We start from the raw sequence: 72,089 nt of genomic DNA on the forward strand, positions 1-72,089 counted from the left end.
ACACTGCACATTCTCACAAACACTGTTTTGTTTGTTTTTTGGACACATTTCTTCCTTTGGAGCTTGATGGTGCCAATGATGAGATCAGGGCAATCCTGGTGAGTACCTGCCAGGTTCCCGTTGGTGGTGCGCCCGTGAGGCACCATCTGGCTCACACACACCTTTTTGTACCTTTCTGAGTTTGGCACATGGGTGTGTGTTATTTGTTGTCTCACAACTGTCATTTCATTTTTTCAAGGGATTGGGCATATTCTTTTAAATATGGCATAACATGGATGTACCTCCTACCTCATTAATTAAAATAAAAGAGTTATTTGCAAAAGTTTTGCAATATATGGTACAACATTAAGTGGATAATTTACAGATGCCTTTGGGGTCTAGGTCTTTTTTGTGAATACATATATTGAGTGGAGGGCGACCTATGACCCCTTTTCCCTCTAAGCTCCTCGTTGTTAGTTAAGGCTTCACTGACAACAACTTCCAAGAGACCAGAGACCCCCACCACTCAAAGGGAACACGCGCCATTTTGCAGAGGCGCACTGAACTGTCAGCTGCAACTACTGGGCGGAGTACATTGGCAATGACATGCTCCTCAGACACCCACTGACACCTTACAGATGTCACGCTGGCTCCTGTGTCTCTCAGATTGTTAAAAGTCAGCCCATAACACACCGGATGCCCAGGCTGCTTGTGCAGGGCGACTCTTCGTTCCCATCTTGAATAATTACCAAATAAAGAGACGGGCACTGGAAGCAGGAAGACAAGGAAAAAGGTTTATTTCTCATGAGGAGAGCCTGTCATTTGGGACACTCGCATAGTGTCTTCGGGAGGTGCTCTAACAAGTTTCTCTGAGGCTTCGCCTTTTTTACACAAGTTCGTGGCACACAGGCATCCTTTATTACAATCAACACATTGTGTAGTATGAAGGTATTCCAACACGTGGCTACAGTAGGGGCCCTTATCCTCCATGCAATAGGAGGGGGCTGTCACGCAGCTGAGTGTTCTGCTGATTCCATTGGAATGTGTGTGCCTGATCGAATCTCAGGGGGTGGGGTGGCCATGATCAATAGTGGCTTCTTTCAAGAGAGACGAGTGCATACAGTAGTGGGCAATAAACTGTATCCTCGGGCTAAGGGATGACCAGCGGTCCGTGCTGACGTTCAGGCTCAGAGGTCGGGGTCATCAAAGGAGGGGTATTCATGGTAGGAAAGGAGGTGTTGGTCAGGCGCGCGGTGTGATTCTCAGAGACAGAGTCATGCGGGAAGGGAGGGCTCCTGACTTGTGCATGTGAGAGCGGGGGCGGTCAGGGTGCATGGGGGAAGTTTGCAGGGTCAGGGAAGGGGCTGATGATCGCTCGTGAACAAGGAGACCATGATACCTAAAATGGCTGTCGTGTATGTGTGTACATGGGTCTATGCTAGCGGGATAACACAATCAGTGTTTTAGCGATCCGTTCTGCTTACAACAAGGGGTACAGTGAACACAAATGAACGCCGCTTATGTGTATATACATTGCCAATTTCAACAGTCGCCGCTTTTAAACATAGCTAGTACATTTGTGTTTACCCCAACTGATGGAGTGTACATATAATCATGTGTGGCCAATTAAATAACGTTCGTCAACTGCTAGCAAATTGCGTGTAGCCATATGCAGTCGATACAATTGGCGGAATGCGGTACATATGAATTTACATTCGTTGCGTTATTCATACAAATCTAGAGATCGGCATAACACTTAGTCGAGGGCAACCAGGAAAAACGTTCCGACATATTATAGACTCAGGTTCTGTCTTTCTTTTCAATGACATCAACATACAGTAAAAAGTGCTATATGAGACTTGTGGACTTGAGTGACCGATGAAGCATTTTTGAAAGCAATAAAAATTGAGGGAGAAATTCAGTTCGATGTACACAACTAGTCAAGGGGTAGGTAGAAAGTTCAGGAAGGGGGGGGGGGTCTTAGTGAAAATGTCTTTTTCAACGACGAGCCACCACTGGTAGACTCTGGTAGTCCGTTTTCTTTTTGTTGGCGCTTTTGAGCACCGGTGGTGGAGCTATAAGTCCAGCTCGGAATCATCCTTACGCGTTGCAGGGTGCGATCAGTCCTCTGCTGTTAGATCACAGTCCTGTTTCCTAACTCATTTTCTTAGGGGTGCCTCATGCTGGGCACCTGCGTGTCTTTCTTTTTCCGTGGCAAAATCCCAGTCCATAGTCAAAGTTTATATGAAAGAGTTTGTTGAATAATCGAGGGAAGAGAGGGCGGAGTGGGGCCAGATCTTCGAACACACCAAGAGACCAAGGGAGCAAAGGACAATGAGCAGGCAGGCCCATTAGTCGGACTCAAAAAGGGGACGGGGACTTCAGGCACGAGTGGGTCAGCAAGTCGAGGGCTTCAAGGTAGCCCTTCATTCTTTCATCTGCCGAGTTTGAGAGTTGTGCCTCGTCCCGCGTCTCGTTGCTCTGCGGCTCCACCTTTGGTTGCGGCCACATGTGCTTCATGATCTGTGGCCAGGCTGTGCGTCACGTCCAGCTCCTCTCCTCCGGTGATTGTATCTTTGAATGGGTAGAAAACAAGTTTTTAGAAAAGTGGCAGGAGAAGACATTTATACATCTCAATTCCGTCCCCAATCCTATGTAGGTGGGGGATAAGTTCATCGGTCACAGTCAGAAGTCGTCATTTATGGAGTCTGTAGGAGTGCATTGCTATGGAATTCATAACTCTGTTCGGCGCTCACTCGTGACGTACGTGGAGAGAAATTGGACCTTTATACACAGTGTATTATCAAACTCAAAGTCGAGTCCTTATGTAGAGACTCGCCCTTCCCTTTAACCCAAGTATCGACAATCTTACATTTCCCTTCGGGGTCGGCTAACTCTTGTAAGCAGGGGCGTTATCGTCATGAAGAAGGGGGAGGGGGCGGATGAAAAACATGCTTTTCTTGGGAGTGAACGTTAATCAAAGTCATCTATTTCGCTTTCGAGGGTAGATGACATGAAGCTGGGAGTTAATCGGGGGAAACGGGGACGCTTTGGACAGGGAGCTGGGGTCGATAGGGAGAAGTGGGGTACTCTCCGCACTTAAGTGCAGAGGAGCGAAGTAATCTGTGCACTGGGAGTTGCATTTTTAGCGAACTAAGAAACAGAAGGCCATTGACGTTATAGTCCCCCTATAGAGGCCAGATTAGGGACATCCATCGTTTTACCTATCCTTTCCTTCATTACCAACTCGGGTTCTATCGCTTTACAGGAAAGGGGAGGTAGTAATATGGCGAGTCACAATCGTTTTAGTTTTGGTCAATTTGTCCAAACACCTTTGTGTTCGAGGAGACCCAATTAGGTGTTGCACTGGGAGGGGCACAACGTTATCATACAAGGAAGGAGGGAACAGGGGGGCTTTAGAGAGTGAGAGAGAGTGAGAGAGAGTGAGAGAGCAAGAGAGTGAGAGTGGGAGAGGGAGAGAGGGAGAGAGAGAGAGAGAGTAAGAGAGAGAGAAAGAGAGAGAGAGAGAGAGAGAGAGAGAGAGAGAGAGAGAGAGAGAGAGAGAGAGACCGCACCCTAAATGGTCCATTCGGTACACGTATGAAGAGAGAAAGAGAGACGTGTATAATAATGGGCCATTCAGTGCGCGCACAACATAGAACAACAGGGGTTAAGTAACACGGAAACACAGGCAGAGGGATGACGTAGATTCATGCATCACGTACACACAAACTCAGACGGGGAAGACAGTACATGTATTATACACAAAAATCCAAGACAAAACATAAAACAGTCATTGGCCAAATTTATCCTTTTCTGTATGCTGTGCATCCTTGTCATCCTAAGCTCTTTTTACCTTTTTCTTCTCTTTTAACCGTCGGCTGCCCTTACTGGTGGCTTTGATTGTACACACTTACGCCTTTGGCAATTGGTCATGAACTAACCTGGTCGGGCTAATGCTCACGGTGGTTTATTCGAGTCATTTTCAGCAAATGCGTTTCCAGGCTGAGACAACGGTTGGTGTCAGTTGGAGAGCAATGGGGCAGCTTGGAGTTACATGTCTAGGAGGGTGCGAAGAAGGATGCAGTAGATTTTAAATGTACGCCTCACCTCAAAATACTCCTTAAACTTTTCCTATTTAGTTAATTGTAGGATGCTTGTTCATTAGCGTACGTCATTTTAGTTGTACTATTCGGGGTGCCAAGCGAAGTTATATTTTGTGGTTTTCCCTTCAGGTTGTCCTCTCAGGTGCTAAGTTCAGGGAGAGAAAATAGTCATGGTTTGCTTGTTGCGGTTAGGTACCATAATCAAGCCCTTTTTCCCGTCTCTTCGTCCGCTAGATCACCGTTTTCATACATTGATCGATATTCCGATGTGACCTGCAGAGAGAGGGAAAAAGAAGGGGCAGGGGCTACATTGATAGACACATTAGCGTGCATAAACCCAGAAAGGCTTTTACTTACTGCATACTCGGCCTATCTCCACGGGATGCAGTCCCTGCCAACTGGGCGTTCAAGCCCCGGTGGACCGTTAGTGTGACTCTTTTTATACAGGTAGCACATAAAGTATAGGCTAAACACCAAGGATCTTTAGCGGTTGCTTTTTGGCTGTACAAAAAGGAAAAACGCACACAACGAAAACTTGGATCCTTCATTTTTGCAATATTTCTACGTACTATACTTTTTAATCCTTTAAACAGTGGTCATTTATTAAAAAATTACCAATTCACACGTGACAACTACGTTTGTTTTTTCCAAAAATCTTTAATAAGAATGTCGGTGCATAAATATGGGCCTACAACCCCGTGGGCCGGCCACGGAGCAGGCTGGAACTGTAGATGTGGGGATACTTTATTAGTAAAAACTTTAGTGGAGTCGGTGGTCGTTTATTTCATAATAAAAGTGCGAAAAGCGCAATAAAATCATGTCGAGACTTCAGTGTGAGCGAGTGTCATAAGTGTTGGGCTTCCAACTTTCAATAATCATGATGTGCAAAACTTAACAACAATTCATCGTCCGAATGTTCAATTAATACCCATCTGATGTCAATTTACCGTCTGAACACATAATCAGTACCCATCCAATATCAATTCATTGTCCGAACATTATAACCAGTACCCATCCCATATCAATTCATTTCCCGAACTGACAGTACACATCCTGAATCCATTAATTGTCCGAACATATAATCAGTACACATCCTATATCAATTCATGTGGTTAAAAAAAACCTTCATACACATCTCATGACACCAGGGCTAAACAATCGGGGTACGACAAGGAGTTGAAAGTTTCATTTGCATCGGCGCCATTTTGGGTGCAGTCAGGCAGAACCAGGCATAGTCTAAATCTTTACTAACTCGTGGTTGGCCCAGAGCTTCTTTTGGCAGTCCAAAAGTTCTGTTAAAGGGTAAAAGAAGGGATCGGTGGTCCGAACCGTCAGTCAAAAAGGGGAGGGAGGCAACAATGTTCCTACCGGGTCATACTGTGCTTTCACCGGAACTGATCCGAACTGTAGTCTGCAGGATTCTAGTCATTCAAACTGAGGCTGGCGCCAGCATGGGAGCGTCAACGTCCCGCGGCTACAGTTTCATCGTTCCACGGACAATCCTGGCAGTCATTCCCCATCGGGGGTATCTGCGGGGGTCGGGGACTCCCGCGGCTCCTCAAGAATCTTCAAGGTCGTGGAGAACTACGATAGCGGAGTCAACAAGTGACCGGGCCATTCCTTCATGCTGGGCCCGCTCTTGCCAGGTCGGTCGCCATTTTGAGAGTTAGGCCGCTACCGGCGATCGCGGGGTCAAATGAGCGGACGGGCTCCACCTTTCCGGGCGAGGCGTTGCAGCATCGCCACAGTGGAAGAACCCTTTTCCGGGCGCCTGGAGCGCTGAGGGTGCAGCTGGGAAGCCTCCACCTGGGGAGGCGGGAGAGGCTTGTTCGCACCGTCTCTCCCTCCCAGTGCACCCCACGGCGTCTCGCTTGACATTTGTTATGGCCGGACCAGGCGATGAGGACGAGGGGGGGGTCGGAGGCATGTGCAAGACACCCCCCCTCAGGGTTGTAGCAGCCATTATTGAAGAAAGAAGAAATGTCCCGTCCGTCTTTGGGCCGGGCCTCTGGTTGATGGTGGCCGGACGCTCCTTGCCACGGCCCCAGGAACGGGTCCCTTAGTCCATCCTTGGGACAGACCTTGGTGCGCGGCGCGTGGCGCCTCTCCTGGGCCTCTCGTGCAGTGGCCTCTCCACTCCCAGGCCCTCCGTGGATGCTGGTCCGGACTGGGAGAGAGAGGGGAGGGTCGAGGACATAGACATTCCCCCCCCTTGCAACTCTCCAGGGTTGTTGTAGCAGTCCCCTTGGCCGGGTCCCTTCGGCCTCGGCCTCTCCTCCGGCTACACCCTACGTGATGATCTCCGGTCGACGGTTGGCAGCAGGACCCGCCCTATATGTGCTGCTTCCGGCTGGGCGTAGCCGCAACCCTGTTGCACTTTGGAAGTTTCCAGAATGGGGGCGGATGTCTGCTGACTTGTATCTTTCCCAGGTTGCCGTTATTTGGGCGTGGCAGGCGGTGGGACAGACATGTTTGGGGCAGTGAGGGGCGACGAAGCCTCGTTGCCTTGTGGCCGTCGCGATGTCACGCTTGGTTTCTCTTACTGTTTTCAGGTTTCTTATTACGGGCTTATTTCTAACGTTTCTTGCTTCTAGGATACTAATAGGTTTTATCATTAAGTATTGTTATTGTTTCCTTGTTCGTTATTTAATAAAAAGTTCATCAGTGGCCTACTGATTTCGTTTTCCTATTCCTTTCTTTCCAGGTCGTTTCATGCTAAAGTTTCTGTTAACAGGATACAGTGATCACTTTGTTATTATTGTATATGTCCTTTTCACTAGGGGTGCTCTCTGGTCGGGCCAGATGACCTACCTCTAGTAAATGGTCCGGGTGAAACTAGCGTATCAATCAGTGGGGAGTAGATAGGCATGACAGATTACAACGGGGGGGACAAAGGTCCGCATTACCTACCCTTCACTACTTGCAAAGACTAGACAGAGTATGGTGACTCTGTGCTTGTTTGCAAAGAGAGAATACCTCCAAAAAGAACCAATTCCCAAACAGTCAATGTTTGGACAAACAATCAATCAATGAGGAACGAAATAGGTACGACGTGTTAAAGGTTTGCGTTACCTACCTTTCACTATCTGCAAAGGGAGAGAGAATATTCCTATTCTTCCCCGTTTGCAGGCAGAGAAGATCCTTAAGAGAACCAACTTCGAACAATTCAATGCTCGATTCAATCAATCAATCAATGGGGAGAAAAATAGGTATGACGGATTACAATGGGGACAAAAGTCTGCATTACCTATCCTTCACTATCTGCAAAGACTAAACAGAGTATGGCGACTCTGTGCTTGTTTGCAAATAGAGAATCTCTCAGAGACAATCAATAAGTAATACTAGTATTTTCAAACAATCAATCAATCAATTTCGCAATTTGTCGTGTGTCACGACCTTACCCGGACCGGACCATGTGGACAGTTCTTCGCCTTCCTTTTTCCAGCGCCCGATCGTTCTCTTTCTTCGTGTTTTTACCGCAGCATTCCTGTGGGATTCCAGTCAGGACAATAGGTCACTTGAGAGAGGTCCGTTCGGAATCGGTGAAGTTCATTTCAATCGGCAGCCGGACGAGGGCCCTCTCAAGGCAGGTATACTCCAATCATTTAGATGTTCACCCCATCGTCTGGACCTCTCTTACCGGACCTTATGTCGCTGATGGACCCCGCGTTGGGACGCCAATTGTTAAAAGTCAGCCCATAACACACCGGATGCCCAGGCTACTTGTGCAGGGCGACTCTTCGTTCCCATCTTGAATAATTACCAAATAAAGAGACGGGCACTGGAAGCAGGAAGACAAGGAAAAAGGTTTATTTCTCATGAGGAGAGCCTGTCATTTGGGACACTCGCATAGTGTCTTCGGGAGGTGCTCTAACAAGTTTCTCTGAGGCTTCGCCTTTTATACACAAGTTCGTGGCACACAGGCATCCTTTATTACAATCAACACATTGTGTAGTATGAAGGTATTCCAACACGTGGCTACAGTAGGGGCCCTTATCCTCCATGCAATAGGAGGGGGCTGTCACGCAGCTGAGTGTTCTGCTGATTCCATTGGAATGTGTGTGCCTGATCGAATCTCAGGGGGTGGGGTGGCCATGATCAATAGTGGCTTCTTTCAAGAGAGACGAGTGCATACAGTAGTGGGCAATAAACTGTATCCTCGGGCTAAGGGATGACCAGCGGTCCGTGCTGACGTTCAGGCTCAGAGGTCGGGGTCATCAAAGGAGGGGTATTCATGGTAGGAAAGGAGGTGTTGGTCAGGCATGGGGTGTGATTCTCAGAGACAGAGTCATGCGGGAAGGGAGGGCTCCTGACTTGTGCATGTGAGAGCGGGGGCGGTCAGGGTGCATGGGGAAAGTTTGCAGGGTCAGGGAAGGGGCTGATGATCGATCGTGAACAAGGAGACCATGATACCTAAAATGGCTGTCGTGTATGTGTGTACATGGGTCTATGCTAGCGGGATAACACAATCAGTGTTTTAGCGATCCGTTCTGCTTACAACAAGGGGTACAGTGAACACAAATGAACGCCGCTTATGTGTATATACATTGCCAATTTCAACAAGAGCCTCTATCTCTCTCCCATTGATGATCACCCTCTGCCCGTATTTCTTAGTATTAGGGGGCAGTAAGGTTTCCTGTACCATCTCTTGGTCTCCTAAAGAGACAAGGGTCATAACCGCTAGTCCCTACTCCCCACTAGAAATCAAATCCCCTCCCAAAGCTAAACTTGCTAATCCTGGGGCTGGAGCAGCAGTGGGTGCTGGAGGTTTCTTGGGACATCTTGGAGCAAAGTGGCCCACCTCATTGCAGTGATAGCAGGTAGGGGGACTAATGTTGTCCCTATGGTCCCGCCTGCCCTTAGGGGGCCATGGCTGTCTAGGTCTGGGGGTTGGGATTCTTTTCCCTGGGAACTCTTTTGGGGCCCTTGAGAGAACTCCTTTTGGTTACCCTTGTCCCCCCCCACTCTTCTGCTGGGGACCCTGCCCACCTTTGACTGTGGTACCCACAATTCCTCTGTGGACCCTGGTACTGGTCCAGCGGTCCGCCTCCTTTGCAAGCTCACTGGGGTCTGTCAGCTTGCAGTCTAAAAGATGCTGGTGCAGCTCTGGAACAAAAAGACTACCCAAGTGCTCCCAACTAATTGAATGCAACAACCCCCTATAATCAGTTACTTTGCTGCCCTAAATCCAACCTTCCAATGCACGCGAGTACAAATTCACACACTCCATCCAAGTCTCAGACTCTCTCTTCTTAGAGTTCTTAAACTGCAGTCTGTACTGCTCTGGAGTAAGTCCATACCTGAGACATAAGGCCTCCTTCATATTGGGGTAGGTCATGGTACCTGATAACTCTAAGGGGTCTAGAGCACTCCTCCCAGAAGCCTCAAAATGTTTCCACAGGCCCGCCCCCCAATGCTGTTCAGGCACACCATTCATTCTCAATGCAATCTCATAAGAAGCAAACCAGGCATAAATATCCTCACCCTATGGTAATTCTGTACCAGATCCTTGGGAATATATACTTTACCCTCCTGCACTGGCTGTGCGCTGCCACCATTTAAATTGGAATCCACCTGCTTGGCCTTGAGATCCAGTTCTCTCATGCTCAACTCGTTAGCCAAAAGCAATTTCTTTTCCTCCAAGGTGCGGGCACTTTTGCCCTACCCCCCGCGCCTTTTCTTTCTCCATTTCCAATTGCTTCATCTTTAACCTCATGACTTCCAAGTCATATTCTCTCACTCTTTGATTCTCCTCTAACTCTTCTGGAGTGAAACCCCTACTGGAATGGTGACTGCCAGGCCTCAAGCCTGGTCTGCCCAATGGCAGATCTTGGGGTTGAAAACCATTCCTTCCACTTGCATCATTTCCCTCCTGGGCCTCCCAATAGGCCTTAAAGATGCTCTGCAGGTCCTCCTTCCTGAGGCTGCTCTTTCTGGGGCACTCACACTTGTTGCAGAATTGTTTAACCACATTGGTGCAAAGGCAATTCCCCCTCTGGGCTGATATTTTAGGAATCCCACTGTTCATGTCAAGGTCAGCTCGTCATCAGCACAGGAGCAGTGCAATGCATGACGAGCTGACCTTGTCATGAGCATGGAAGGGGTTAAGCTGTGTAACTTTGTAAGATTACAAATCCTCAATGCAAAACTTCAATTCTGCCTCCTCACTTGGTGCCTTCCCATTCAGTTACATGATGCTTTGAAGAGTTAATCAAAAATAGAACCAACCAAAAAAAAATAGTTTGCGGTGGCGTAGTGGTCTGCAATGACAAGTGATGTACACTAATCACTGTGGGTCTAGTACAAATACAAGTTCAAATCCCACCGCTGACCAACAATGTGAGAAATGGGGGTCTCTAGTTGCCAGAGGTAGGTACCACTGTCCAAATAGGGACCCTTGCTTCTAGTCAGGGTAAGGAAGAAACACTCTTATATAACCTCTGCTCACCCTCTGGGTAGCTTGGCACGATCAGTCAAGGCTTATCAAAGGCAATGTGTAAAGTATTTGCACCAACACTCACAGTAACACAGTGAAAACACCACAAACTGACTCCACAACAGTTTAGAAAAAAAAGGCATTTAATCTAAACTACACACGACCAAAACGACAAAAATTCAACATACACAGTTCAAGATTATGGTTGCGAAAGAGTTCTTAACGGTGCGATAGAATAATCCACAGTTGAGAGAAAAGTTCACAGTTGCGTCACGTTTAGCCAACAGTACCTTTAAATGCGACAACATTCCAAAACAGAAGCTGGTGCAGTGGAAAACGAGCGAAACGTCACTCCTGAGACCTTGGGGAGGCGATGTGACAACCCCGCTCGATGTAGTGGCATGTTGCGGTGACTGCAGTCTGTACGGGGGGAGATGCAATACCTTGTATGGATTCCGGTGCGGAGGTTCCGGAGTGAAGAAGCTTGCAAAGGCACGATGCAATGATCTTTGGAGCTGCGACGATCTCTGGGGCGACGATGCGCAGTCCAGCGCCGATATTCCTCTCGCAGCTCCTTGATGCGATGGCTCTGCGACGATGTTCGCAGCGACGTGATGCGGTCCGCAAGCAAGCGGTGCAACGATCTCACCTAGTGACGACAGGCTCTGCGACGATGCTCACAGCAATGGTAATCTTCCCGCACTAGACTGGGGTGTCCCTCAAATGAAGGGTGCAATAACTCTGGCAGCGGAAACAGGCTTTGCGATGATCTCGGCCTTCGTTGCGGCTGGAAATTCCTTGCACTGACGGGGATGCACTCCGCAAGCAAGCAATGCTACAAAACTTGCAGAAAGTCTTTAAAATCAAATCTTGGTTTCCAGCTTCCCAACACATGTACAACTTCCAGAGGCACCACAACTGGCCCAAGCACTCTAGGAAGGACAGAACTCTCTCAGCAGAGTTCAGGGAAGCTGGGGGTGAAGTACTTTTGTTCCCGGGACTTCTTAACAGGGAGCCAGCTCTTCTCAGGCTCTTGGAGATTCCTTCAAGCAAGGGGACACAACACAAAGCAAAATCCTTCCCCTCTCCTTGGCAGCAACGCAACAGCAGGTCAGTCCAGCAGAGCAACAGAAGGACAAGCTTCCTTCTTTAGTTTCAGCTTTCTCTTTGGCAGAGTTTCCTTCTTGATCTAATTTGTTGTAGTCAGGGGTCCTGTACTTATACCCCTAAAAGTCTTTGTTCCCTTTGTGCAGGAGGGCTCTGAGCCTGGTTTGAACCAGTTCTGGTTGTTCCTTGAGCACTTTGTTTTCTTGGCTTCTCCTTTCCTTTCAGAGAGGGGGGCAGGGTCGTCAGCCGCCCAGCAGGAGGTGGAGCCAGCATTGTGGATGGCAGGCACAGCCCTATTCAGGCCCAGGTGCTATCCCCTCCCACTACTCAGGATGCAGATGCAGTCCTTCAGCCTAGTTCTGACTCAGCCAGACTCCGGTGGGCTCCCAGCCTCTGTCACTCTCAAACCAGACAGTCAATTCACAAACAGGCCAAGGCACACAGAAAGGTCAGACAAGAGAACTGCAACTTTCAAAAAGTGCTGTTCGCAAACACAGAATTTAAAAACAACCTTTCCTAAACGATGTGTTATTAAATTCTGAGTTCAGGGATACCAGACTTTATGTCCTATCTTGCTCCTATGGAAAGATATGCTAGTAGCCACTGTAGCCAGCATTCCCCATGATAGCATATGGGGCAAGATGGCCTTACAATAGTGAAAAACGAAAATGGCTGTAATTGTCAGAACCTGTATCTTTCCGGTTACACAGGAACAGAGATGCTAATTCCCAACTCCACTCAAAACAGCAACCCAGAGCTTGAGGTCACAAGTCTCTAGTGAGGCTATTCTAAGGGAAGGGGGATTGGACAAAATAACAAAGAGAAAAAGAGAGAAGAGGCCGTCCTGATGGGTTCCTCGTCAGTCCGTCCAGCAGACTTCTATTAACTCGAGATAACCTGTGGGGAAAATGAGTTAGAAATTCATGAGTTCCTTACTACACTACACTACCTATCTCTATAGTTTCTCTGTACCTTCGCTTACCCTAAGCCTTCAGAACTCTGCCTCTCTTCTATTCTTTTTCTTAACAATTTTTCTTTGTGACATCTTATGTGGTATAGGTTCTAGGTTGAGATGTCTATCTGTAAGGTTAAAATATTGTTTAGTTAATCAAGCTATTTATTTGGTTTTTTCCCTGAAACCCTTCCCTATTTATTTCACTTACTTTCTCTTGTTCTTGCGAACATTTTTAATTGGTGTTCTCTGTTTATTTCTTGCTGTGTCCTTGCCTGGATGCTTGATGCCTTTTCTTTCCTTATGCTCTGTTTTTTAATATATATATGTGTTCTTATCTTTTCCCTGTAGGTCGACTAGAGGATTCTACTCTGGATGCCTAGCTGAAGAGAAACCTCAACTCGGTAAGTTTACTTCCTTGCTCATTTGTTTTACACTAAGACTAGACTTGACTTTTACTAATAAGTTCCAGGAACTGTTATCTTCTTTCAAACGTTGTAAGCGTTACATATGCGGATTCTGACTGGAATACATTACGACTTTATAACCACTTTCTGTGAAGAATTCCACTCTGATGCCTTCTCTGACGTAGCGTATCATTCCTGAGAGACTCTGACTGAGAGAACATTACATTCCGCTTTCCTAATGACTGTCATGTACATCGAGACCTTAAACTCGCATTTAACTTTTCATGGACTTTCGTTATTCCGGAATTATCACTTAGCTTGTTGTTCCGCTGAACTCCTCCTCCAAAGACTGTCAGCCGACTTGTCTTCACACGGACCTCGAGACTGCTCTGGGATGCCGCTTCGTCTTTTCTGTCACGAACGGGATGCCAGATACCTGACTACACTAATTCTTTTCGTTTCTTCCTGTGACTAAAACTACTATTACCCTAGCTGTAATTTCTGACTAGAATTCAGGAACGCAGAAAACCATTACTGCATCGGTCGAATTCTTGGTGAAGTGCGCGGCTTGTCAGCTGCGCGCGCCTCTCCTAGAATGCAGTAGGGAGGCAACAGAACTAGAGCGCTAACCTCGACCTGACTCGGGCGGCCTGTTCAGGCGCCATCTTCGAGTCAGATCAGACCAATTTAATTGCACGCTGCGCTTCTGGCCATGGTTAGGTCTTCCCTGCCCAGTCGCCCCTACTTGTAATTGTGGAGTCCTGACAGTACCCTCCAACAAGGTAGATTCTCCCTTCCGAGGCTTCGTTGGGAATCGTCGATGGAAGATTTTGGTCAGTCTTGGTGCATGCACATCTTCTTCTCGTTCCCAAGATCTCTCCTCAGGTCCATAACCCTTCCAGTCCACGAGGTAATATAGTTCCCCTTTTAATCTTTTTGAATCGAGAATTTCTTTGACTTCGAACTCGGCTCCTGTTTCGAATTGCAGAGGTTTTGGTGGCAACTCTTTTCGCAAACCCTCTGGGGCCTTCTTCAGTAGGGATATGTGAAAAACTGGATGGATCTTCAACCTTGATGGCAGCTGGAGTCGATAAGTCACTGGGTTCACTCTTCCTTCTACTCTGTACGGCCCTATAAACCTTGGTTGAAACTTCCGATTGCCTTTAAGTCTCAAATTCTTAGTACTTAACCAGACCTTGTCCCCTATTTCTAACTGAGGCCCTACGCGTCTTTTTCTGTCTGCATAAACTTTATACTTCTCTTTGGCCTTTTGGAGATTTTCTGTTGCACTCTGATGCACCTGTTCTAGTTGTGTAACTATCTCCTCAACTGCTGGTACTGAGATATCAACTTGGCCTAGAGTTGAATTTGGATGTCTTCCGTAATTCATAAAAAACGGGGAAAACCCAGTTGATACATTCTTTGCATTATTGTGAGCAAACTCTGCTGCACACAAATAATCTGACCAATTTCCTTCTTGTTTCAAAAGGAACAATCTCAAATACTGTTCTAGTTCTTGGTTCACCCTCTCTGTTTGACCATCAGTCTCTGGGTGATAGCTGGTGGAAAAACGGACTTCTGTGCCTAACCCCTCCATGAATGACTTCCAAAAATGAGAAATGAACTGTGGGCCCCTGTCAGTTATTACCACCTTTGGGATTCCGTGGATTTTAACAATCTGGGTGCTGAAATGAGCCGCCAACTGCTTCGCTGTCGGCACTCCTTTCAGAGCAGTAAAATGAACCATCTTTGAAAAGGAATCCACCACTACTAGTATAGTGTTAAAACCCTGACTAAGAGGTAAATCTGTGATGAGATCTAGGGTAACTGTGTGCCAGGGATAGGGTGGAGTTGACAAAGGCATAAGTAGCCCTTTTGGAGCCTGTCTTTCTGATTTTCCCTGAGCACATATCTCGCAAGTTTTGACGTATTGCTCTATGTCTTTTGACATTTCTGGCCACCAATAATGACGCTGGATCAAGTCCCTGGTCTTTGCCTCACCTTTATGTCCAGCCAATTTTGCGTCATGACATTCCTTCATTATTTGTTCTTGTAGGTCTTTGGTTGGAATATACAGAGCCCCTCGATAATACGGCAACCGATGATGAATTTCTCCTCCTTCCTTTTTCGCCCAATCCTCCATGGCCCTGTCATCCATTGCCTTCAGAATACCACTCTCCAAATTTATTGAAGTAGTAGCTCCGATGATTCTTTCTTTTGGAATTATTGATTGGTCTCTTATTGGTGTTTTATGATTTTCTGTGTCAATTCTGGAGAGTGCATCAGCCTTTCCATTCTGGGCTCCTGGTCGATAGGTGATGATGAAGTCGTATTCAGCAAAATACAGTGACCATCGTAGTTGTCTGGGGGTTAACGTTCTAGCTGTTTTCAGGAATTTCAAATTTCTATGATCTGTATACACTGTGACTTGGTGTTGTGCCCCCATCAGGTGATGTCTCCAATCTTTAAAAGCGTCTTTTATCGCCAATAACTCTTTTTCAGTGATCGTATAGTTGACTTCGGCCGGGTTCAATTTCCTGGACCTATAAGCCACTGGATGTAGTTGCCCTGTTATTTTACTTCTCTGTGATAGGACCCCTCCAACAGCCTGGTCTGATGCATCTGTTTCCACGTAAAAAGGCTCAGCTGGGTCTGCATGTTGTAGAATGGGTGCAGACGTGAAACTTTCTTTTAAGGATTGAAAAGCCTCTTCTGCTACGGTGGTCCATTCAAATTTGGTTCCTTTCTTTAACAGCCTAGTGAGCGGCAAGATCTTATGGGAGAACTCACTAATGAATCTCCGATAGAAGTTTGCAAATCCAATAAAACTTTGCACCTCTTTCACGCTCTCTGGGGATTTCCAGTTGATTACTGCTTCAATTTTCTTCTGATCCATTAGTATCCCTGTAGGAGAAATTACAAAACCCAGGAATTCGACTTGGGATACACCGAAGGCACATTTTTCTAGCTTGACAAACAGTCTGTTTTCTCTCAGTTTTTGCAAGACCCCTCTGACCTGACCCTGATGACTTTTTTCGTCCTCAGAGTAAATAAGGATATCGTCGATGTACACGATGGCACACTGATCGATGAACTCCTTCAGCACATCGTTGATAAAGTGCTGAAAGGCAGCCGGAGCGTTGCATAAGCCATAGGGCATAACCTGATATTCAAACAGGCCGAATCTTGTTCGAAAAGCCGTTTTCCATTCGTCTCCTTCTTTCATTCTCACCAGATGATAGGCCCCTCTCAAATCCAATTTCGTGTAGATTTTTGCTCCCTTTACTTGATCTAGTAGCACAGATATCAACGGTAGAGGATAACGTTTTTTCTTCGTGATCTTATTGATCGCTCTGTAGTCAATGCAAGTCCTCAGGTCTCCCTCCTCCTTAGGCACGAAAAACAGAGGTGAGGAGACGGGGGACTGCGAAGGACGGATGAAACCATTCGCTAAGTACTTATCCAAGTACTCTCTTAGATGGCGATGTTCCTTCTCTGTAAGCGCATACACACGGCTACAGGGCAGATTCGAACCAGGTTCCAACTCGATCTTACAATCATAGGGGCGGTGCGGTGGTAGCTGTTCCGCTTCTACTTCATTGAAGACATCTTCAAACTCGTGGTATTCCTCTGGTATTTCTTGTGTTTGGATAGCACAGATGGATCTTTCGATTTGACATAATAAATGTGCAGGATTTTCCTCTGGTTCTGTCCTGGATTTCCCAAAACAATTCTCTAAGCAGTAACCCGACTCCATCTCCACGGTTCTTGTACTCCAGTTAATGCTCGGGTTATGCTCGGTGAGCCATGGGAGTCCTAGAATTAATTGGAATTGGGGGGCATCAATTAAATTAAACTGAATTTTCTCCTTATGCCCCTCATTCGAAATCAACTGTATTAACTCTGTGTGACTGACTATTGGGCCTGAAGATAAATTGGTGCCGTCCACTGCTCTGACCGGTTCACATCTCGATTTCTGGATGGCCTTGATTCCCACTCTGCTCGCAAACTTCAGATCACAAAAGTTTCCGGTGGCTCCGGAGTCAATCATTACTGAGACCTCCATCAATGTTACTTGTCGGAATCTGATTTCCATGGATAGAATTAAATGGGGAGCTGCTGATTGTAGGGTATTTGCCACTCTATGCTCTCCTGGAGTTTGATCTAAAACCGCATCCACCTGTCCAACTCCTCCAACAGATGGTGCTGCTAGTTTTCCTTCGGCTTGAAGTTTACCTTGGGTTTCTTCGGACAGTTTCGTACAAAATGGCCTCCGGATCCGCAATACATACAAAGATTGCTGGTTCTTCGTTTTTCTTTTTCCTCCTTGGTGAGAGGGCCACGGATCGTTCCAATCTGCATTGGTTCAACGCCCTGTGGTGTGTCATATCTCCGACCTCCTTCTGATCTTATTCGGTCAAACCTCGGCGCCACTACTCGGTAATCTTTCTTCTTTTCTCCTTTTCTTTCCCCTTGACGGAAGTCGATTTCTAGAACTAAGTCTACTAGCGCAGAGATCTCCGTGGGTCGGTTCGGTATTCCTGCCAGAACGTCTTTCAGTTCGTCCTTCAAACCACGATAAAAGACTGCTGCTCTCTTGCTCTCTGGCCAGTTCGTCTCCACCACAAGCTTGTTGAATTGAGCTAGATACGAGACCACATCACGATTCCCTTGTCGCAAATCTAATAGCTCGTTGTCGACTGCTTGGGATATTCGCCGTCTGTCAAATATACGAAGGAACTCTTCCTTGAAGTTCTCATAATCTCTCAATATTGGATCGTTCTTCGTTATCAAAGGCAAAGACCAAGAAGCTGCATCCCCACTCAAATACGACAAAACAAAGGCTACTCGAGACTGCGCGTCAGGGAAAATAGATGGACGACATAAGAAATGTAACGAGCATTGGGTGATGAATATCTGGGCTTTTTGTGGATCCCCACTAAAGCGTTCGGGAGCTGCTAAAGGAATGACGGGTGATAATGAGTGGATCACTTGAGTTGTTGTTCTACTTGTCCCTTCTACCATCGGGGTTTGAGCACCTGGACTTGACCCAAAAGGTTGTCTAACTCTTTGTGCCAATTCTGCGGTCTCTTTCCTTGAATTCACTATTTCCATCCTAAGATTCTGATTCTCCTCTCTAACTGCGCTCAACTCCTTTTGTATAGTATCCAGGATTGTTCCTAACCCTTGCAAGTCTATTTCCCCTGCCATCTCTGTTCGGGTGTAAGTTGCAACTTGGGCACTTCACTCTGTCAGAACCTGTATCTTTCCGGTTACACAGGAACAGAGATGCTAATTCCCAACTCCACTCAAAACAGCAACCCAGAGCTTGAGGTCACAAGTCTCTAGTGAGGCTATTCTAAGGGAAGGGGGATTGGACAAAATAACAAAGAGAAAAAGAGAGAAGAGGCCGTCCTGATGGGTTCCTCGTCAGTCCGTCCAGCAGACTTCTATTAACTCGAGATAACCTGTGGGGAAAATGAGTTAGAAATTCATGAGTTCCTTACTACACTACACTACCTATCTCTATAGTTTCTCTGTACCTTCGCTTACCCTAAGCCTTCAGAACTCTGCCTCTCTTCTATTCTTTTTCTTAACGATTTTTCTTTGTGACATCTTATGTGGTATAGGTTCTAGGTTGAGATGTCTATCTGTAAGGTTAAAATATTGTTTAGTTAATCAAGCTATTTATTTGGTTTTTTCCCTGAAACCCTTCCCTATTTATTTCACTTACTTTCTCTTGTTCTTGCGAACATTTTTAATTGGTGTTCTCTGTTTATTTCTTGCTGTGTCCTTGCCTGGATGCTTGATGCCTTTTCTTTCCTTATGCTCTGCTTTTTTAATATATATATGTGTTCTTATCTTTTCCCTGTAGGTCGACTAGAGGATTCTACTCTGGATGCCTAGCTGAAGAGAAACCTCAACTCGGTAAGTTTACTTCCTTGCTCATTTGTTTTACACTAAGACTAGACTTGACTTTTACTAATAAGTTCCAGGAACTGTTATCTTCTTTCAAACGTTGTAAGCGTTACATATGCGGATTCTGACTGGAATACATTACGACTTTATAACCACTTTCTGTGAAGAATTCCACTCTGATGCCTTCTCTGACGTAGCGTATGATTCCTGAGAGACTCTGACTGAGAGAACATTACATTCCGCTTTCCTAATGACTGTCATGTACATCGAGACCTTAAACTCGCATTTAACTTTTCATGGACTTTCGTTATTCCGGAATTATCACTTAGCTTGTTGTTCCGCTGAACTCCTCCTCCAAAGACTGTCAGCCGACTTGTCTTCACACGGACCTCGAGACTGCTCTGGGATGCCGCTTCGTCTTTTCTGTCACGAACGGGATGCCAGATACCTGACTACACTAATTCTTTTCGTTTCTTCCTGTGACTAAAACTACTATTACCCTAGCTGTAATTTCTGACTAGAATTCAGGAACGCAGAAAACCATTACTGCATCGGTCGAATTCTTGGTGAAGTGCGCGGCTTGTCAGCTGCGCGCGCCTCTCCTAGAATGCAGTAGGGAGGCAACAGAACTAGAGCGCTAACCTCGACCTGACTCGGGCGGCCTGTTCAGGCGCCATCTTCGAGTCAGATCAGACCAATTTAATTGCACGCTGCGCTTCTGGCCATGGTTAGGTCTTCCCTGCCCAGTCGCACCTACTTGTAATTGTGGAGTCCTGACAGTAATTCACTACCAGAGCATGTCACCTGCACAAGTACATGCTCTACCTTTCACATACATTGCACCCTTCTCAAGGGGGTACCTGGGGCCTTCCATAGGGGTGACCAACGTGTATAGAAAGGGAAGGGTTAGGCTTCGTCAGTGGGGACACTGACCAGGAGGACATGGCAGTTCACAGAGTGCACACAGGCACTGCGTGGCAAGCCTGAGACACCATTTTAGGGCTACTCATGTGGGTGGCACAATCAGTGCTGCAGGCCCACTAGTAGCATTTGTATCACCATCCAATCATGGATAACCAATCACAGTAACAATTTACCCAGGGAGCACTTGCACTTTGACACTGAACAGCAGTGGCAAAGTGCCCAAAGCATCTAAACCAGCAAAAATGAAATACAGCACAACATCAAAAATACAGGAGGTAGAGGCAAAAAGATAGGGGGAAACCACGCCAAGGATGCCAGGTCTAACAGCTATACTCAGCTTTTCATGCCACAACCTGGAGGACGGCAGCATTGTGACCTAAATTGACTTTCACATCAATTATAGACTTCTTACTTTTGTATGAGAGAAAAACATATGAAAAGGAACAAATAGAAGAACACAAAGAAAAAACAATCCCAACCTTAATCCCCCAAACCCACCCCACCCTCTTCTGCACCAGTCATTGCCCACCTATTGATCTAAGACCCCTGAACAGCAGTGTTAATGGGGCGCTGCTCTTACATGGTATGCGTCTGGACAGCAGCCTGCAAGTCCTGTGGTAGTATTTAAGGATTTGCAGATATTTAGGGCAAATGACTTCTCTCATGTCTTTAGACAACAACTGCAGAAATGGCACCCATAATTCTGCGTAGACCTCCCACTTCACATCAAGAACTAGGGACATACGCTCCATTGCTAAAACATACCACACGCGGTGTAGCCAATTATCTACTTCAGGAATGGTCTGCGAACCCCATAGGGCTAAAATAGCATGTTGTGCCACCAACAGGGCTTGAGCTATTTGCCTACTTCACATGGAATGTAATGGGAAAACCAGAGAGTGTGGGAGATCAAGGAGAAAGTATTCTGGAGACCGGGGTAAGGCGAAGCTGAATGCTGCATCAATATTAAGTAGGACCTCAGTCCAGTAGCGATCGAGTTCGGGGCAATGCCCTAACATGTGTGATAGGTTGCTGGACATCCCACATCCCCTCCTACCACGACCATTAGGAATGCCTCCTTAGCAGGTCCACCCACCTCCCAAGACAAATTGCCCCATCCCGAACCACTGCCCTAAGATGACTGCCAAAGTCAAAACTTCGGGTCCCAAATCCCTTCGCAAAGAGGGCGTCATCTATGCGGGACCAGAGGCAATCCAGGCTTTGCTCCATCAGGGCCATCCTGCTTTCAAATTGCTCCATTCACTGCGGGAGATGGCCCAGGAATTTGTGGTTTGAGTAGGAGGGGGAGGCAACAGGGGCAATTTTTGCCCCTGGCAGCTAGCAGCGTTGATGTATTGCCAGGAGGATGCTACTGGCTGTATTAACTGATGCCTGGGGCAGATGCTTCTGCCTTCTTTTCCTAATGGGCCATCAGCTGGCATTACTCTGCCTGCATAGTCTCTAGCCTCTGCCGCCTCAGCCTGGCTGCTATCTTATGCCTGGTGGGTGGTGCTGGTTGACCAGCATGTTTAGCTATTTCAAGAAAAAAATAAAAAGAAGAAAAAGACAAATTGGAAATAATGCTCTGTAAAAACATTTGCTTAAAATTAAATAGTGGCACAGTAGCTGTAAAATGAGGGTCCGCTCGAGCCATTGGAATTTTATGTGATTAGGATAGTCACAAGGCCATTTTTACCCATATATGCCTCACTTAAAAAAAACACTGACAGCCTGGCTGAAGATTTAAGGCAGAAGAACACTAGATTTAAAAAAAATTTAAAGGCTTTCCTAGTAAAAGAAAACTAAACAGACACTTTGTGTGGAAAAAGAAAAAATACATTATGACCCATTAATGAGCAAGGCATTAGGCACTGGGGCATATAATTTGTTCTGCTAGAATAATGGAGTCATGCCAGCCAGTGCTCCTGGGACTTTGCTACTCCCTGCAGTCTGCAGCTGGGGTAACCGTAAAGGATACTTATCTTACTTTAATTCCAAAGGCCCAGCTCTTCTTTTATAAATGCCTATCAAATTTTACCATGACTCCACACAGCTAACACAGCTGTCACAATGCTGCATTTCGGTCATGGTGGCAAAATGCAGTTAGCAGGGAGGCAGGTGATGAATGTGATGGGTGGGATACATATCTACAGTGCTTAACAAATATAATGAGTCAAGGGAGAAGACCAAAAATTAAAATACCCCCAGTTTGAGCCATAGCTTCGATAAAGCCAAGTAAGGGAAGTAGGTGAGCATGCCCCTCTCCAGAAGATCTCCCTTGTTTCTTCAGGCATGCAATTACTCATTCCTACTTTTATTCTTCTATATTCACCCATTAATAGCCACCATCATTTTTAATTTTACTTTCTCTCATCTAGTTTTTCACCAAAATGTCTAATCTATATATCCATTTATTTAGTATCCACTCTATCAACCATCCTTTCACCTATCCAAAAACTTTTCATAATGGAGGTGCATAGCTATAGCCTATGATGATTACACATTGAAGTGCAATGAAGGGGTGGAATAATGGTCAATGAAGGACGTGGTGATGGTTGACAAATGCATTCTTTTCAGCCATGCTGTACTGTGATGGAAACTGCAGGTAAACTGTATGAATGAATTACATCACAACATTGGAGGTCCATGATCATGGCCACTCTCTTGTTAACTATTAGAGCATGAGCAAGAAACAGAAAGCATTTTCAGCAAACATGCGTGGTGAATAATATTTATAATACTGGCTTACATGTGCCTCTAATCTTCACAGAATACAGTAGAGTACCAACAGTCTGGTCTTAGTCTTACAATATATAAAGGGAAGAAGGGAATATTACCAAGTAAGCAGAAGAAAACAGACTAGTACAGACAGGAGAAAGTCTAAAATAAACACATGGAAAAAAGGGACATTACAAGAATAACAAGAATTAAACACAAATTGGAGAGGGGAGTTGGAAAAAAAGGAGACAGTATAGAAAAAATAAGGCAAACTTTAAAGTAGCATAGTGGGAAGAGGAAAAGAACATTGTGCTTTGAATGCTTGTGCTTATATCCTGTCCTTGTCACCATGTGAAAGGGAGATAGCAGGTAAGGGTGTCAGAGCAATTTCATTTCTTGCCAGCAACATCCGGCTCCAGGCAGCCACTCCCATCCTGAAACCCAGCACCATGATTCCAATACCCCAAGATTCTACCTTAAGCCCATAGCAATCATAAAAACCCAACATTAGGGAAATATTAATAATAAATATTAGGTCTTCTGGGTTAGCAGAGCCCTCTGGAGTGGCGCTGGTGGTTGGTGTCTCCTGACCAGCTCCTCCTAGACCTTCTTCCACGCTGCCCCTCTTCTTGCCTTTGGGTGCTAATGTAAGAAATAAAGAAGATTTAAAAAAAATAGATTAGTGGCAGAGTTAATTGCCACGAAATGATTATGGCAGACATATGCAGTCACATTGTACTTATTTAAAACAAAACGCCTATACTACTAGATTCAAGTGTATCGGCTGTCGTTGAGTTGGACATACTAATCCTACAATCGCTATTCCAAAGTTCCCTAACCGCATCGATGCGGTGCATATTTCTGCTGTGTGCTGACCGCAAACGGAAACCTATGGGTTCATGACGAGCTCAGCTCGTCATGAGCATACGAGAGGTGTACCTCATTAAGAGCTGAGCTCGTCATGAGCCTCGAAGGTGTTAACAAAACCTACATTTGGTAATAAAACATTGCAATGAATGATCTTTGATTCTATTCCTATTTCTCAACCCCCTTTTTTGCAATGCATAGATGCATACTACTCATCCCTGTGAAATAGCTTGGGAGTGTACAAGCTACACAAATTAAGTCACAGAAAATGTTAACACACTGGTATCACTGATCCAAGGGTCTGCAATAACTTCTTAATTAACCAGCCAAATCGAGCTCTGACGAGTACGATTAGGTAGTGCCGAGCACCTGCCTAATATAAACTAAATGTATTTTAGCTGTGAATAGCGTGCTAGTCAGAATTTGTATTTAGCATTGTAGAACACAAACACAACAAATAATTAATACTCACCAAGACCCTGAATCTCTGCTCCTAGTGTGTCTAATAGGTCTTGTTCCCAGTCTAAGATATCCGCCATGTGCTGAGTCAGCTGCTGGGTGGTGCACCGGACTTGACTGGTGTGCCGCACACACCTGCGGGCCATGCCCCAAAACAGCCAGCAGTTCTACAAGGTGTACCCACAGCTGGGCCTGTGGCCTGCTGTAAGCATGGAGTGAGGTAGCAGTGCACAAAAAAAAGTGCTGCCACCTCCACATCACAAAAGATTGTCCAGGACAGCACCCTTCAGTGTGGCACCATCAGCGGCTGCCAGCTGCTTGGGGAGCTGACCCCGCTGCCCCCTGGGTGCAATACTCTGCCATGTCCCTGGGTGGGGTAAAGAAAAGAAAGTGGAAAAGGAAGGAAGAAATAAGGAAGTAAGGCGAAAAATACAAATACATAAAGTCACAAAAAAATAAAACAAAGTAACATACACAGACACAAAAACACACACTAATACACTAAATACAAGATGGGCGCGCTCATCTGTCCACATGTAGCTGTTCGCTCACAATTTTGAACATGAGGACATACTCCGCATTGCTTCCGAAGTAAAAAGCAACATGAATGGGCACATTGGGAAACACTGCCTGGCCGCTTAACTCCACATAGCGTGGCAGAGTTTTTTAACCTCTTTATGGAGTTCCGCATTGTGCAACTCCGTTGCTGGCACCCAGGTCTATTCGTGAGGAGCCCACGGGAGAGAGCATAATTAACATCATTTAGTTCAGACTCAATCAGAAGCCATCTCTTTTTCCCAGCGTGCCAGTTAATTTTAACCTCAATGCAGACTTACCCCTGTGATGGTTACTCCCTCCAAACTTTAGAGTCCTTTACCTTGTACTATACATATTATGCACCTTTTCACTGCAACTCTTCCACCAATATAGACCAGCTTTTTATTTGCCTTTGCATGCTATCTGAGGCAGCAGTTTTTTTGCTGTTGGCACTTTCTTAAAAAGTGTCCTATCATGACAGAGTGCAGACCATTTTTCAGAATAACATGCTCATAACTAACAATGTATTTATGATGCCCCAGTTTTTTTAAAGTTGTTAATGATTTTGTGCACAGATGTCATGTTATTAAGTAATTCATACCCAGTAAAAGTTTTCTTTATTCTCTTGGTGTAAGGCAATGCATTTTTTGACACAGGCTGCCTTTAACTTATAATGCATTCATGTAGCTAAGTAGTTTAACCTTTCTTATTAATCTTACACCTAAATGTCATGCTATTATGTAATATCTGTGTTTTTTAAATTAATTTTCATTTAATGGTTGTTTGCTTTAATATTTTATGATTATTTTTTAATAATCAAATAAAGAGTCACAATTTCAATGTGGTACCTTGATAATTGCATTCTCAATATTTAGTATGACAGGCTGGTTAAATGCTGCTTCACTGGAAAATGCCTGTTATGGAGCAATGCATATGAAACAGAAATGACCATTTGACACCAAGCAAATATATGGAATGAGTGAATGAGGAATACTCTACATAATAGGCTTCTATCATGAAGAAAAAATATCTGTTACAACTCTTTCAAGCGGTGGAATGTCTATCATCCTCAGAAGATGACCACTTCTTTTTTATCTTTTCTGGATTACAAAACATATAGTCATGCTGCATGTGACTTTCCTATTTCATTAATTTACTCTGTAATTAGCTTAATTGCAAACAGTTTAACTTTTTTCAGCTATTTGTACAGTTAAAAATGTTTCTACAGTTGGTCTGCTGAAAAGATCCTTGTATGTATTTTCAATATTGCTGAGTCCCGTCATTATGGTCCTATCTTGTTATCTTTAATAAATGGCAAACAAACTAAATGCATAGATGTTACACAACATAATCAATATTTTAATATACATACCATGCCATGTTCTGGTAAGATTCTGAGTGAAATTTGTCATCTTCTGCCCTTCATGGATGTTACAAACACAAATTTTACAACAGATCAAAGACAGATGGATAGAAATAGGGAATATAATCTATGTAGTTTAACTGAGGATTAGTGATGTGCCAAATTTATACTTTAAAGAAGATTGGAATTGAAGGTTCATAGCTCACAACACAAGCAGAAGACCCTGAATATAGAGAGAGACGGTACTCTAGGTAAAAATGGTGGACATAGGAGGAGGCAACATTGTATAATTTTTGAAGGAATTCATTACTGCTCTCATCAGTCTAAACAAAAAATCATGATCATTTGAATTTTCGGAGCGCTCATCATAACACAAAAGACTTCATCTGCCAACAAAAACAATATGCCTACCAGAATTATTATATTATGACTTAAATATATAGATCTACTTCGAACAAATAGCCTGCAAAAGAGAAAAATGACTATATCTGACTATAAATTATATCTTTCACAAGATTTATCAAACGCTATTGCAGAAAGAAAGAAACAATATTTAGGGGGTCATTACGATTGCAGGTGGACTTGAGTCCACCCGCCATCGATGTGATGATTGGGACCACCCAACTGTATGGTGGCAGTCCCGCATGTTGAATTATGATGCGACCGCCACATTTACCATTGCGGTGGGTGCTGCTGGCTGCAGCACCTGCGCCGCAATGGTAAAAATGTATATAGTGCGTTTCCCTGCACTACATGGCAGGCACCATGTGGTGCCTGCCACTCAGTGCAGGGAAAATTAGGGGGTATCATCGGTATCATGGGTACCCCCCAGTGTACCACCACCTCCCCCAAAACAAGGGGGGCCAGAACAGGCCCCCAAATCCGTTTTGTGGCCGGATGATCGGCGCAAATTGACAGATGGAAAGGGATATCGTAATCCTGGCAGGCACCACTGCAATGCTGCCCTATGTTTGGGTTTTGCAAAGTAGGCAGAAAAGGACCACCTTGCGAAACTCTGGCGGGTGGTCTTTGCGGCCGCCATGCTTCACTGAAGATTCCCCCCACCATCATAATATGGCGGGCCGAAAAATTTCTCAGACGGTCGAAGGTCCCCCATAGCACGGCTGGTGGTGGCGGGCCTTCCACCATCGCAATCGGCCCATTAGCCATGGGCTCAATTGTGAAACAGGTGAACACTGGTTTGATGTTGCTCATCATTGTTATCCATGTACTGTCTATGAGCCCAATTACAACTGTGGTGGTGTCGCGCAGGGCCTGCCCCTCCATCACATCTCCAAAGCCATGGTGAGACCACCGGTCAGATTAGGAGTTTCTTCCGGCTGGTTTTTGACGTTCCCACGGTGATTCCTCTAAAAATATTGCACCGCATTGGGAATTCCACAAATAGTTCCTGCACAGCATAGCTGAGAAGTTCATGCTATGCAGGAACTGGGAGTACATGTTGTGCCCCCTTGTGTGCACCCCCATGCCGAGGAGGAACACCTTTGTTTCTTCTCCATGACACCGCTGGCAGAGAGGAAATTCATTATATACTTTGCTGGACCACGACATTCCCTCCAGGCACATTGCAGCCTCCTGCCTACCTTAATATAAGTCGACCCACTGCCTGACTCATAATAGGGCAGTCGAGAGACGACCACCGCTGGGCCCCCGTGAGTCTGCCGGTCTGTTGACTGCCAGACTCATAATCGGGGCCTATGTCCTTTAAGGATCACAGCTAAACTTAATGTTATTTTAAAAAAGATTCATGTGAAAGAAATGGATACTAAGTATGGGCGTAAAATCTGTTTCGCGGGCGAATTTGCAGATTTTGGACGATTTCGCGATCTGCGAATCGCGCGAATTTATCAAAAAATCCGCAAATTCGCAAGCTACGAATTATTTTGCTTGGTCGCGCTTGAAAAATACAATATCGCGCACACGGCGTTGACTTACCGTGATTCTGAGTCCGCGAGTTGTTTTTCTCCCGATTTTTGCGTGTGCTGCGGCATTTTCGATCTTGCTGCGTGATCGCGCGAGAGTTTTTTTAACGCAATTACGTTATCGCGGCTTGCCATCTTGCACGGCGAGAGTTTGACAACGCAAGTACGTCATAAAGGCACGCGACGGCGCACAGCTGACTTCCGGCGGGAGGTAAGAACAGCTCACATTCCCGAAATTGCAAAAATTGCAATTCTGCACAAGAAATCCACCGCAGGAAGCATAAACCTTGTGAAAATGATGATTTTGATCAGAATAACTCCTCAGATTGACATTTGGCTGCACCTTTTGGTGCAGGAGTCCATTTTTTGGGGTGGGGTGAGAGGAAGGAAGTGCCCCAGAGTCTCCAACTTCCTGTTGCTGTCCAGCAGGCTCCTCCCAGTGCTTTGTCCATGTCCTGGTCACTTTTCATTTGGCTGTGGAGCTGGAAAGATTACTTTTTGTGGCTGCTGCTGGATATTTGTATTTGAGGACTTTTTGGACTTTGGAGTTTGGATCACTTTTGGACTTGAGATTTTACAAGTAAGTTGGTGTTGTTTGTTAGGGGCATTGCAGTTGAGGCAACTCCAGTTCTAAAACTTTTTTCACAACTTTAACAAAATATATATTGTGGTGGGTAGCTAGCCACAGTATCCAGTAGGCCCGGGGTTAGTCATGGGTGCATGATACAACTGTTTCTGTGATTTTTTTTTAACTTAATTCTCATTTATGTCATGGAATTTTAGCTCACTGTTATATGTTTTTTTTTATATTGGTGTGCCTGTAAAGCCTCACTAGCCAGTAGGCCCAGGGGTAGTGAGTGGTGCATGGACCAAGTCTTTCTGTGGGGTGTCTTGAATTTAAACATCATTGAGGGCATGGATGGCATTGGATTGTGGTGATTTTTATGTGTTTTTTGATTTTTGGGGGTGTAGTTGGGGCATGGCCACGTGGGTGGGGGCCATTTTGAGGGCGCTCAGGCCTCTACCCATTTTGCCTTGCTTTCATCCATTATGCCCAGGGGTACTCAGTGGTGCATGGACCAAGTCTTTCTGTGGGGTGTCTTAAATGTAAACATCATTGAGGGCATGGATGGCATTGGATCGTGGTGATTTTTATGTGTTTTTCGATTTTTTGGGGTGTTGTTGGGGCATGGCCATGTGGGTGGGGGCTATTTTGAGGGCTGGTCCTGGCAGGGCCTGGCCATGTGGTGGGGGTCAAGGGGCTATTTTGAAGCCAGGCAGTATGCTCAGGCCTGCACCCAGTTTGCCTTGCTTTCAACCATTATGCCCAGGGGTACTCAGTGGTGCATGGTCCTAGTCTTTCTATGGGGTGTCTTGAATTTAAACATCATTGAGGGCATGGATGGCATGTGTCAGATTCAAGGATACACTGGTGCGGTCCCCTCAGGAACAGAAGCTCTTACCCCAAATCCACCCCAAGGATAACTCAGGGACTACTGAGAATTCGCAGTCCACAAAATTAACCCCGTGGGGGAAAGGGGAAGTGGAAGACAAACAACGAGAGACACGCTTCGACACTGGCTTCCAACCTGGTCTGGTCTGGTCTGCGCTGTAAGGCAAAACACTTATTAGTTTTCTGACTCACACGGAATGTTATATCTTATTATCTATTCTTTCTTAACCCAAGCTATTCTTACCAGTGTCTAATCAGAAGCTAGCTCCTCCCTATGTGTGCTTGTCTGGTACTCGAGTATCTGATTCACTGGATAGAAACAGGCAGATAACCCATTGGAAACTGAATTAAGAACAAGGCCACCAACTCTCTTCACAGGCGGCAAGCAAACATTCAGTCATTGAGTTTCCTTGAAGAAGGTTGCAGGAAATAAGTCCATTAAACAAGTACTCTCAAAAGTCTTAAGGAAAAAATAAGGCTCTCTCTCTGAACTCTGTAGTGCTAGTCTCTAGGCTCTAGGATCCTCTGCTCCAAACACCGCTAACTTGAAGATATCATCACCTCAGTCATTGCCCAGAGACTGAAGCACGAAGAACCACACTCTTACTTGGGATTCGAGGTCTTCTCTTCACAGAAAACACTCTGAAGTCTCTGCTCCACTCTGAACTGGAACGCTAAGGAGTAGCGTCTTAGCTGCCAAAACTCCGGGACACTTGAGGAGAAACAAGGGGGCAAACGATGAATTCGAACAGCGTGTCAAGTTCCTTAAAATAACGCTCAGTCACTGTGAAAGACAAGGAAAACGTTCTTTGAAAGTGCGCAAGATTTTTCCTCAGAGAAATGACAGCGAGCAAAGGAAGCTCCTGTCAGGCGATGAAAGTCGGTTGAAGTGCGCAGCGCAAGGCTCGCGCATGCGCATTAACGACAATGCTCGCCACTGCTCCTATAAACTATACCGCTGCAGGATGTTTTGCTCGATGGGGCTGGAAACTACCTTTCCAACATGGCGGGGCGCTGCAGGACCTCAGCAGACATCGTAAAGATGTTTTCCAGCACAGATTCTTTCTGGCTGACAGTCTCTGGCGAGGAACACGGATCCTGACAGTACCTCCCACCAAGAATGCTCTTTCTCCTTTGGGTTTAGAAGGGTTGGCCTTGTGAAACTCCCGAAGGAGTCTTGGAGCATGAACGTTTTCAGAGGGCTCCCACGATCTTTCCTCTGGGCCAAAATTCTTCCAGTCAATCAGATAGTACAAGATACCTCTTTTCAATTTGGAATCTAAAATTTTATGTACCTCAAACTCTTCATGTGTGTCTACCTGAATGGGTTTTGGTGCTAAACGCCCTCTCAACTTGGGTGGACTTTTCTTTAACAGGGATACATGGAAAGTAGGGTGTACCTTAAGATATGAAGGCAATTGAATTTTCACTGTGACTGGATTTAGCATCTTTTCCACTCTGAATGGACCTAAAAATCGGGGCTGAAATTTTCGATTTATTTTTAACCGCAAATTCTTTGTGGATAGCCACACTCTATCTCCTGCCTGAAATACTGGATTCTCTCTTCTCTTTTTATCTGCGTGTTTTTTGTAAGATTCTTTGGCCTTTTCTAAATTTCTTTTGACTTGAACGAGGGATTTCTGCATTTCACTAACCTTCTTTTCCACTGCAGGAACCGGGCTTTCCTCTTTTTCCACAATGAAAGTGGGATGCTACCATAATTTACAAAAAAGGGTGAATAACCAGTGGAAGAGTGAACAGCATTATTATAAGCAAACTCTGCTGCCCATACCAATTCAGACCAATCCAATTTCTGGTCCAACAGGTATAAACGCAGGTACTGCTCAAGCTCCTGGTTCACTCTTTCCGTTTGGCCATCCGTTTCTGGGTGGTAGCTTGTGGAGAAACGAGTGTCAATTCCCAATTTTGCAGAGAAGGCTCTCCAAAAATGTGAAACAAATTGAGTTCCTCTATCCGAAATCAATACCTTTAGAATGCCATGAAGGCGCACCACATGCTGAACAAAAAGCTGAGCTAGAAGAGGAGCATCTGGAATTTTCTTCAAGGGAACAAAGTGTGCCATTTTAGAAAAAACGTCTACAAATACCAAAACTGTGGTATACCCCTGACTTAAGGGAAGTTCCACAATCAAATCCATGGACACAGTATGCCAAGGATGAGGCGGAACAGGTAACGGTCTTAATTTTCCCTGAGGAGACTTTCTCTCAGACTTCCCCCTCAGACATCTCTCACAAGTGGTTACAAATTGTCGTACCTGAGATCTCATGTCCGGCCACGAAAAATTCCTTTCCACCAACTCTGTAGTTTTATGAATTCCTTTATGCCCTGCCAACAGACTATCATGACAGGATTCCATGGCCTTTTCTTGAAGTGCAGGGGTAGGGAGGAACATGCGATGATTCTGATAAGGAACTCCATTCTTCACTTCTCGACCCTCTGCCTGATGGGACCAATCCTTCATTTCTTGATCCGTCATGGATTTTTGCAACTGGACAACCAATTTCGAAGAATCCACAGCCAAAACGATTTTTTCTTCTGGAATGATATTCTGAGGTTCTTTCTCTGCATCTGAAGATCCAGACTCTATCCGAGATAAAGCATCAGCTTTGGCATTACTCTTTCCTGGTCGAAAGGTAATAATGAAATCAAAGTCAGCAAAAAATAAAGACCAACGTAACTGCCGAGCCGTGAGGGTTCGAGCAGATTTTAAAAACTGGAGGTTTCTGTGGTCAGTATAGACTGTTATTTTATGTCTGGCTCCCATTAAGTAATGGCGCCACTCCTCAAAAGCATTCTTGACCGCCAACAGCTCTTTGTCCGCAATTGAATAGTTACACTCTGGGGAACTTAGTTTTCTAGAATAGTAAGCCACTGGATGCAGCTGTCCTGAAGTTGGATGCCGTTGCGATAAAATTCCTCCAATAGCTCCGTCTGAAGCATCTGCTTCCACAAAAAAGGGGTCCTCCATTCGAGGATGCAGCAACATTGGGGCTCTTGTGAAAGAATCCTTGAGGTACTGGAAGGCGTGTTCGGCTTCTATGTTCCAAATGAACTTGACTCCCTTCTTCAGCAAACGAGTTATTGGAATCACCTTCTGAGAGAAATCTGGGATAAATCTTCGATAAAAATTGGAAAATCCCAAAAAACTCTGAACCTCCTTGACTGACTTCGGAGAGGGCCACTCCTGCACTGCCTTGACCTTAGTGGAATCCATACTCACACCATCAGGGGACAGTACAAACCCCAAGAACTCCACACGAGTTACATGAAACGCACATTTCTCCAGCTTCACGTAGAGATGATTCTCTAGTAGTTTTGTTAAAATTGCTCTCACATGAGGGATGTGCTCTTCTTCACTGTTCGAGAAAATGAGGATATCGTCTATGTAGACTACGGCAACTCTGTCCAAAAATTCTCCCAAGACATCATTTACAAAATGTTGAAAAGCAGCGGGAGCGTTACAGAGTCCACAAGGCATAACACAATATTCAAATAACCCATATCGTGTTCTAAACGCAGTCTTCCATTCATCACCGGGTGCCACTCGAATTAAATGATACGCCCCTCTGAGATCCAACTTGGTATAGATCTTGGCATCTTTAACTTGGTCAAGCAACACAGAAATTAACGGGAGAGGATAGCGATTCTTCACTGTTACTTGATTAACAGCTCTATAGTCTATGCAAGCCCGAAGATCCCCATCTCGTTTTGGAATGAAAAACAAAGGAGATGACACCGGGGACTGAGATGGGCGTATGAATCCATTAGCCAGATGCTTATCCAGATATTCTTTGAGATACCGATTTTCTTTTTCAGTGAGGGCGTATATCCGACTGCAAGGTAGAATTGCTCCAGGCTCGATTTCAATTTTACAATCATATGGGCGATGGGGGGGTAATTGCTCCGCACTCCTTTTATCAAACACCAATGCCAAATCTTGATATTGCTCAGGAATTTCCTTAATCTCCAGAGCGCAGATTTGAGTAGTGTGACCAAAGGCTAAAATCTTTACTGGAGTGGGCTCTTCCTTATGTTCTTGAACATGGAAACAATTTTCCTTACAATAAGAAGAGTTCATTTCAATGGTTCTCTTACTCCAATCTATTCTCGGGTTGTGTTCTGTTAGCCAAGGCAAACCAAGGATCAATTGAAACTGGGGTGCGTCTATTAAATTGAACGACATCCACTCTGAGTGCCCATTCAACCCAGTTAACAGCACCATTTCCGTTTCGTGAGTAATTGGACCTGATGACAGGTTGGTCCCATCTACTGCTCGAACCGCTTCTGGCACAAGTTTTTGGACTGGTCGAATTCCATTTTGCCTGGAATATTTGAGGTCGCAGAAATTCCCTGTGGCTCCTGAGTCGATCATCACGGAAACTTCATGTAACTCATGGTTACGAAATTTAACTACAAAAACAGCTGTCAAATGAGGAGCCGCAGACTGTAAGGTATTCATAATGTGTTGTTTATCTGGAGTCGTCTTTGAAAACGCTTCCACCCGTGCGACTCTATCTACGGGCGAAGCCGATCTTTTACTGACGAGGTGGTCTTTGGTCTCTTGGAACATTCCTTAACAAAATGGCCGGCGCCCCCACAATATAAACATAGTTGGGAACTTCTTCTTCGCTCTTTTTCCTCTTTAGAAAGAGGTCCACGAACTGAGCCGATTTGCATAGGTTCTTCCGGGGAAACTGCTTCTGAATTTTTTGAAGATTCCACCTTAACTCGATCAAATCGTGGAGGCATGAAGCGAAAATCCTTCTTCTTCTCATTCCGCCGCTCACTAAGCCTATGATCCAACTGCAACACCAGATCAATTAGTTCTGAAACTTCCGTAGGTCTTTGAGGGATTTGAGCCAGAGCATCTTTAAGATCATCTCGCAGGCCTCTGTAAAAGATCGCTGCACGTTTTGTCTCTGGCCAATTTGTTTCCACCACTAACTTATTGAAACTTGCCAAATACCCTACCAAGTCTTTATTTCCTTGTTTAAGGTCCAACAACTCATTGTCTGTAGCTTGTGATGCTGACCTTCGATCAAATATTTTCTCAAATTCTACTTTAAAGTCGGCATAATTGGTCAACACAGGATCCTTCCTGGTGACCAAGGACATGGACCATGCAGCCGCATCTCCGGTCAGGTACGACAAAATGAAAGCCACTTTAGCTTGGTCGTCTGTAAAAATAACCGGACGACACAGAAAGTGTAATGAGCACTGAGTCAAAAAGATTTGTGCTTTCATAGGATCCCCACCATATCTCTCAGGAGAAGCTAACGGAATTACTGGGGAAATGGAATGAATAACCTGGGTGGAGACACCCGCTGAGGATGTGGATTGAGGTGTAGGAATATTACCTTGAAATAAGGACCCAGCTGCTTCTAAGTCGTCTAACCTTTGCCTAGTTTGGGTGGACTCCTGCCTAGACCTCCTAATCTCCTCCCTCAGAGCTTTATTTTCTTCTAAAGTATTATTTAATTGTTCCTGCATACCACTCAAAACAGCCGTTAAGGCCTTTAGGTCAAAGTTCTCCACCATCTTCTGCTCAGGAGGGGACCTGATTCCTCAATAAAGAGGCTGGCACTTCAATCTGTCAGATTCAAGGATACACTGGTGCGGTCCCCTCAGGAACAGAAGCTCTTACCCCAAATCCACCCCAAGGATAACTCAGGGACTACTGAGAATTCGCAGTCCACAAAATTAACCCCGTGGGGGAAAGGGGAAGTGGAAGACAAACAACGAGAGACACGCTTCGACACTGGCTTCCAACCTGGTCTGGTCTGGTCTGCGCTGTAAGGCAAAACACTTATTAGTTTTCTGACTCACACGGAATGTTATATCTTATTATCTATTCTTTCTTAACCCAAGCTATTCTTACCAGTGTCTAATCAGAAGCTAGCTCCTCCCTATGTGTGCTTGACTGGTACTCGAGTATCTGATTCACTGGATAGAAACAGGCAGATAACCCATTGGAAACTGAATTAAGAACAAGGCCACCAACTCTCTTCACAGGCGGCAAGCAAACATTCAGTCATTGAGTTTCCTTGAAGAAGGTTGCAGGAAATAAGTCCATTAAACAAGTACTCTCAAAAGTCTTAAGGAAAAAATAAGGCTCTCTCTCTGAACTCTGTAGTGCTAGTCTCTAGGCTCTAGGATCCTCTGCTCCAAACACCGCTAACTTGAAGATATCATCACCTCAGTCATTGCCCAGAGACTGAAGCACGAAGAACCACAATCTTACTTGGGATTCGAGGTCTTCTCTTCACAGAAAACACTCTGAAGTCTCTGCTCCACTCTGAACTGGAACGCTAAGGAGTAGCGTCTTAGCTGCCAAAACTCCGGGACACTTGAGGAGAAACAAGGGGGCAAACGATGAATTCGAACAGCGTGTCAAGTTCCTTTTTAACTAACGCTCAGTCACTGTGAAAGACAAGGAAAACGTTCTTTGAAAGTGCGCAAGATTTTTCCTCAGAGAAATGACAGCGAGCAAAGGAAGCTCCTGTCAGGCGATGAAAGTCGGTTGAAGTGCGCAGCGCAAGGCTCGCGCATGCGCATTAACGACAATGCTCGCCACTGCTCCTATAAACTAGACCGCTGCAGGATGTTTTGCTCGATGGGGCTGGAAACTACCTTTCCAACATGGCGGGGCGCTGCAGGACCTCAGCAGACATCGTAAAGATGTTTTCCAGCACGGATTCTTTCTGGCTGACAGTCTCTGGCGAGGAACACGGATCCTGACAGCATGGGATTGTGGTGATTTTTGAGTGTTTTTCAACTTTTTGGGGTGTATAACTGATGTTCCTCTGGATTCCATTGCTTTTAGGTGTACAAGAGAACCACCAGTGCCAGGAAGAAGTCCTGCAGCGGTGTGTGCAGCACAACGTCACGTGACGTCACGTGTGGCCACAGACAAGACAACTCTGCAACTCGTGCAACTGCGGCCTGCTGTTCTGACATCTCAAGAAGATGGCCACAAAGAAAGTTGGCCGTAGCGCCTCAGCAAAAAAAGTTTCCAGTGCCACTGCCAGTAAGAAGGAGCAGAAGAAGCAAGTGGCACCACCTACCTAGGAGACTGGTGTGCCCACCGACACCTTTTTTGGGGAAAAAAAAATACGCCTGCAGCAGCAGCGGTGTCCGCCGGGGACCAAGCTGGAAGCAGCACCTCCGCTTCATTGGGCTCAGTGCCACCATGCAAAATTAGGTCCAAGACCATGAGTGCTGCTGCGGCAGCCACTTTAGTTGTTCAATCATCATCAACCAGTGATGTTGGCTCATCACAAGAAAGTACCATCCAATCAACGCCGGGTGTAACTCAGCTGACGAGTGTTCAACAACCACAGCTGCAACGACAACCACACATGCAACTAGTACAAGCGCAAGTACATGGGCAAGGAGAGGCGCAAGTAGAGCTGCAAGGAGAGGCGCAAGTAGAGCCGCAAGGATAGGCGCAAGTAGTGCCGCAAGGAGAGGCGCAAGTAGAGCCGCAAGGAGAGGCGCAAGTAGAGGCGCAAGGAGAGGCGCATGGACAGGTGCATGGAGAGGTGCAACTAGAGGTTCATGGAGCGGCACAACTGCCTACAACGCTTGTTCCTCCAGAAGTAGGGGCACATCAGGAAATTGATATTCAAGAGGAGGTATCATCTGAGGAAGCCACTCATCCTGATGATGATTATCCATTGTCTTCCAGATCCCCAGCAAGAAAAAGGTCAAGGAGGGATACTACTACTACTACAAGTTCTTCTTCAAGCCCCCTTCCTTCCGATGACCTTGATCATGATTGGAACCCAGCCATGCAGTCTGAGAGTGAGTCACGCCATGAGCCGACAAAGATAGCTCAGCCTAAAAGGAAGGCTCCCGCAAAGCTTTCACTTATGGGTGATGACGACGAACAATAAGTGGTGTCTTCTGCTGCTGATGGACAGTCTGACGATGACCCAGTCATCACAGTCATCACTCCAGCCCCAGCAGGCATGCAGCAGACAGACATTTTCACCCTAGCCCGAATGGCTGCTGAGCGGGATATGGGCGGCGTGGCACTGGTACCACCACCGTTAACTACAACACCAACACGACCTACAGCTCCCATCTTTTTTAGTCAGAAGGGCCGACATGGACCTCCATCCAGCTCGACCTCAAGTAGTGGTGCTGTAAGTGAACAACAGAAACGAATTCATCCACGCCCATCCTCCACTTCATCTGGCATTGAAAGTCAAAGTAGCACCTCCACCTTCAGCAGACATCACCAGTCCCTAGTTTGGGACTTCTTTACTGTTAGCGCAAAGGCGGAAAACATGGTTGTTTGTTCGATTTGTAAAGCATGCGTTAGTCGGGGTAAGCTTGGTACCAACTATGGTACCGGAGGCCAGAGAGGTCATCTCAAGCAACACCACACTATCATTTGGGAAGCACACATGAGGAAGATCGAGGAAGGCAAAAGAAAAACAAATCCAAATGTATCCATTGATATTGCATCTGATGATGATGACGAGAGGCTGATCGCGCAGGGGGGAAGTGAAGAAGCGAGAAACATTTTTTCTGGTACACCCAGTACCCCTGGCAGCAGCACTGCAGTGGTATCGCCCACACCCTCTACCCCTGCAACATCTATGAGGTACACTAAGAGTGTTGGAGAGACATCAATACTACATCACTGGACCTAACTGGTTTGAAGACGTCATCATCATCATCACGTAAAATGATCCAGCCCACCATTCGCGGAATGTTCTGGTCGGAGGCGCCATTTGAACGCAACCACCCAACGGTACGTCTGTATAACGCAAAGCTGGCTAAAATGCTAGCGCTGGACCTTCTCCCTTTTTCTTTCGTGGAAGGGGCGAGGTTTCTAGAATTAGTGGCAACAGTCTGCCCTAAATGGATGGTTCCTAGCCGGTCCTATTTTGCCAGAGTTGCGGTTCCAGCACTACATCAAGATGTGCTGGAGGTGATTGGGGCAGCTTTGCAGAAGAGTGCTGTTCACAATATCCACTTTTGCAGGGTCTTTTCCAGGGGTTAGAGACAAGTCAAGTGCAGTTGTTGACCTGGACACAGTTTTTCAAGCTACTCGGAAACATGCAACATTAGCCATGTTTGCCATGGAGAAAACTCATACTGCAAAAAACAATTTGGAGGAGTTTAACAGTAAGGTCTCTGAATGGCTGCAACCAAGAAATCGCATAGTTGGTTATGTTTCCACGGATAATGGCAGTAATATAGTTAAGGCCATGCGTCAAGGTGAATATTTCAGAGTGCCGTGTTTGGTGCACTGTATAAACCTGGTTGTGCAAGATTTCTTGAAAACTGAAAACACAGCCAAGAAGTTACTGACCACCTGCCGAGGAATCTGCACACATTTCAGCCATTCTTTTAAGGCCCGGAAGGAGCTGAGGAGCATTCACGTTGGAACTCAACCTTTTACATGCTTGAGTGTCTGTCTGAGCAGTACAGGGTAATCAATGACTATGTCTTTCAACTAGGTTCTGATCATAATGACAAGAGGCTAGAGTTGGAGGAATGGAAGCTAGTTAAAAGCCTGACAGACATGCTTTGTCCTTTTGAGGTCTTCACGCGTGAAGTCAGCAGGGAGGACTGTTCTTTGAGCAAAGCTATCCCATTGTTGGTCATGCTAGAGCACCAACTGAAGGCGGTGTCTTCAACGTTGAGAGATGATGTTGGAAAGCAAGATGCATATTGGTTGGCGGAGAACTTATTAAGCTGCCTAGTTGCCAATAAAAGGCTTCAAAACATACATACATACTGAACCACATTACATTTGTGCCACTATTCTGGATCCACGGTACAGAAAGGCAGTGGCCAGCAAAGCATTCATTCCTTTTGATGAAGCAGATGTTTCAAAGTACAAACATTGGCTAGGTGTGTCAGCCAGTCGGTTCGAAAAAGAGCAGCAGAAAATTCAAGGACCTGTCAGAAGTCCAACTGAATCAGCAGGCCATCCAGCGTCAAGTTCCACTTCTGAATCTGTGGGCAAAGGGAGTCACTTTCCCTCACAGCCGTTAACGACACCAGCAGCAACCGTATCATCATCCTCACCTGCACCAGGCCCAGCCATAATATTGTCGGAAGCGGATTGGCTAACTCATAAAGGGTTTCTTTGTTCCAGTGCTGAGAAGGCCACAGATGGTACGCAAAGTGGCGCAACCATGGAGAACCTTGAGTTGATGGTGCAGGCCTATCTGGATGAGCCAACACATGTCTTTGCTAATACAAACCCATTGCTGTATTGGTACAGGAAAATGGATCTATGGTCACTGATCACCAACCTGGCTATAAATTATTTGTCTTGCCCACTCGCAAGCGTGTCTTCTGAACGTGTTTTCAGTGCTGCTGGTGCCATTGTAACTTCAAAAAGGACCCGCCTCTCGACCAAAAATGTAGAGAGGTTAACACTGATCAAGATGAATCAGCACATGATTCCACCAGATTACAAAGTACGGGAATGCACGCAGGAAGAAGAGGACACCGACTTAGGTGATGAAAGTTCTTCTCTGTTACCTGACCTACTCCCGTCTCAATTCATGGAGTTTGAGGACGAGCTCTACTTCCCTGACACTGAGCCCTGAAAATGACTTCCTTTTTTTCGTCCTTATTCACTTTTATTCCTGTGTGTCTTTCCCTGTTTTGCAACTTTTAACACAACGAAACTCTAATCACCTAATCACAACAAGTCCATCAGCAGCACTGTCTTCATCTTATATTCCTTATTGATTTGAAGGTGCCTCAGTCTGCATTCCTGAGTTTCATAAGTTCACAACTCAATCATGCTCCTTTATACTCCTCCTCCAGATTCCCCCTATCCATTTCCCTCAGCGTTTAGGCCCTGTTCTGTCCCTATCCTCAGCTGCCCTGGGCAGCTGCTACATTTAAGTTTTGGCGCAGTGGTGCAACCTGGACTTTGATGTAATTCTGTGCTAAGGTAATTTCTGCGAATTCTCCTGTGCTGCACCTCAGAATGTGTTTTGATGCATCATGTGCCTTGTTCTTATACCTCTGAATGTGTTGTTTATGCATCATGTGTTCTCCTGTGCTGCACCTCTGAATGTGTTTTGATGCATCATGTGCCTTGTTCTTACACCGCTGAATGTATGTTTATGCATCATGTGTTTTGTTCCCAGGCCTATACCCCTAAATGTACGGTGATATTTAGTTGGTTGTTTTCTCCTAGTACAGGTGTTCCCTGTGAGGTCCTGGTTCCCTGCGTAATATTCTCCTAAGGTGGTTAGGGTTGCGTAGGTGGTACTTATCGGTTACCAGTAGTTACTGGTTGTGTGCTAAAGTGATTTATACTCTATGTTCTAAGTGCTAATTCTAACAGTATTTCTAGTTATAAAAGTGCTGATTCCTGACAGTGGTCCAGGTGGCCCTGTCTTGTACATAATCCCTGTAAATTCTGCCCGTGCCTATTGGCACATTGTAAAGTGTGTGTTTTTATCTAATATGTTTTGGTGTAATACAAAGGCTATTTTTATACATAACCTTGTGTGGAGTTTCATTTGTGGTGGGCCTTGGGTGTTGTTACTGGGGGTGCATGCGCAAACACTTAACTCACATTGCCTCCGAGTTTAGCCTTACTGCTCGTGCTATGTTACCAAGGGGGTGAGCAGGGGTTATCTTGGCGCGTAACTCCCTTACCCTGACGTGGAAGTGGTGGTCTCTGACTGACTTTGGCGCAAGCCCTGGCCGGCCAGGGATCCCATTTCTAACATTGGTTGGTTCATAATGATGTTGGCAATGTTTTAGGGGGGTTTGGTGTTCTTTGGTTCAGAATTGGCAGAATTTTGGCCTTTTTGGGTGTTTTGCGGGCGCGTGTGTTTGGGTGAAAACTAAGTGAAAACTAGTCATAGACCTTCGTCTTCTTCTTCTTCTTCAAAGAGCGCAGTGGTTCGATTTCATTCTGCCTTGCTGAGATTCTTGTGAATCGCTGGAACAAGTGACTGTCCAGGTGAGTTTCAAGAGGATTGAGGTAGTGGAAGTGATGAAAACAGCAATGTTTTGTGAACAGCGCAATTTGCCATGTTTTGAATATACCAGTCTTGCATGTTTTTGGGGGCTGTTTGGGGGGCTTCTAGGTTTCTGTGGCTGGCACAGTCTAATGTTGATTGCATTTGTTTTTCAGGAAATCCATGGTGGAAAAGGGGAGTTAGGGCCTAGCTGCAGAGCGCATTTGGACTGAATTGAAGGTAGGCCCCAAATTTGCTAAGTCTCACGTTTTGTGGTTTTGCTTTTTGGCTGTTTGGGGGTGTTTTAAACTTGTTTCCGCCTGGGTTGACGGATCTGGGGGCATTGCTGTGAAGGTCTAATACCGGATAAAAGTGGTTTGGAGAAAATCGGAGGTGAAAAAGTTTTTCCATTTTCAGGCATTTTGCTCACTTTAGCGTTTTTGGGGGACTGTTTGGGGGGGTTCCTGGTGTTTGTGGGTGGGTTTTTGGGTCTTGGAGCAACGCTGGGTATGGATACTTTTGATTGCAAGAGGTTTGAAGAAAATCCATGGTGGCAAAGGGGAGTTGGGGCCTAGCTGCAGAGCGCGCACGGAGTGATCTGGGAACTATGCAGAAATTTGTCAAAGTGCCCATTTTTCCATTTTTGCTTTTTGGCTGTTTGGGGGGTTACACTTGTTTTCGCCTGGGTTGACGGGTCTGGGGGCATAGCTAGGAAGGTCTAATACCGGATAAAAGTGTTTTGGATAAAATCCATGGTGAAAAAGTTTTTAACTTTTCAGAGTTTTCGCTCACTTTCGTGTTTTTGGGGGCCTGCTTGGGGGGGTTCCTGGTGTTTGTGGGTGGGTTTTGGGGTCTTGGAGCAACGCTGGGTATGGATACGTTTGATTGCAAGAGGTTTGAAGAAAATCCAGGGTGGCAAAGGGGAGTTGGGGCCTAGTTGAAGAAAGCGTTTGACACTATTTTTAACTTAGGGCTCGCTAGGGTTAGCAGTATTGCATTTGTTTGGGGGTGTTCGAGATTTTGGCAACTGGGTTCTGGTGTCTACCCTTGGAGCACTTGTCGAGAAATGTCTAATTTTGGTTGCAAGTGGTTTGAAGAACATCCATGGTGGGAAAGGGGGGATTTGGGCCTACTTTACTTTCAAAGTACGTTTTGTCACCATTTTCCACTAGGCCTCAGACAGGTAGCAGTATCGCACGTTTTTGGGGTCTGATTGGGGGTATTCTACATTTTAGCGTCTGTGTTTAAGGGTCTGGGAGCACTGCTGGGAAGGTCTAATTTTGTTCTAAAATCGTAGTTTACACTAAACCTAGCTTGCGGGGAAAGATCCGCAAAATTCGCCCATACTTATTTATCCTTCAAAAGGAGACTCAGAGTACGCCCTTTCGAAACTATTGTACTGTCGATTCTGAAACCGAAAGTGTGACTTTTTGCACTACACAGCGTACGTACCTTATAGTTTTTTTCTCGGTGGTGTTTTAATATCACTTCCTGTTTTTCCATCAACATTTACAGGGCGGCTTTCACCCTGTGCAATGGAACAAAGGATGAAGTCAGGCTTCACATTAGCGACCCTCAATTCAGCATCCGCCAGGCAGGCAGTGGACAGGGTGTCTTTTGGTCACCAACATTGATCGACGGAGCGTCAGATGGAACGGAGGAGTACCGCAAATAAGAGGAATGGCTTGATGCATGCAACTTCCCAAATTCAACAGGACAAGTACAACAACATACAGTAACAGTATCCATTCATTTCTACTTATGTTTTAAGTAATGTTATTGCTGTGAACTTCTATGAGTGTGACTCTGCATTTCTTTGCTCTCTGCTTCTAAATTCATCCCTCCAGCCATTGTATAGTTTTACTTTGCTATTTTTCAAACTAATTTAATGAACAAAGTGTTTCTCCGAGTGCAGAGATAGGCAAGTGAAAACGCATAATTACTGCAGCCCTGTACTGTCGCATTCTTTCATTCATTAGAAAGTACTACTTAGTTAAAGTAACCTAACCATCCATTTAGCAATCAACTTCATGCCTGCAGAAGTGCATGCACTTCCTTTATGCCCCTTAAAATATTTATGGATATCTTCGTATCCAAAGATTTGTTTATCTTCATTTGTTGTTTGTCCATGCTGTGTTTTTTTCCTCTCTCAACAAAACTTTCCCAAAAAAACCCATTCCCATCCAATTTCCAAACCCTAACCCTCTTCCCCCGGGCTGTGTGGTTTTCATTGATGTGTGAGTAAATGACAGCAATAATTCCACACACTTGCTGGGGAGGATAAGGTCATAGCAACTGAAAATGAATTACATTTCAAGGCTGGTGAAGGAATCGAAGGATATATTCTTACTCAGCTTGACACAGACCCATGACTATTGGCAAAGCAGATTTTCATGGGCGCCATGAAATGGATTGATCATGAAGAACATCCTCCTCCTACACATGGCAAATTATTACACTGCTGTGTCCTTCACCTTCAGTACTATTTCTTGTAGTAGTAGCCAATGTCAAATGTCACGCAAGTAGTAGTTATACTTTCAATACTTTAGCATTTGTAAGGCTACATTTTGGCACTGTTCTAGCATACTGTCACGTGCTATAGTATCTATCGTACCATTCTAATGCTCCGCTAAGGCCAATCAAGGTTTCAATTTCTTTTTTTTCATATGCTGCAACTGCCACTATCTACCACCACTAGTACCACCGCAGTGATGCCATTTCAACCGCCAAGGATTGCCAACCTTATTCGCCATTTGCCATGTAGCCAGCCCTGTGCCTAGCCCTAATTTCAAACACGAATTACAGGTAAGATAAGCGTTTGGGGGAGGAAGAATAATGGAGTAGTATGAGAGACGAGAGACTGGCGGTAGTACTAGTAAAGTGCTAGGACAATTGAATTCACTAACTCTGTGAGAGACACTTACTTTTGTAAACATTTGGGCAATTACTTACACAATTTGAATCAAGAAGCCACTTAAGTTTCAGGAAAACAAACTTACAGTGAACCCCCCCTCCAGCCTCAACTGCAGTAAAAACACGTATGCTATGTTTAAGTTGAAAGTAATAATTATTTATATCCCTAACAAAAATAAACTATCCCGCAAGAACCGACCCACCCCCCCTCCCTAACCCCAAAGAATGTATATGAAATAAAAAGCCCCCAAAGTCCAAAAAACCCAACTCCCAATTCCCACCCCCCAAAAGTCTTTAAAAAAGGGGCAAGGGACAGTCTCTTCTTCTCTAATGCCGCCGGCGGCGTACTTTTTGGGCCAGGTAGTCATGCTCCTTGCGGATGTTCTTAAGCAGGATTCTCAGTTTCTTCTGCTCCTGCTCAAGGTAGGACACCCTGAGGGTTACGCGGTGCACGCGTGCCTTGCATCTGCTGTGAGGGGCAGCTGAGTTTTTGGCTGCTTGGCGGTAAAGAATTGGCTTGGTAGTTTGGTCTGCCCTGTTCCCATGATGCACTGGGCCAGGGCCAGACTAATTTGCATGTAGCCAGGTTCTGAACTGGGATGGTGCAGTGAGCTAAAAAACGGTGATGGATCAAGCCCTGATCTTTTGACTGGGTAGGAGTGTTCTGCTTAATTCAGATACTCTGTCCATCACCACCCCCTTTTCTGAATCGTTTTGGCGGTGACGGGTGGCTGCGGTACCACGGCTCCGTACCGCTGGAGGCCTGCGCTGACTGGCTGACCCAGGGAGCGCGGAGGAGGATGCAGCTATCCCTGTGGATGTTGTGGTGGTCTGCGACTGCGTTTCCTCCTCCTCCTGGGCCACCAGCCGCCGATATTCGGCGACAGTCGCCTCCAGTTTCCGTTGCCGGGCCCGTCTAGCCAGCTCCTTCCGTGACAGTTTGGAAGGAGCATCTATATGAAGAAAGAAAAACATAGTCTGTACCCAATGCTCTTTAAGATTAACACAAAATAATTCAGCAGAAAGTTGTGTCACAGTAGAACTAGCAACTTGCAAGCACAGTACATAACATTTGTGGCCTGTATCTATCTAACCTCCCACTTCTTCAGCCTTGCTCTAACATTAGTGGGAGTTTCAGGAATCAATTCAATGAGCACTATGGACTCACTACATTAGAGTCGACTATGACAGTACACCAGTCTTATTCTTCTTCTTCTCTCTTGTTTAGCGAAATTGGTACGTAAACTTCTGGAAGCCGGCATAATGCCAGCGCAGTCAACTTGCACCCGAGAAACACACACGCACGCCATGATGACAAAGGCTTGCGTTACTGTACCAGTCCAGTACATGCAGGTGGTGAAGCTCTTACTTTTCTATTACGGGTGGCACTGAGAATACTCTGTTACAAGGGCTACTGCTTAATTAATTAAACTTTCACCCTACAGTGCCAATGACTACTAGAAAAGGAAAATGAAAAAGATAAATAATATGATTATCTATCCCTTCACAGGATATGTATTTGATTACATATGGGATGACTTTAGGTGCTTTGTTTTTTATTGATTGAACACTGATAGGCCACACATGAATGACAGAGTTGTACTAAAATTATTAACAGAGGTAGTGAGTGGCCCCTGTAATCGCCGGATATATGCTGTGCTTGCAATACAAAGTACTGCTACTAGTCATGGTAGTATTCGGAAATTACAACTTCTTTTCCTTGCCTTTCCTACACTGGAACAGACGTGCGGGTGCGGTGTTACATGCTCTTCAAAGTAACACTTAGTTCATCCAGTTACCGTCTCCTCTCTCTATGCTATCTATGAGTCAGATAGTACCAGGATCCAGGCATCCATCCATTCAAAGTAAATGTCAATCATTCTTCTTAATGTCTCAAGTGGACAAACCTTACTTTTTCTCACGGGAAAAAAACATTTTCATTTTATTTCGGAAACCGCAAGCCATGCATCCGTGCTTGACTTGCATTTGAATTTCAACCAAAGGATAGATTGCGCACACATACAGTTTCTGTTTCACCCACTCAGGCAGTCCTCTTTCCTTTCTCCTTCCACCCATCCTTGCTTCATCCTTCAACCGGCCATGCATCATATTCCCAGCCACCTCGGGCAGCATTGAAAAACACGTATCATTCTTTGCCAGTCATCATTACTTTTAACTCGCTCGTCCTTCCACACTTACTTACACCCTTCTTTCCCTTTTCATTCATCCCATCCATAAAGTTCATCTCTGATCTGAATTGGATTCTCGAAAAAACTTTCACAGCTGAGTTGAAGTCAATTTAGAGGAGGCTACTACCTGGTTAATAAAAACTTAGTTCTAAATTTGTAAGTCTTCTTAACAGTATAGTATACTTGTACTGTACAACATATACACCCATGCAGAGAGCACACTCTGCAGTCTGCTATCTCAATAAGTAAGGAATATAATAGCTTACCACTGTCCGCCACTACCGTGGCATCCCCCACAGCAGCTTCCGCTGGCTGTTGCACCGCCTCCGCCCCTAGAGTGCCCACCTCCGCGCTGGCCCCGGCACCAGTGGATGGTTGTGCCGATGTTCCACCTATAAAATACATTTCAGATTCTTAGATGCCATATACACAACTCCCTAGTATTTTGTCTAGGAATGAAAAAATGTCACTACGACTACACAAACAAATGTAATAATTTGTGACTGTCTAGTGAAACCTAAAAATTGCACTTTTTTTCAGGGAAGGGTGTTGCTTATCTTGCTACAGTTTTTGGCACAACTGATGAATGCTTGCTTTTTAACAAGTCAAGTCAAGTCAAGTCAAGTCAAGTCAAAAAATTTATATAGCGAGCTACATACCCAGAGGGTCTCAAGGCGCTTGAAGAGGGGTGGGGAATTACTTGTCAAATATCCACGTTTTAAGTTGTTTTCTGAATGCTAGGTGGTTCTGAGTAAGGCGAAGGTAAGTGGGAAGTGAGTTCCAGGTTTTAGCTGCCAGGTAGGAGAAGGATCTACCTCCCATGGTGGTTTTGTTGATGCGAGGTACAGTGGCAAGGGCTTGGTTGGATGATCGTAGCTAGCGGGAGGGGGTGTAGAAGGACATTCGTGTGTTGAGGCATTCGGGTCCGATTTCGTAGAGTGCTTTGTGTGCGTGGGTTAGGAGCCGGAAAGTGATCCTCTTATTGACGGGGAGCCAGTGGAGGTTTTTCAGGTGACCAGAGATATGTTCTTTACGCGGGATGTCTAATATGAGCCTGGCTGAAGCGTTCTGGATTCGTTGGAGTTTTTTCTGGAGTTTAGCGGTAGTACCGGCGTAGAGGGTGTTTCCGTAGTCCAGTCGGCTCGTGACCAGAGCGTGGGTGACCGTTTTCCTAGTTTCGGTGGGGATCCAACGAAATGTTTTTTTGAGCATGCGAAGAATGTTGAAGCAGGATGAAGAGACAGCGTTGACTTGTCTGTTCATTGAAAGTGAGGAATCCAGATGACGCCCATGTTCCGTGCGTGGTCCGTCGGGATGGGTGCTTTTCCAAGGGCTTCTGGCCACCAAGAGTCGTCCCAGGCAGAGGGGGAGGTACCTAAGATAAGGACTTCTGTTTTATCTGAGTTCAGTTTCAGACGGCTGTGTTTCATCCATTCGGCTACTTCTTTCATTCCTTCGTGTAGGTTAGTTTTGGCGGTGCTAGGGTCATTGGTGAGTGATATGATCAGTTGAGTGTCATCCGCGTAGGAGATGATGTTTAGGTTGTGTTGGCGTGCGATGGCCGCGAGGGGGCTCATGTATACGTTGAAAAGGGTGGGACTGAGTGAGGACCCTTGGGGTACGCCGCAGATGACTTCAGTGGCCTCTGAGATGAATGGTGGGAGGCGGACTCTCTGGGTTCTTCCGGTGAGGAACGAGGTGATCCATTCCAGTGCTTTTCCTTGTATTCCGATGTTTCTGAGGCGCTGTAGAAGGGTGCTATGGCAGACTGTGTCGAAGGCTGCGGAGAGGTCAAGGAGGATGAGGGCGACTGTGTCTCCATTGTCCAGGAGAGTTCGGATGTCGTCTGTTGCTGTGATGAGGGCGGTTTCAGTGCTGTGCTTGGCTCGGAAGCCGGATTGTGAGGAGTCGAGGGATTTGTTTGTTTCGAGGAAGGCGGCGAGCTGGTTGTTGACCGCTTTCTCGATGACTTTGGCCGGGAATGGAAGGAGCGAGATGGGGCGGTAGTTTTTGAGTTCGGTGGGGTCAGCTGTGGGTTTCTTCAGGAGGGCGCTGAGTTCGGCATGTTTCCAGCTGTCCGGGAAGGTTGCGGCGTCGAAGGAGCAGTTGATGACGTCTCGGAGGTGCGGTGCTATGATGGAGTCTGCTTTGTTAAAGATGTGGTGAGGGCATGGGTCTGTGGGGGATCCTGAGTGGATAGAGTTCATCAGACGGATGGTGTCCTCAGTGGAGATTGGCTTCCAGTCATTGAGGGTGTTCAAGGGAGGTGGGGGTCCTGCAGGGGGATGGGTGGGTTGGTCTTCGGGTTGGTTGTCGAAGCTGTTGTGGATGTCTGCAATTTTGTTGTGGAAGAATGAGACTAGGGAGTCGCAGAGGGCTTGAGAGGGGGTGATGTCGTTGGAGTTGGCCGAGGGATTGGTAAATTCCTTGACGATGTTGAATAGTTCCTTGCTGTTGTGGGCGTTGTTATCTAGTCGGTCCTTGAAAGCGGCTTTCTTGGCATTTCGGATCAGTTGGTGGTGTATGCGAGTGGCGTTTTTGAAGGCGTCCTTGGTGCTGGTGGTTGGGTCTTTTTTCCAGGCCTTCTCAAGGGAGCGGCAGAGTTTCTTGGATTTCTTAAGATCATCGTTGAACCAGGAGGCCTTCTTGCTGCCAAGTTTTATTTGTCGTTTTTTCAGTGGTGCTAGGATGTCGGCGCTGTTGGATAACCATAGGGTGAGGTTGGTGGCGGCTTGGTCGGGGTTTGAGGAGTGGGCTGGGGGGTTTAGAAGAAGCGATGAGGAGATCTGGTCGATGGTGATTTTGTTCCAGTTTCTTTGCAGAGTTGGTTGGGGGTGGATGTTGGGTTTGGGCTTGTTGTAGGTGAAGGGAACGCAGCTGTGGTCAGTCCAAAGGAGAGCCGTGGTGTGGCTGAAGGAGACATGATTGCTGGAGGTGAAGATAGGGTTGAGTGTGTGACCTGCGATGTGGGTGGGGGAAGTGACCAGTTGTTTAAGTCCGAGGTTGGCGAGGTTGTCCAAAAGGGTGGTGGAGTTGCGGTCGTTGTTGTTTTCAAGGTGAAAGTTGAGGTCTCCCAGAAGGATGTAATCTTTGGAGGGGAGCGCGTGTGGAGTGATGAAGTCCGTGATGTCCTCACTAAATTGAGCGCGGGGTCCTGGAGGTCTGTAAAGGAGGGTGCCTCTGAGTGTGGTCTTGGGGTCGATGTGGATCTGGAAGTGAAGGTGTTCAGAGTTGGTGAGATTGACGTCTGAGCTGGTTGAGATGTGGATGGATTTCTTATGGACGATAGCGATTCCTCCTCCTGTGTGGCCGGTACGGTCCTTGCGTATGATCTTATAATCTTCTGGGATGGCAATGGTGATGTCTGGGGCCGAAGAGGCGTTCATCCATGTTTCTGTTAGGAAGGCGATGTCCGGAGAGATGGTGTCTAGTAGATTCCATAGGTCAATGGCGTGCCTGTGGACCGATCGGGTGTTGAGCATGCACCGTTTTTCTCATAACAGCTAGAAGCTTCCCTTCTAAGAACAAGAGCAACATCAGATCATCATCGCTAGGACAGAGTCAGCAACGATTCAGCACCACAAAGAAGATTTGAAGTTCCAACCAGGTGAGGGCCCGCCCACAATTAATGTGTGTAATCACTAAGCACTTTTCCATTTTCAATCCACCGTTTATGTTGTATGATGAACTTGATTTTAATAAATGTTTTTACTTTTAATAAAGCTTTAAAACTTACATAGACTCTGTGGTTTTTAGTCATGAGTGAGTGAGCGAAAGGGTTTGAAATTTGCAAGCATGAGTCCGTGGCTCTGACAGTTCTGGACTCTGACTCCGTAGTCTTATGTCCTGGGATGGATAATCGTCATTGGGGATCAATCATCGATGAATTAGGGAGCTAAATGACTCTGTCACACTAGCTAGTTAGTAAGGAGATGGGGGGGTTCAAATTCTGTTATGACTGAGGTATGTGGAAAGTCTAACTGCGCCTATTATAATTGATAAACAATGCACTATTTAGTGTCCATAGTTCTGTTTGTGCAGAATTGTCCCTGCAACAATAGTAGTATGGATTGTCCTCCTATCCAATCAAAAAGTAAACTAGTATCTTATTCTTTCTTGGTGGTCATTGACAGTTTCTTGTTGGGAATTGTCATAGCATAAACATTTAGAAGACTTCAAAAGACATTATGGACAACCCAGAGGACTGCACTCAGTGCATAGAGCTATTCATGAATATAATGGGAGTTTCGTTTAACACCTTTTGCCAACTGTGCAAGCTTAGTTAGCTACACAGACAGACTAATAATAATAACCTAGTAGTACCAAAGGGAGTCATAGTAGAGGCAGGATAAGAATTTAGAAACAGTCTACAAGAAGATCAAAGACGATGTAGGAAAAATCGAATGAGGAACATTAGTAAACAAGCATTTACAATGCAACGGTTTCGCCTTTGGAGAAGTTAGAGCTATTGGCATTGTAAAAGACAACATTTGTATTTATGTGTTGGTTTTGAAAACAGATAAATAAATGGCATTGTCATTTACATTGCCAATAGCTTAATCCTCATGAAACCACTAGCTTTTTGCTGGCGTTTTCATGAAGTTCACGTGGCCACAGGCACACACTTTTGGGCCATAAACTCTGTTCCCCACAGCCTTACATTCATTTCTCCTCCCCCTCCCCAGCCAGCTTCCCCCAGGCCGTAGCAGCACTCCTCCCACCCTCCATACTTCAAAGGCTTATCACTTCACACGGCCGCAGGCCGTGCAACCAGAGCACTTCAGTTGGTGCGCAGCCCCCCTCCCAGCACTGCCTTGTTACTCTCGGCAGCCAATTTTCGTTTCATGGTGGAACAAACCTCACTGATAACACTTCACACGGCCGCAGGCCGTGCAACCAGAGCAATTCAGTTGGTGCGCAGCCCCCCTCCCAGCACTGCCTTGTTACTCTCGGCAGCCAACTTTCGTTTCATGGTGGAACAAACCTCACTGATAACTATCGTCTATTGCAGCGAACTACACCAGGTTCAACTTGTGACTTCAGGCGCTACACGCATCTTTGCAGGGTGTGTGCACAACCTTACGCCATTTTTTGTAGCTGAGGGTGAGGGAGGCAAATGTGACCTTCACTCTGTAGTGAGCGAGGAACCAGTTCCTGCTTGGTAGGAACATGATTGTGCTTCCCAGGCTCAAGGTCAAGTAACTGAGATGTAAGTATAGCCAACCAGGCACAGGTTAGCACAACGAAGACTTTGAGTATCTACTACAAGCGGATGAGTGCACAAGGTAGTGAATGAATGCTTACCATATGCACACTGAAGTATGTGTGACATTTTGGAGTTGATCTAAGTAGTCTACTCTAGGAACACTGTGCATACTTTTAAACCTACTCTGTAGGAGAATGCTATTCCAAATAAGACGGATAAAAGATCTCCTGTAGGAGGAGGCGGGTTGTATCAATAGTTCACCAATCAGATCATTTCTTATTAACCATAATGATGCATACTTGTCTTTCAACTCCACTGGAAGGCAGAAGGTGATCAGCTGGTGAAACCATACTCTAGGGCACCACTTGAAATCCCTCAGACTTTCATCTTTCTCGAAAAAAGAGGTAGGCTCAGTCTTTCATCCTTCTGAGGCAGATAGGGTGAAATAAGTAACATGGAGCTGAGCATTAAAATACAGTTTAAACCATTCTGGTTGTGGTGCAGTTTGAACGGCTATTGTTGTATTTATTATTAATAGGAGTGTGTGCAGTAGTAGTAGCATTAGTAATTGAATGAGTAGTAGTAGCAGGAGGAGCAATAATATGAGTAGTAGACACCCCAGATCAGCGCAGTAGTGTCTTCCAGCCATTTCCAACTCAGGAAAATCCGTAAAATCTCTCGTCTACTCACTACCGAAGCTCTTACTTTGGCCTTGCTTGCGTTAGTCATTTCTAGGCTTGACTACGCAAACGCACTGTATGTAGGCATTCCTGACTACCAACTTAAGAGACTTCAGTTGATCCAAAATCAGGCTGCTCGCCTGATTTACCACCAACCTAGAGATCAACACGTTCGTCCTCTCCTAAAAAGTCTCCACTGGCTTCCGGTATCTGCTCGCTGTAAGTTTAAGTTAGGCTGCATTATTTCAAAATCTCTTGCAGGCCAAGGTCCCCTTTTTATTTCCTCTCTTCTCCACCCGTATGCTCCTCCTCGCAATCTCCGGTCATCCCAGATGGCCCTGCTATCAGTTCCTAGATTTAAGAGGAAAAAACACGGTGGCCTTAGGTTTTCATTTCTATCTCCATCTTTTTGGAATTCCCTTCCCCTTTCTCTTAGGCTGCCTTCTCCATATTCCAGGTTCAGATCCCTCCTTAAAACCTTCCTCTTCACTGAGTCCTATATTTAGTTTCTGCTCTCACGCTCTCTTCACTGCTCCCTCAGCATAAGCGCCAAGAAACCTAATGGTGTTAGCCACGCTCAATACATTTTTTTAACATAACATAACATAACATAACATAGTAGCCTTAGTACGGGTAGTGTAGCCGTAATAGTATGAGAAGTAGAAGCAATGGTAGGAGCAGTAGTAGTATGAGTCGTATTAGTGGTAGTAGTAACAAGACTACTAGTAGTTGCATGAGTAGCATTAGTGTGAGTAGTGTATGGCTAGTTGTAATGGTATGAGAAGTACTAGCCAGAGTAGCAGAATTAGTAAGAGTAGTGTATGATTAGTAGTAATAGCAAGAGAAGAAGTAGCAATAGGAGTAGTATTAGTGGTGGTAATAGTATGAATAGTTGTATTAGTATTAGTAGCCATAGCCTGAATTTTTATTACAAATTCTGAATATTAATTTGTTGTTTAGCAACCTGGGTGGTCGAAACTTACAGCTGTTCTCACTGCCCAGAGATAAGATAAATGGCAAGTGCTGTCCAAGTGTAGTGATTGTAATGTGACATCCTGATTAGAAGTTCAAAGATGTCATTCAAATGTTTGTGAATCATACAGATTTGGAGACTTTGAGCCAAATTCCGGATGTTTATCAACATGATTCCACATCTAAGTGGTATTCCACTGGAAGCAAGATACTCATCAATTGATGTCAAGTATTGGATTACAATACAATTGGGATCGCGCCACAGCAGAATGGTTGCAAGTGAGGCCGGCCCCATTGCTGCGGAGTCTGATTCAGTGAATGGGAGAACTGGATCTGATCGAAGGACTGCGGTACACCACAGGTTTAGCAGAGCAGTGACTACAGTGGACTCTAGTGCTGAAGTGTAGCATTGGTCAGCAACTCATCATGAATCTGACTCCAAATGGGAGAGCACACTCAAGGTGCAAGAGTTCTTCTTCAAAGCATTGCTAAGGAGTTGGAATGGAGGCAGTTTATAGGTCAGTCAGGTCAGACAACCTTGGCAAGTCGGCAGAAAGGATTATGGGGGCAGAGAATTGGATTTGAAGATGTTGGTAAGGCGTCAAACTGTATAGTGTTGCCATGGGGCTGGATGGTTCCTGGAAGTTAGTTACATTGAAAAGAATGAGCCTGGCATATAATGAAAGGATGTCCAACTTGACGACATTGACGGCAAGTAAGCTCAGAATTTGTTGGACAGGAGATGGATTGGAGGCTGATCAATGGCAGTTAGAGTTAAGAACGTTTGTAGTCTTATTCAAGGACAACATAGAAGTTTAAACTGGATGGTAATGCCATCATGTCTGAAAAGAAGAGTTGAACAAAAGCAAGTTGCCGGACAGCCAGATTGAAGGATGCAGGCAGGATGTAATATTTAAGGTTTGCCATTTGTGAGCTGGATTGGGTGGTGTTATTTGTTTGGCGGATGTTGCCTGTGAGTTGTTCAGAAACTGGATCACCGGATCAATCGATGCTAGCAGGGTACCAGGTGAAAAGATGTTGGCAAAGTGTTGCCACGAGGGATGTTGAATGGGAGTTAGATTGGACAGAGCGGAAAAATGTAAGAATGTTGGCATGTCGTTGGATCAGAGTGTGTTCTCTGGGGGTAGTATCTGTGAACTTTCATGGTGAGTCACAACAGAATCATGTGATAATCCTTGGGAAGGCAGAAGACAATGTTTGTGGCCTCACATAAGAAGATGTTTGGGAATCTAATCTGGCATGGCGGGTGACGCGCAGTGGCTTAGCTATCATTAGGGTAGCAGGTGCAGTGGCGCCAAGGGTCAGGAAGAGTGATGGGCTGTTCTGCAGCCAACTGTCACTATTGTGGTTCTCGCTTCCCAACTAGGCCGTAACTTTATTTGTGATTGCGTTCGGGTGCACACAGTGCCCAGTACCCTTCCAAGACCGTTAAAGAGGTGATCAGTGAATGGTGGCTAGATAAAACATAATGTATGGCTAAGAGGAGGGGGAGGGGAGTCAGACCGGCGGAACTTCTGTAAATCTGATACTGAGGAAATGTTGAGGAAGTCGAGCATTATGTGACGAGTGTGATATGGCGGGTGTTGTCTTGTGCAGCAGCCGCGCATGCCTTAGCCTTGCCTGTATATTTCGCTGTCTGGAAGGTTGCAGGCTCCGTCACGTCACTTGGCGCCGCCTCCGGTTCTGGTGAGCAGGCCGCCTCGGAGTAAGCCTCGGTGCTCGTCCGTGCAGTGAAGAGCGCCCGCGGGCCCCCGTCGGCCCCAGGCCCTCCTGTCTGACTGCGGCTGGCCGAGCTCACGAGCCGTGGGGACTGCATCAGGTTTCAGGAGTGACGCTTCTGTACAAGGAGAGGCACCTGACCGCGGCCCAGTGCCTCGGCCGCCCGCCCGCCCGCCTGTCAGATGAGGCCCGTGGAATGGGCCTATTAATAGGCTGGGGCCCGCTGCTGCCAAGGCTCGGGCCAGGGCTAGCATGTGAGAGCTACCTGAGAGGCGGAGCTCTCTTAAAAGCGCCAGGGTTCACCTTCACAGCGCTGTCTAAACTGACAGCTGTCCTCGAGCAGGTCTCTCCCTGAATATTCGGATCTCCCTAAAGTGTGAGTTGTCACGGGGTGGGCAGTAGAGATCACCGTCTCCCTGAATATTGCAGTCTGCCTAAACTAGCAGGTGTCCAGGGATGTGTAGAGGTCTCATGAAGGATGAAACGCCACACGGGCAGTCGCTTCCCTCTTACCGATTAGTTCTCCATGCAAAGTCAGTTTTCTGGCCGCCTTCGATGTATTTAAACTAGGGAACATACGATTTTGTAACAAGGGGTTTTTGGCAACAAAAAGAATGGCATTGTTGACAGCCTCTATTTTAAAACGAGATGTCACCAGCGCTTCACTGAACAAGTCAGGTCCCGGGCCGTGCTGTGATTGGCTGACGTCACGGGGGTGTCCCGGGCCGGCAGCCAATCACAGCGCGGCCAAGGAAATGACGTCACTGGGGTGTCCCGGGCCTGCAGCCAATCACAGCGCGGCCCGGGACACACGGCAACAAGGGGCGGGGCTTAAAAAAAGACCCAGAAACGCCCCCGAATCGCGTTTTCTCTGGAAAACATGATTGACGGCCAATCTCTTCCAATGGCTAGCCTCCATTTATGGAGCTAGCCAATGGAAGAAGGGGCGGTCCCAAGTCCCCAATATAGAGATAACATTAGATTTCGCCTGGGCGGAGCAACTGCTACGCAGTTGCAACGCCAGGACAAAACCTAAAAATAGGTACTCTAAAAGGTAGGGAAGTATAATTATTAATATTAACATGAAAACTTACTGGGGCCAGCACAGGAGCCCTCGCCGGACCGATCCTGGCCTTCCTGGTCCTCGTCCGCCAGCGCCGCTACCTCCTCCTCCTCTGTCCTCTTGTCCCTGGGGGGAGCTGATGTACAACATGAAAGAAATACCCAAACATGGATGATTGTTATCAACCAAATCAAACATTTCAAAAGAACAATAACAAATTATTTCGGGGTAATAGCAAATTGACAACAATTGCACTACTTTTATTGACCTATCTGGTGTGGTCTACTAGGATATTAGTATTGCTGGATTGGCGGACCGTCGACTTGGAAAGTTATGTAACTCACTAAACCAACTACAAAAAGGTTTGACTAGGACTGGGAGGCAGCACTCCGCAGCACGCGAAGTGACAGACAAAGTCCATCGTGATTGCAGACCAGTGAGACTACTAAAAAGTACGTTTCCTACTACATAACCAGTCATTAAAAGACTCAAACTATCAATCCACCAACACTCTTATTAGTGGCAGGTGTACAAAGGAAGGACTGGACTTGAGTCTCTAGGGGCAGATTTACAAGTCCCTTGCGGCTCTTTTGCTCCGTCGTTGCGTGACATTTGTCACGTAGCTCCTGCATTCATTGCGAGCCGTCCGAACCTCGAGAGCCCTAATCGCCCTCCACTGCCCTGCTTCCTTCAGGCGACTCCTCGATGATCGGATTGACTAATTTACGATCAGCCACCAATTCCGAAGACACAGCCCGGAATCTAACAACTCACGCAACCCCGTTGTGCATGACAAACACTGCCCGCATCGACAACCCTGTCCTGATGACGATCCCGACTCACGGGGATCGAAACGCCGTCGACATCACAGCATAATTATATGGCGCATTTTACGTTTTGTGCTCCTGTAAATTTATTTAATCATGCTTTAAGTGACTGCAACTTGACCTTGTGGAGCCATCACTGTATATTTCTTTGCCACTATGCGTCGTTCACGCTGTTCACCTTAGCACTTGCACTTTCACCTATTGTATATATCACTACTCACCAAGTGCCCTCGGGTTGTCACATGATTTGCTCTGTACAGTGCTGTTTAACTGTATTAGCATGTGAAAGACCCTTCTTATAATTGGTGAATAATAAGCTTCTAAAACTTTTTCGAGACTCCTTGTTTCTTGTTGATGTAATGCTGATTGCATACATTGTTTAACAGACTTCTATTGATACCTGTTGGGAATTGTTTCTGTTTATACTACATACCCATCCCAACACGGTCTATGGGTTTACTCCTGTTTTTCTTACACAATTTGTGACGCAGCGGCAGCGCAAAAGAGGCGCCATGGTGCGGGGTATATTAACAACGTGACGCATCTGGGAGATGCATCATGTTGTAAAGCCCTGCGCCATCAGTGGGCGTTCCGGCACAAGGGAGGGCGTTCCTGCGCAGGAACGCATCCTAAAAGGGGCTGAGTGAAACCTACAAGATTTCACTCAGTCACTTTTAGGCCAATGCTGCGTCACTCTAAACCCTGCGGCTGCTTGAAGCAGACGTACGGCTTGACGCAGCATTGGGGAGATAGGGCACCCAAGTGCATTGCTGGAGCTGCGTCGTGGTTGCAACGCAACTCCAGCAATGCGCTGATTTTAGGGCACAGATGCGTGACGCTTCTGTGTCGTTTTTGCCCCATGGTACGCCGCATTGTAAATGCGGCGCACCATGGGTGGTGCAGGCGTGGCGCACAATTACTGGCGCATCCCTGCTAATTTGCAGGGATGCGCCAGTAATTGTAAATCTGCCCCTTGGTGTCTAGCATTACGCAGTTCTGTAAAGTACACTCATACATAATTACTCAGGCCAATGAAATGAACACAAAAAATCAAAAAAAATAAGCATAGTAGCACTGCCACTGAGCAGGAGAGCAGTGCACCTGAAATGCAATCACAGAACATTTTGAAACATAATTTACCTACAATGTAATCGGCAGTATTATTGCTCTTCGGAAACAAAACAAAAATTGCAATATGATAACACTTAGAGCAGGAGAAAACAGAGTAGTGATTAAATAGCTACTACTACTCACCAAGCCCGGGGATCTCGACGCCTAGCAGGTTGAGCAGGTCGCGTTCACGGTCCAGGAGGTCAGACCACCGGTGCGTGGCCTGGTTGTAGGTGCGCCGGACCCTAGAGTGTTTGTACATGGCCCGGCACACCTTCTCCCACAGCTTCCGACGCTCCCGGAGCCCGTACCCACCAGCGATCCTGCCGCCTGCGGCGATGGTCTTGGGGAGGCGGCGCTGGACATAAAAAATCAGTGCGGCCACCTCCTCCGCGCTAAAGATCTCCCGGACTGTGACGTTCTCCCCCCGCAATCGCCCGCATGGGAGCCGGGTACGGGGTGCGGGACCCTTCCCGGCTCCCTTTGCCATGGTCCTGTACAGCAGAAAGAAAAAAAAAACGAAAGAATAGGGAAAAAGTAAAGTAACATTTTTAAAAAAAAATTAGCTTTAAAAGTAACGAAAAGTTGAAAAAAACAAAACATATAGATCTAGAAAAAAAGAGGGATCGATATAGAGTAAAAAAGATAAAAAAAGTCCAAAGAAACAAAGGATTGCACAGATGAAAGGAGGATTAGAAAGCATGCTCAGAACCATAGCAATGAATGAAAAACAAGATGCCGCGCCCATTGAGGACCGCGTGGGTAAGTTTGCGCGATATTTTCCTTGCGAGCACGCGAAAACGACCGCGAACACGTAATCGCGCGCCCCATACGACGGAAGCATGCAACTAGCTCCCAGAAACGGAAACACGTCAAGCAAACAAGATGGCCACGCCCATACACGACCGCATGGGCAACCTCGGGGTCGGTACGCTGCAAGCGGTCCGCGAATAAGCAAAAAAACGCGCGAACACGCAAAAAAAAGAAATCCGCAAATTCGCACGAATTCGCGGATTGCAAGTTCGATTTCGCACAAATCTCGCGAAATGGCAGAAAAATGAATTTTGGAAAGCTGAAAGCACTTACAGGTGCAAAAGTTCAAGCTAATTTGTAACCATTCCCTGTAGTGCTTCCTGAGGGGCCCCTCCAGAGTTCAGTTGCCTACTTGCAACTATTCTCTGACCCGGCTCTGACCCTCAAAGCAGGGTCAGAGAATAGTTACAAGTATGGCACAATGCTCCTGTAAAAAAAATTAAACTGCAACAGGAAGCACTTACAGCAAAGGAAGCAGGTGCCATACTTGAAACTCAAATTCAGTGACACATTACCCAGCCCCAAATTAATTCATCTCAGTTGAGGCTGGGAAGGTGTGCTTTCCCCCCATAATCTACAGTGGTGAACAAGAGGGTGGTAGTGGTGAACCAGAGGGTGACAGTGGTGAACCAGAGGGTGCTGTGATGAACCAGAGGGTGGCAGTGGTGAGTGCTGAACCAGAGGGTGGCAGGGGTGAACCAGAGGGTGTCAGTGGTGAACCAGAGGGTGACAGTGGTGAACCAGAGGGTGCTGTGATGAACCAGAGGGTGGCAATGGTGAGTGCTGAACCAGAGGGTGGCAGCAGGGGTGAACCAGAGGGTGCTGTGATGAACCAGAGGGTGGCAGTGGTGAGTGCTGAACCTGAGGGTGGCAGGGGTGAACCAGAGGGTGTAAGTGGTGAACCAGAGGGTGCTGTGATGAACCAGAGGGTGGCAGTGATGAAGCAGAGGGTGGCAGTGGTGAACCAGAGGGTGGCAGTGATGAACCAGAGGGTGGCACTGGTGAACCAGAGGGTGCTGTGATGAACCAGAGGGTGGCAGTGATGAACCAGAGGTGGACAGTGATGATCCAGAGGGTGGCACTGGTGAACCAGAGGGTGCTGTGATGAAACAGAGGGTGGCAGTGATGAACCAGAGGGGGACAGTGATGATCCAGAGGGTGGAAGTGGCGAACCAGAGGGTGGCAGTAATGAACTAGAGGGGGGTAGTGATGAACCAGAGGGTGGCAGTGGTGAACAAGAGGGTGGTAGTGGTGAACCAGAGGGTGACAGTGGTGAACCAGAGGGTGCTGTGATGAAACAGAGGGTGGCAGTGGTGAGTGCTGAACCGGAGGATGGCAGCAGGGGTGAACCAGAGGGTGCTGTGATGAACCAGAGGGTGGGAGTGGTGAGTGCTGAACCTGAGGGTGGCAGGGGTGAACCAGAGGGTGTCAGTGGTGAACCAGAGGGTGTCAGTGGTGAACCAGAGGGTGGCAGTGGTGAACCAGAGGGTGGCAGTGATGAACCAGAGGGTGGCACTGGTGAACCAGAGGGTGCTGTGATGAACCAGAGGGTGGCAGTGATGAACCAGAGGGGGACAGTGATGATCCAGATGGTGGCACTGGTGAACCAGAGGGTGCTGTGATGAACCAGAGGGTGGCAGTGATGAACCAGAGAGGGACAGTGATGATCCAGAGGGTGGCAGTGGCAAACCAGAGGGTGGCAATGATGAACCAGAGAGTGGCAGTGATGATCCTGAGGGTGGCAGTGGCGAACCAGAGGGTGCCAGTAATGAACCAGAGGGGGGCAGTGATGAACCAGAGGGTGGCAGTGGTGAACCAGAGGGTGGCAGTGATGAACCAGAGGGTGGCAGTGGTGAACCAGAGAGTGGCAGTGGTGAAACAGAGGGTGGCAGTGGTGAACCAGAGGGTGACAGGGGTGAACCAGAGGGTGACAGTGGTGAACCAGAGGGTGACAGTGCTGAACCAGAGTGTGGCAGTGCTGAACCAGAGGGTGGCAGGGGTGAACCAGAGGGTGGCAGTGGTGAACCAAAGGGTGGCAGTGGTGAACCAGAGAGTGGCAGTGGTGAACCAGAGGGTGACAGTGCTGAACCAGAGGGTTTGCAGTGGTGAAGCAGAGGGTGCTGTGCCCATACACGACCGCATGGGTAACTTCGACGTGCAAGTGGCTCGCGAACACGCACAAAGCCCCGCGAACACGCAAAAAGCCCCGCGAACATGCAAAAAAACCAAAATTCGCAATTTCGCAAGAATTCGCGGATTATGCGGATCGCGAATTTGCTTTCGCACAATTTCGCAGACCGCGATTTCGCAGATTTCGCCCATGCTTAATGGATACTCCTTATGTATCTACATCATTTTCATCTTAACTCTATGTTGTTGTTTTTTCCTTTCTACTCACTGATTTTTGCTAGTTAGTTCTGCTCATATAAATAAAGTATCCAAATTATTTGTTTGAGAACTTGTCCCCTGAATTTCTTTTTCTTTCACTCCTAATGGATAGCTCATTTTAAATGTTTGTGTATTTATTACAGCATGTTTAATATCCTTTTCTGGGAATATAAGGTTTGGGGAAATCAAGTTCAGTGTCGGAAAGTGCTCACTCATATTGCAAAACAGAATGTTACAATTGCTTTGACAAGAAATACATTGTGGTGATTCTGAACCCATGAGACTTTAGAAGTGTTGGGTACACAATGTTTTTCATTAATCTTTAGATAGCCATAAATGTGGGCTAGCAGTTTTCTGTCACAAAGCCATTAATGTGAAAGCATTGACCCAGAAGCAGGACTTGGAAAGAAGATGGATATTTCTTAATTCTTGGAGCATTAAAATTTCCATTACATTTCTCAGCATTTATGGCCTCATTCAACATATATTTGGTAGTAATCTCAATGAGTTCTTTGAGAAGCTCTAATCCAGATGCTAAGAACGTTCTTCCTTTTCTCCCTTCCATTGGCTCACAGACCAGGCTAGAATATATTTTTGCTAGTAAAGTACTTACAGTGAATTCATTTAGCTTCTATTTTCATCTCTGTTCATGCTCCAGCTATCACATTTTTTAAATCTCCTCCTTTATAGCTATCTGGTGGGGTAGATTGGGTACAATTAGGCTAACAATGGTCCCAAATGTTCTATACAGACTATCTATGTTGCCATTTAAAATACATAAAACAATTTTCAAGAACATCATTTCTATTTTATCTACATTCAAGTGAAACAAAAAAAGCCCCAGGCTTGCCTTGTCAAAATAAAGGAACAAAAATTAGAAGGTAGTGTTTGGTTTCCCGATTTTCGGGTTTAATACAATTCCTTCTGCATTAGACAAGCTTGTACTATAATGTATTCAAATGTATTAGGCACTTGCCCTCATTTGTTTAGTATTGAGAAATCCCTCCTCTCTTCATTTAACTTTAAGAAAATATTATTTATCTCTACATGACAAAATCGTAAATACTTCATATCAAATTTTACGTAAATCTTCATTTACACTAAAATTTGAAGGGGCATTGTTTTCCATTGATCTTTTTTCTGGTACAATAACACTGACACAATTAAATGGACATTTGCATTACAGTAACAAATAGCTCAATAAAGCAATTTCCTGGATTTTACAATTTCAACCATTCAGGGTTTGTTAAGCACGGCTACTCAACCATGAGGGTCTCAAATCACTGTGTAGGGGAGGGTGGGCGCAGCGGATCAGACTAAGTGCTGAGTTTATCCAAAGAGCTAGGTCTTGAGGTCCTTCCTGAATTGCATCAGCGATGGTGATTTCCTGAGGTGTATGGTAGGATGTTTCATGTTTTGGAGGCGAGGTAGGAGAAGGACATTCCTCTGTTTCTGGTATTGCAGATTTGTGGGATGGTAGTCAGAGAAAGCTGGGCAGAGCGGAGGTGTCTTTTGGGTATGTGAAAGGTGAGGTGGCGATATAGGTATATGGGTCCGGCGTTGTGAAGGGCCTCGTATGCATGGGTGAGGAGTTTGAGGGTTATTCTTCTGTAGACTGGGACTAGTGGAGGATGCAGAGGTGTTGAGTGATGTGGCTGTGACAGGGGATGTTGTGGATTAGTCTTGCTGCAGCATTCTGGACATTCCAGAGTCTTTGGAGGAGTTTCTGGGTGAAGCTGGCATAGAGTGCATTGCTGTAGTCAAGTCTGCTGCTGATGAGGGTGTGGGTGACTGTCTTCCTGGATTCAATGGGGATCCACCTGAAGGTCTTTCGAAGCAGTCAGAGTGTGTTGAATCAGGCCAACAAGACAGTTTTTATCTGGTGATCTTTTGTGAGTGAGAAGTCCAGTATGATGCTGAGGTTTTGTGTGTGGTTTGTTGGGTTAGGGAACCTTCCTAGTGCTGAGGGCCAGCAGGAGTCATTCCAAGCAGAGGGGGAGGCTCCCAGGATGAGGACTTCTGCCCTGTCCAAGTTGAGTTTCAGGAAGCTGTCCTTCATTCAGGCGGTAATGGCTTTCATTCCTTTGTGAAAGTTGTTCCTGGTGATAGTGAGTTCCTTGGTGAGGGAGTGAATCAACTTGGTTTTGGAGAAGGAGACGATGTTGAGCCCGGGATTCCTGACGATGGCTGCAAGAGGGACCATGTGGATGTTTAAGAGGGTGGGGCTGAGGGAGGAGCCCTGGGGTACTCCACAGCTGATTACTGTTCGTTTCGAGAGATACGGGGTGAGTCTAACCTATTGTGGTCTGCTTGGGAGGAAGGAGCAGATTCAGTTGAGAGCCTTATCTCGGATACCAACCCCATGGTGTTATGTGGCTAGCCTGCAGTGTGAGACGTGTCGAAGGCCTCCAATAGGTCCAGTAGGACGAGGTCCACGGTTTCAGCCTGGTCGAGGACGGAGCAGATGCCATCGGTGGTGTAGAGTAGGGCGGTCTTGTGCTATGATTGCTTCAGAATCCAGATTGGAGATGTCAAGGACGTGGTTGGTATTGATGAAGTTGGCGAGCTGGGCATTGATGGCTTTTTCGATGACTTTGGCAGGGAAGGGGAGCAGGGAGATGGACCCGAAGTTCTTAAGGTCCGTCAGGTCCGCAGTGTGTTTCTTCAGGAGGGGGTTAATCTAGGCGTGTTTCCACGAAGGTGGCAGTCTGAAGGGAGCAGTTAAAAGTTTGGCAAAGCTCGGGTGCGATGGCGGAGGTGGCTTTGTGGAAGATGAGGTGCTCGCAAGGGTACAAAGGTGCTCCGGAGTGGATGCTTTTCATGGTTTTTATAGTACAATGACACCTTAATTCCTTTTTGAGACCTTCAATTGTCTTATGATTTACATGATTGTTTTCAACATAAATACAATATTTTGAGGAATATACTAGAACCAGTATTTCTTTATATGTTAGTGAATGCATGTGTAATAATATTTTTTATTCTTGATTTAATGATTTCATCCCTAAAGCTGCCTTAATCTACAAAGAATTGCAATAAAATACATCTGGGCATCCCAAATCGGGAAAAGAATATATATGGAAATCAGATTTACATGTTTCCTGGTCCATAAACGTATGGACTAAAAAATTATCTAATTTATTTTGAAACATCTGAGCCCTGAAACAGAACACAAACCTTATCTTTCATGTTTAATAAACTGTAATACACCCTAGATAAAATAATAAAAAAATATATTGTGGTAATAAGTATTTGTGCTGCTTGTGGAGGCAGGTTATTATATATGTTTTGTAATAGTCCATGTGTTAAGCTATTTTAGTCTGGTGCATGGAAGAAAAGTAAGGATATTCTCCAAATGAGTTTGTCACTTCCTGCTGAGTGGGTTGGAAAGGTGACCATTTGTTTGAGTCCAACTGCAGCGAGGTTCTCCAGCAGGGGTTGTCCAGGGGGTTGGAGTTGTCCAGGTGAATGTTGAGGGAGCAGAAGGGAATGTAGTCTGTGGAGGTGAGAGTGTGGGGTGCGATGAAGTTGAAGATGGAATTGCTGAAGGGTAGTCAGGGTCCGGGGGCCTGTAAATAAGGGTGCCTCGGAGGTGGTCTTCAGGTTGGTCTGGACCTGGAAGTGGAGGTGCTCCATGGCTGCCGAGTGGTAGGCCGCATGGGTGGTAAGAGGGGGTGCTTTTGTGTACGATGGTGACGCCTCCGCCCGGTTTATTGATGCGGTCAGTTGCATGGGCTACTCCCCATCAAGCAATGTTTATATGGAAAAACTCAATGTTGATATGAAAAATTATACATTCAATTATATGAACACAATTGTGTCTTTATTGCCAAATTCATCCTTTGTGAACTCCATATCAACCTCGACTCACAAATACGTAGTCAGGCAGGTTGTTGATTGATAGGTCACAGATGGAGTGGCACGTAGCCATCAGAAAAATGCCCTGATAGGAAACCTTAGATTAATCCCACAGATAGTGGTCAATGGTCAAGGGAGATCGATCCCAATAGAGCACACATGGCTAGGGTGGATATATGAGCTCCTAATACACCATAAGGTCAGATGCTACATGAGTTAGGAACATAGAGCCAATCAGAACACAGCACATGCTGTGATCCCTCGCCCCGCCATGTGAGACATATGGACACGTCATTCACTGGCCGCATTGTGTTCACGCATGGTTAAGGCCCACCTTTATTATCCATTAGACAATTAATTTATGACTCCAAAGGCAGCAACATGCATTCCTCACCATACAAGGATTACCAGAAATGTTTATTAACTACGATGAAGTGTATATAGGAAAGCCGCATATTGATTGTAATGTGAAACAGACCTCAGACCCTGAACCTGTAACTGTTCTCCTGGCTGTCACATTTAATTAAGCAAACTGTTCCTGTTCAGCCAATTGCCTCTTGTCTCTTGTTTTTCTAGGTATTTTATGTTCAAGTAACATTTTGACAAACCAGTCAGAAGCTGAGTGGTACCTCGAACCGACTGCAGCAAAAGGAAGGAGATCCCACTCAGATGGATCCACATATGAGCATCAAATAAGGTAAGCAGTGCAGTTGATTGAAAGTTCTGCTGAATCTGTAGGGTGGAGGTCCGTCATGAAGCTGCTGTCAACGAGATTTGGAGACTGCATCAGTACCAAATTTAAATCTTTTTGCGTATGGTAAACTAGGTAGAAGAGCAAAAAGATAACCTGAGTTCCCTGCCACTGACAGAATCTGGTATATCACCTATTTTATATATCCTAGCTTAGTCGAAGGCAATCTTGCTTAAGTACCCTTTTTTTGATAGTAAGCATGCTTGAAAAGGTGACCATTTAATGTATAGCCCTTGATAAATTCCCTGGACCCTGTTTTTGTGTCTGATTGCGTGAAGGTGGCACCACAATCTAATTTTTTTGTCTAAAAGGTTTTCTAAGTGCCACTAGTTTCTTAACACCAGTAGTATCTGAAAGGAGTAAGAAGTGTTAATCGCTTGGACTGCTGGGCATAACACAGACGGTATGCTTTCTCCACTAGGCTTGAAAGATATGGTTCACTTGGACTGCTGGGTATGACACAGATGGTATTCCCGGCCCCTGGGTGTGATACAGGGTGTGATTTGTACGCTAGAGAAAAAAGCTTTGACCTGGAAAACTAGGTGTAACTTGGTATGGCCAAGGGGGGGCTGTGGTTCCTGAGTTATTCTTTGTTTGCATCTATTACTATAACCTTTGTCCCATAGCAGATATTGGTACACTATTAGGCTCACTTAGTACCATGAATATCACAGAACTTCTCCTGTCTACTGGATATGAAGCGCTAGGAGGTGGCAAAGAATTTTTTTGACAAAACAATAATTGTTTACAGTCAACTTTTGCTAAGTTGGTATAATGTACAACTCTTCAAATGCATTGTCTGTGTTTTGTTGAATTGTTCAAGTTGAATTGTTTGATGCATCTTTGAATAGTGCTGAGCTCATAGTACATATAATTGTAAGAGTGGACCCCCAGAATAAAGCCGTATTTTGTCCACAAAAACAATTGTGTCATCATGGATTCCCCTTTAAAACACTTGGAAACCCGGCTCCCCACACAGCTAATAAGCATATACCAAGGTACACACATTTTCCTGGCCTAAGGAGGGAACATTTGACACTAACACAATAGAACATACTAAGACTCACATAAAAACTAAATATACAGGTCAAATGAGAGACAAGAGAAAGTCATTACTAGAGCTTGGGCTATCTTTGAAGAGGCCCAAAGCAATAAACTTACAAAGCCGATTGTATGAAAGGTGTCAGTACCTTTCCCACCCTACACAGGAATTGTGGTGCTCACACCAGCTCCACCAGCATTAGGCTATTTCAATCCACCAATAATAGGAGCCGATTGGCACCCCACTGAAGACTGACAGTTAAGCCCAAGCATGCAGAACCAAAAAGCCAGCAAGCCTAGATGCTTCCAGTGAATCCCAAGCCTTTTGGGAAGGTCCCCAATAGCTCAACCCGTACACCTACCATGCCCAACACATAGGACTTCAACCTCAAACCAAGCATGCACCCCCACTGGTTCAGGAAAACGTATACAAGTGACAGGGTGGTTTGTGGGGGCTCTAGACAGTGATTCAGTTAGTGAGATAAGGATGGGAATTATACTCCTCTGGGAACTGATGACAAGGATGCGGCTACAGGATATGCCCAGGTAGCCGAGGAGACCACAGAGAGTGAGTTTGAAGGTGATGTCTGGCTAAAAACAACAGCATGTATTTCAGAGAGAAGGAGACAAACTAGATGGGGCAAGGAATAAAGGCATTAGCTAAGGTTAGAGAGAGAAAGAGCATGCACCCTGGAAGTGAACAAGAACACAGGGCGGTGCGCTCTTCATATGAGTGAAGCAGGGCTAGAAACAGGAGATCACTCTGGAAAGAATTGGAAGCAGAAATAGATTAGAGTCTTTTAGCTGGGATCACAGCTCCACCAATATAACAAAAAAGAAGAGAGGCTGACCGGAATTAAAAGACCAAGGTTGCCTAGTATTAACCCAAATGAGATGCAGAAAGAATAAGATGGTGCATTTGCGTGTGCACGAGGGGAGCAGCAACGAGGATGTGAACCACTCCACCTCAAAGTCGAGTTAACCCCGAGCGATATAGTAGCAAGAGAGGTAGGTGAGATATTTGCGCACTTGTTCTGCCACCTGCTAGCCCACTGAACTGAAGAAAGGGCCCAAAATGATAGACAAAGGCCAAATGAAGGATCAATCGAGCCGGAGGACATGGCTATAACGAAGGAATGCATGTGACATGGAATAGGAGATCCCAAGTAGAACTTCTCCTGCATGCAGGAATGCCTAGAAAGATGGCAACACCATGTTAGGGAGAAACCCATAGAATCACCTAAAATAAAAATGCACCAGCTGCTACAGAGGGTCACAGCAGACAATGTAAATATTCCATGGGAACAGATGGATAAAGATGGGCAAAGGACAAAGTTACCGTCATTGCTGGATGAAGCAGGGAAATTGATTTCTTGCTTCGAAAAGAACACTTTAGGAAACAACCAAGCAATTTGTGATATTAAAGCCTGCAAAGTGGCCTTATCGGAGAGCAGACTAAAGCAGTGTTCACCCAAGCTTGCATCCCAGCAATTACGTTAACAGATAACGAGCATGACAGGTAAATTGTAATTTATGCAGGCCCTAAATATGGATTGCCATTAGAGAAATGTTTCCTGATGAAGGGGGAGTAATGAAAGAGACTATAAAGACAGGATAGAGCATAACCGTTTTGTTGATTAGGATGAGTGAATGAGGGGGACAAGAGAATGGACAGCCATGAACCGATATGGGCCCACAAGTTGTATTTTTCTGCAATATTCCCAAAAAGGGGTTACCCACCAAGATACATGGTGGGCTACACAGCATGGCAAGGGTTAGACACCAAAATATACAGTAAGATAAACCCCTAACACAAGTAAGACTAATTAGCACCCACTCACCATTGTCCCTTAAAATTACACCAAACCAAAAGAAGGACAGATGAGACAACAATGGTAATTCAAACTCTTACTTTCATTCAGGGAGACATAGCGACTGAGAGCTGTGTCACTATACATCATGGACGTGTGGAATAGCAAAGTTATCCAAGGCACTCCGCCTTCCATCTACGTGCGTGTATGAGATTTTTTTATCAAGGTAAAAAACCCTGGCTACGTAGCTACATGTGGTCCATTCCCCCTCATTTGATTTTTGATATAAACTTGACAGCTGAATAGATCTCACCTTTCTTCTCCCTCCCCCATTTGACATGTCAACACATTGCATAGTCCCGTGCACTTGTAGGTTGAAAGAAGCAACTCACACTGACAGCACCAGCACACCAGGCAAGAGACGTTCTTGGGAAGCTCGCTGCACCCATGGAACCCTTATTAAGATGTGATGCAATCCATCACTATGCTCATGAGACCACCGCACAAATATATTTTGCACTAATCTAAGCATCCAGTTAGGTATGAAGGAGGGGCGTCTCATTGCCCCGTGACTGGTGGAGTGTGAAGAACACACCCCTAATATAACAAATATCCAGGAACCCCTATAACCAGTGGTTATGGCACATATGTAATGTCTCTGATATAACAAATGAACTGAACCTTCAATTTCAAGTCAATGAACTGAATTCTTATCCAAACAGGTTAACAATAGAATATTCAAGTGCATCACCACCCAGCAGCCATTTAAACACCCCAGCATGGACAAGAAGTGTACAAGTCAAGACTTTGAACTAATACTGCAAACTTCTTGCTTGAACTGATAAGGGAAACCACACTCACCAGAGTACCATAGATGTCTCCTTGGATACCCATACTGAGATCTGCAATATCAAATGAGAAGTTACATATGATTGTATTGTAATGTACCCTCTGTTTACTGTGGGTGATACCACACTTATTAAATGTTGCGGAACTGCTTTGTGAAAAGGAGTCTATTTGAAAATGATGACAGCACATGTGAAGGGATCTCTCCCATGTCACCTACAAATACACTAAGCCAAACACTAGCATCCCACATGCACTACACAGTGCTCTTTTGCACATCACATGATATCAGCACATGACCGTAATGGGCTCCCAAACATCAGTCCGGTTATTGTATATCTGTTAGTTGATACTGCATGTAGTAGGCACAGCCAGACTTCACTTGTCCAAGAGGTTGCCCCTGATAAAGCAAAATTCCTTCTCTTCCTATATCTATACAGAATAAGGTCCAAGGCCCAATCCAACATGGTAGAACCCCACAGGGTAATGGTGAATTTGAACCAATATCCCCAGGACCTGCGCGTTTTGGATGACCTAAGCTGAGAGCTTGATGTCCAAACCGCTTCCGGACTCCCCAACAGGATATGTCAGCTGTTGGACGAGCTAGCTCTACAGTGCCACTACCACACCCTGTATCTTACAGTTGTGTAGGCAGTTTCTGGTAACCACTGAACATGATAATCCTGATTACTCCGGGATCGTGGAAAACAGTACAGTACTTTTCGCTCAGTCACTCGTGCTCACTTATTCTCACAAAACAAACAGAATGGTGATTAGGACGTTTCAATAAGTATTTATTGGCCCTGCGTCAGTCTTGTGTAAAACATATTTTCTGCAAAAATAAGGAGACAGAAGCATCGGAATGAGATTGCAAGTACCAATATAGTAAATAGTAGATACATTTCTACCATAGTGCTAATAAGATGAACATAAGCAGGTCAGATAAAAACAGTAGCACTTGCATATTCCTAAAATGTGCGACCTAAGTAATTTACCTAATGTACCTAGCCAAGATCAGTATGTGTCACAACTAAAGACAGGGGAACCCTAATCACAACGGAACCCGGGTACTAGTTATATATGGAAAAACAGTGGTTCCAGTGGATATAAGGAAAATGATTTAAGCAATGAGTACCCACAATAGCAATAAACATATAAAGGACTTGGTAATGTCAGAAGGCAAAATGAACTTTCTACACAGTTTGCTCTAAATAGTTTTTATAAAAAACACAGCGAATAGTATAAACACTTTTTTAAGTTCAAAAAGCGCAACACATTGTGTATAGTGTCCCCAAGTGAAAGTTTGAACCAAAAAATGACTGCACACAGTGAACAATTTTGTAAAGGGTTTCCACAAATTGTAAGAAGCGACCATTCAAATACACTTTTTCAACAGCCTAGATATACAGTGACACTAGCTGGGTAATGGTCCATTCTGTGTGCTTGTCGACGGCGTTTTGACCCTTCTGTGAATGTTGGGTCTCCTCGGGACTAGCGATGTAGGGACATCTAGAAGTGAATTAAATTAAAATATGAACAGCATTAGGCCCATGTAACGGCACAGATGTAGAAGGACTTGAAATTGAAGGTGGTTATTACCTGGAATGTTAAAAGGGCGCAGCCTATGTGAGCATGATGTGCCTCAGTGGAAAGTGAAAAGAAAGGAACTCACGTGAGGACCCAGCTGGGTTCTTCAGTGGTGGGTTCAGAAGGGGAGGAAAGGCAAATGATACAATTTGCTCTGCATGGGTGAATTACTGATTTATTGTGAACAGACACGGTTGTGGTGAATGATTAACCTTACCTCACGGTGAGGAAGGCTGGCTCTTAAGAATGGAGGTCAAGAGACTATTCCGATGCCTTGCTACAGCTGTAGCAATTTCTTCTCATTTTGGAACTTTTGGATAAACAGCAAAGGTCTCCGGAACACCCTGTATATTAACAGAGCGCTTGGAATGCGTCAAGGACGAAGGAATATTGTTTAAAATGGTGATCAGTTTTTCAAAGGCTAGCAGCTCCGGTGGCATCATCCCATTAGTGGGATACAAATTAGAAGGGGGTCTCAGTCCTGTGCATGTGTCTTGGACGAGAGGTTCTTTGTCTCTAAAAAAGTTTTAGCCTTATTTTTCTGAAAAATTGGAAGATCTTTGTCTGAGCGGACCAATTTCTTTGCACTGTCCAAGACTCATGCCCAGGACTGAGACCCCCTTCTAATTTTTATCCCACTTATGGGATGATGCCACCGGAGCTGCTAGCCTTTAAAAAACTGATCATACATTGGATTGACAGCATGAAAACAAAAAAATCATACATTCCATACAACATTACACTCCCAGAGCTGGACAGGCACTGAAAAATGATGACTCCATAATTCTGAAACCAGCAAACAACAGACAAGGGAGGCGGCATTGTAGTAGAAGATGTTAAAGACTATGAGACAGAAATTTACAAACAAATAAATGAAAAAAAAACCTATAGGAAGCTAAGTATAGATCCTCTTGCCCAAATCTTGCCCAAGGACATCCTGTTGATCACTACAGAAGCTAGAGAAGATGGTTACATCACCAAGAAAGAAGTCTAATTTCTAAATACCGACAAACCTAGGACCCCGATACTTTACACCATACTGGGAATACATAAGAGCACTACAAATCCCCCTGGCCGTCCTATACTGTCAGGCTGTGGGTCCGTTTTGAAATCCATAGGATCATACATAGTTCATTTCATTCGAGGCTT

This window comes from Lissotriton helveticus, chromosome 3_1 (assembly GCF_964261635.1).
Source record: "Lissotriton helveticus chromosome 3_1, aLisHel1.1, whole genome shotgun sequence".
NCBI classification, from domain to species: domain Eukaryota; kingdom Metazoa; phylum Chordata; class Amphibia; order Caudata; family Salamandridae; genus Lissotriton; species Lissotriton helveticus.